The 72,089-nt window shown below is 38.2% G+C and overlaps 4 protein-coding genes and 2 long non-coding RNA genes across 11 annotated transcripts; all 6 read right to left on the minus strand.

Annotated features, from left to right (window-relative positions):
* Positions 1-9,224: 9,224 nt before the first annotated feature.
* Positions 9,225-12,987, minus strand: LOC147490149 (uncharacterized). Of its 2 annotated transcripts, XR_015201386.1 has the most exons (5): positions 11,528-12,987; positions 11,240-11,429; positions 10,374-10,436; positions 10,153-10,226; positions 9,225-9,533 (listed from the first exon to the last, which is right to left on the minus strand). It is a non-coding gene; the product is annotated as an uncharacterized LOC147490149 (long non-coding RNA). The 2 variants fall into 2 exon arrangements; XR_015201385.1 differs by lacking the exons at positions 10,153-10,226; positions 10,374-10,436.
* Positions 12,988-14,994: 2,007 nt separating this feature from the next.
* On the minus strand, positions 14,995-16,265 carry LOC147490150 (uncharacterized). 2 transcript variants are annotated; one of them, XR_015203193.1, is made up of 2 exons: positions 15,984-16,265; positions 14,995-15,468 (listed from the first exon to the last, which is right to left on the minus strand). It is a non-coding gene; the product is annotated as an uncharacterized LOC147490150 (long non-coding RNA). The 2 variants fall into 2 exon arrangements; XR_015203194.1 differs by having other exon boundaries at positions 14,995-15,479.
* A 1,617-nt stretch (positions 16,266-17,882) lies between these two features.
* LOC147490151 (uncharacterized) lies at positions 17,883-18,731 on the minus strand. Its single transcript, XM_086572847.1, has 2 exons — positions 18,526-18,731; positions 17,883-18,431 (listed from the first exon to the last, which is right to left on the minus strand). The coding sequence occupies exons 1-2, from the start codon at positions 18,702-18,704 to the stop codon at positions 18,059-18,061; spliced, it is 552 nt and encodes a 183-aa protein (XP_086428973.1). The 5' UTR covers positions 18,705-18,731; the 3' UTR covers positions 17,883-18,058.
* A 5,208-nt stretch (positions 18,732-23,939) lies between these two features.
* On the minus strand, positions 23,940-36,476 carry ASG2 (transducin family protein / WD-40 repeat family protein). 4 transcript variants are annotated; one of them, XR_015200732.1, is made up of 20 exons: positions 36,304-36,476; positions 36,136-36,204; positions 35,994-36,071; positions 33,609-33,743; positions 33,402-33,509; positions 33,017-33,145; positions 32,680-32,795; positions 32,446-32,563; positions 31,103-31,208; positions 30,288-30,433; positions 30,010-30,183; positions 29,800-29,910; positions 29,502-29,613; positions 27,948-28,300; positions 27,282-27,372; positions 26,781-26,876; positions 26,610-26,680; positions 26,365-26,533; positions 24,768-24,871; positions 23,940-24,341 (listed from the first exon to the last, which is right to left on the minus strand). XR_015200732.1 is itself a non-coding variant. In XM_086569898.1 (20 exons), exons 1-19 carry the CDS (start codon positions 36,364-36,366, stop codon positions 24,790-24,792), a joined length of 2,286 nt encoding a protein of 761 aa, XP_086426024.1. In that variant the 5' UTR covers positions 36,367-36,475; the 3' UTR covers positions 23,940-24,341; positions 24,768-24,789. The 4 variants fall into 4 exon arrangements, 3 of the variants coding, with proteins under 3 accessions (XP_086426024.1, XP_086426025.1, XP_086426026.1); XM_086569898.1 differs by having other exon boundaries at positions 26,406-26,533; positions 36,304-36,475; XM_086569899.1 differs by having other exon boundaries at positions 26,406-26,533; positions 33,017-33,150; positions 36,304-36,472.
* A 27,658-nt stretch (positions 36,477-64,134) lies between these two features.
* LOC147490153 (uncharacterized) lies at positions 64,135-64,767 on the minus strand. The gene has a single exon (XM_086574818.1). The coding sequence runs from the start codon at positions 64,765-64,767 to the stop codon at positions 64,135-64,137; it is 633 nt and encodes a 210-aa protein (XP_086430944.1).
* A 592-nt stretch (positions 64,768-65,359) lies between these two features.
* On the minus strand, positions 65,360-65,671 carry LOC147490154 (uncharacterized). Its single transcript, XM_086574819.1, has one exon. It carries the CDS (start codon positions 65,669-65,671, stop codon positions 65,360-65,362), a length of 312 nt encoding a protein of 103 aa, XP_086430945.1.
* Positions 65,672-72,089: the final 6,418 nt, after the last annotated feature.

The raw sequence follows: 72,089 nt of genomic DNA on the forward strand, positions 1-72,089 counted from the left end.
TGAGAAAAGAATTCAAAGTGGGTCAAAAAGTTTTGTTGTACAAATCAAGATTACACATTTTTCCAAGAAAATTAAAGACTTCGATGGTCCGGTCCTTTCACGCCTCTGCTTTGTCACCCCTTACGGGGCTATTTCTTTGAAAACGTAAATGATGACAAATAATTTCAAGTAAATGGCCAACGCCTTAAACATTATCATGAGTTAGCTCTCCGGATGTCGAAGAGACTCTTCTCAATGACCCAAATACATAGACTAATAGATTCGATGGTGTACTTCTTTCCATGTGTTTAAACAGAGAAAGTACGCCATTTGGGTAGCCGGGCCCTTTTCTATTTTCTTTTTTTTAAATCCCTAGAGTGTATGGTTGCAAGCGCCGGAACTATAGTCCACAAAAACTCTACTTCAGAACTGAGTATAAATGTCTTCTGATAATCGAGCAAACGTGCCTCCTGGAAAACAATGGGTACCAAAAATTTCAACTCTTTCTTTCTCCTCCCTTTTCTATTCTCTTCCTCGCGAACTCCAACTCATCATTTGGTCCAAATCTCACCCATCTCGAATAGGTAATGGTCGTAGTACTTTTGCTCGAAAGCAACGGGCGAAAAGGATGGGGTGGTGTATGAACTGTCAAACTCCTTTCTGTCCAGGTCTTGATCTTCTATCCGAGATGAGCAGGATAAACTTCGTCGTCGTCCCGTTGTTCCCACAGGTTGGGATTCATCTTGAGAATATGATGTTAAAAGACTCCTATTCGTCTTGAGGATCTGACGTTAAAAGAGTCACATTCGTCTTGAGAATCTGACGTTAAAAGACTCAACATGTATATAATCGTTTTTCCCTTAGCACCAAGCATGGTGCCCAAAGAAAGTCGTGATATGCAACATCGGACATTTCCTAGTTCGTGCGGGCAATGGATTCCACCAGGCCAACCCCAATCGGTTTTCTATGTGATCAGATCAAGGGGCGGTTTGAGGCTATACCATATGTACTAAGGGTAATATTATTACTAGACCATTGCACATTGGTCAGGAATGGTACCGTCCTGAACCCTAGGCCCCTATAACATAAAGGTTAAGCCACAGTCTGGCAGGATTAGGTTCGCCCCAGAGCCGACATGAAAGTTGCCTGAGTTAAGCTGTTGTGATGTGTTGTTTTATTTGGATTTCCGGTGTTGTTGCCACGATCCTTTCGTCTTGTACCAATCCTTCCTCCAACACCATCTCCTCCACCAATCCCCACCACGCTATGGCAGCACGAAGGAGAATCACAGTTGAGAGAAATTTCGAAAACCTCTACAATTCCGGGATGTTTCACCCATTTTTCGATGAGGAAATAGCTAGTAGATAGTGGGAATATCTACTGCATCAATTCCAGCTCGAGATTCAAGATTTAGTGTTGAAATTTTACAACAATGGAGGTTTCCGGGGTGATAAATTTTGGATTATGGCGGATGGGTTGGAACGTGAACTCACGCTAGAGTTAATATCGAATACAGCACAGATTCCGATAAACTCTGATAGTCCGACCCTGTTATTGTCAGAGTATCCGACTACGAGGGATTTGATGTTTGACACGCTTCTCGAGGGAGAGTACAATAATGGCTCGAACTGCGTGTACCAGCACTCGCTCAGATGAAACCAACTAGCCGTCACTCAATGGCTGGCTTGCAACGTCATTGGCACTTCAAAGACGTCTGACGTGAACATGACATTCTTGCACCTGCTGTGGATCCTCCAGGAGAAGAAGCACACTTTCTGTATGGCCCATTTTACGGGCCATATTCTTACTTAATTAACGCCAAACGAGTCAGCTCCTCTTGTCAGACTTGTTACTCGGCTTTATGCTTAATTTAGGGTTCCAGTCCGCTACTCCTTTCATTCCAACAAGGTCTTTCGAGAATTTCGGAATTTTCAAGACTTGTGTTCTGGACCACTGGGACCCAGTAGCTAGAGATGACATTGAGCATGATAACGTACCTCCTCCTCCCCCTTCACCACCCGACTATTTTAATGAGGCTACCATGCACCGAATCAACACTCCCATGGAAGCCTTGAGACACATGAACACTAGTATGCACAGGATGTTTCTTCGTCAGGAAGAGATGATTACTTCCCAAAATGACTTCCAACAAGAAATGCGCAATCGCCAAGGCCGTTTCCAGAGAATGATGTTGGCAAATCAGCTTCAATTCCAAGATCAACTGCTACAGTCTATAGGCCACATTCCAGACCAGTCAGCTCAGCCAGAAGTTCGTCGTGGCCAACGACGTAGAAACCCTGGTTCATCTTCTGCTAACCCGGAGGATTCCCAGTAGCTGTTTATTTCCCTTATGCATTGCATTTTTAGTTTTCTTGTGATAAAAATATTATATATCGGTTGATTTCTCATAATTTTGTATCTCCAGACAGTTTGAATGAGAAATTATTTAAGTTATGCAATTATTGTAATTCCTACTATATTAGTTGTCCCTTGATGCATTGGGCCTACTCTCAAAGCCCAACGGTCAGAACCAAACGGACTGATTCCAACGGTCAGATGCCCAACGGTCAGAAATCAAGTTATAAATACAACTCTCCTTTTCCACTTTCACTCATTCCCTTCTCTCCCTCTTCACAAATTCTTTTTCACAAATTCTCAATTTCTTGAACATAATGAATCAAATAGAGCGATGGGAAAAGGAGCAACGCGAATGGGCTATCACAGTATTCGTGATAACAGTGTTTATCATTATTCTCCTGTCACTCATGCATAACATGATCCAGAACATCTAGATCTATATAACCATCTCTTTTTCTGATTTTCATTTTGTATATTAGTATGGTGTGTTAAATAATTCTCACACATTTGTACGGGTTACGTATTAAATGGAGAAGTTCTGTATTAAATATTTGTGTATATTAGTTGTATTTTCCTCTCTAAAAAAAATAAATAATAAAATAAATAATAAAAATAATAAAAAATAATAATAAGTAAATAAATAAACAAACCATAACAAAGAAAGACCATCTAAAACTCACCAAAATAATTAATTGATACATATGGTGTTCAGAGAAGATCGCGCACGCTACAAGGTACGCATAACACTTGTCACACATGCAGCCCGATTATTCTATCCATATTCTATTACTAAGTTATGATCATCATTTCTGAAATTACGTGTAAGTCTAACTACCCTGTGAAACTTTCCTCCGTATTTTCTAACATTGAACCATCTCATTAATTGTATTTGGATATCTGACATGAAAAGACTTACTGTGGATCCCCTATGATGCTGTTCATAATCACATGGGTCATTAACTACACTTGGACTCCAGATTGGTACAAACTCATAGATTGGCTATAAATCTCTTCTTTTTCAGCCATTCTTATTCAAACAATTTTCCCTATCCTTCCCTCAGTAATACTACCAATGGATCAACCACGAAAAATAACGGCAGAGAAAGACTACCTGAAAACTTTCAAAGATGTCCGGTTTTCTCCTTATTTTGATACCGAAATCATACGTCGCGGATGGACGCCTCTTCTATATCATTCAGCAGCTGGTTATTCCCGAGAATTGGTTTTGATGTTCTACCAATTTAGCGGATCTAAAAATGGAAAATTCTACTTCAATGCCTATGGACAACGTTCGGAATTGACTAAGGAAATGATCTCTGACATACTTCAAATCCCAGTGAATACCCAGGGGTCCCTTTTTCAAGAGTCATCATTTGATTCCGCCAAAACTTTACTACGAGCTACCGTATCTCATGATGAAGTCGGAAATACACATCACATTGTTCTTCAACGCTCTTTGAAACAGAATCAACGTGTTGTGCTCCATGGTTGGGACACAATGTGATAGGTACATCACACCAATCAGAAGTCACAAAGCCTCAACTTCACCTACTTTGGATTTTGCAGACTCAAAGAGATGACTTTTGTCTAATCCAACACCTTTGGAACGTAATCACCAAGAAAACAAGAAGGTCAGCACCCCTACCCACTTTAGTAACGCAGATTATGATGCGTTGGGATTATCCAGTAATTTCCCCAAAGACACCCCTTCAAAGAGCACAAATAAAAGTACTCCAAATAGATTACTCCGTTGGGTTTTGGACTCCTGATACTCTGATAGAGGAACGTAATCGACCCAAGCTCAAATTGACCATTTATTTGATGAAAATGCCATCTTTGAACATTATTAATCCCATGGAAGGCATTAAACTTCTTCATCGGGGTTTGAGGGAACTACACGCCGTCGAAATATCATCATCACAACTCTTCGTGATTTCCAAGATCGTCAAACAAACGCATGATGTTGAACAGGAGGAGATCTTGGAAAATCATTCTCAGTCCTTGCAAAATCACACTCTCCTAATGGAAAATCAAACTGTACTCTCTGCCAGCCAAGGGGACATTCAGATGCAACTCGACCAACAAATGGAAGAACTAAACAGTCTGGTGCACGATATGCGTCTCCAAGATCAACATAACAATCCATAATTTTCTAATATTACTAAGTCAATAAATAAATACTCGTATATGTTATTACATTTTTCGTTGTATTATGAATTTTGTCTTACTTTTGTGTCTTCTTTTGTATGCAATGCTTAATAGGATTGTCATCATTTGCGGTGTGACTAATATAATTTAACATGTGCTTACAGGAGGGTTTATTCTCTTACATACTCATTTATCCATCCAGTTTGCCTTTGTCGTTACCTATTTCTTTACTTCATCCACTATGGCATCTTCATCAAACATGTTACCTCCCAAACTCATTCCTGAGCAATCCTTTCAGTCTATGATGGATTCCAATACCTATGGCCATCTCTTCCGTGACTACATTACAAACATCGGATGGTCTTCCCTAATTCTTCAACCTGACCAAACTTATTCTCCGAGTTTGGCTGCATACTTTTATGCTAATATGGAAGACACACCAGCTTTCAACCATGCGCATGGTTTCTACTTAGACGGGTTCACAATCTAAGTTGGTGACACACCTCATATCTTTTATGAACAACAACTTGCACTAACTTTGGATCTTCCATATCACGATCCTGTTGCATCATGGCATTACATCTATCATAATTCTTACCGTGCCTTTCAGTGGCAAGCGTTTCGTGAAACTTACGGTGATGGTCTTGAGATTAAACGAGAAGGAAATGGCCATATGGCATGGCGTGGCGCCACCATTCCTTGGCGAAAGCATGACCATGAACATGGGGATCGATGTTATTTGTACTCCCTGAACATTATGGGAGATTGGCATTTTTCTACGCCAATGAGGGCTGCTTTTATGCTTGTATTCGTGCCCTAGCTCAAGGTCATACATTATTTAACATCATAGGTTGTGTTATCTCCAACCTAAAACAAGCTCGCACTTTTCAGGATTAGTATATACTCTTACTGGTCACCGCTTGCCGAATCATGAAGACACATTTTCCACAGTTTGCAGCTACTTTTCATGACTGGGTCAAGGTAGATTCTATGTGCCCACCAAACAGAATCTTTCGTTCATTGAGGTTTAGGCAATGGAAGCGTCCCGCTCGGTACCTGAGGCATGTTCGTTGTTACCCGAAGGATGAAAATATGAAGACACATTTGAGGAAAGCTGGAAACGAAGAATGGGCAGAAATTTGGCAGACTATTATCTTTTGACGCGATGCTAAGGAAATGCATTTCCTTCAAGAGGACGCCAGAACTTCACATCCTGCTGGATGGTAAACTTGAGTTTGCCATTGTACATATATCTAGCTAAACCTTATGTTTGGTGTGCTATTGTTTTTCATGTTTAGGATGCTATTGTTTTTTATTTAGGTGTGCTATGTTTAGTGTGCTATTGAATATTTTCTTGTTCTTTCAATAATAATATATTATGTTCTCCAACCTTTACGTTCCGAGAATCTAGCCCTAATTTTGCTCAATTTGTTCTCGTACTTTCTCTTTTAATTATTGATACTTCGAGGACTAAGCATCATTCTCATTGGGGGTGCTTTAACCCCGTGAGCAAATATTAGGCAAATTGTAACCTCAGTATATAGTTTTTATTTCATGTTAATAATTGTACTTAGTGACAAAGTCTTGTTTCCTTTTCAATGATGAAAATTGTCTAGAAATCTCACATTAGTATCCTAATTAGGATTTATTTTTAAGAAACTTAAGATAATATGTATGCAATAGTTTATACATCTTTTCATGAACATTCATGTATCGAGTATCATTGATTGTACATAGCGGAACTTTCGAACCAACGGTTAGTTACTTAAACTATAAATCCCCGTGAGAATCTAACCAAAAACCTTGACATGAGTGATTTGTGTGTGATGACACGAGGGAGTAGTTTTCCGATTAGGAAAATCACGCATCTACTTACTTGATCACCACCCGAACCCTAGGCGAGAATTTAGGCCATCTTTGGATCGACATAGCTAAAAATTCTTACTTGTTACAAATTTTACCGCTAGTCACTCCACTGAACCTTTCATCAAACCTTTCACTTTCACCAAAAAAATTCCTTACCCATCTATTAAACCAAATAAAAGAATCTACCTAAGTGATGAGTATGAGAAATAGGATGAAATGTGGAAAGAATAAAGAGAAAGACTTGTCCCAAATAAAAGTCAGTTACTTGCTTTAGGAAAGAAAAATAGAGTCATGTTCTTAAGCCAGTTTAAAAAAAAAAAAAAACCATTAGAGGCTTAAGAACAAGGTTGGAAAACTCAGTTAGAAGAAGGAAAGAAAACAAGGATTTCTCTAGTGTAAATATATGAAGACCCTATTCTCTCATACTCGTAAATTTTGATTATCCATTTCCATTTTCTTGTACACTATCACCTAAGCCCCACAATACCTAATAAAGACCTCTAGCTCAATTAGGAGTAGGGTGGTATGATAATAAGTAGTAGACGTGATTGATCGACATCGGCTCCTCTGAGTGTCATTGAGATGTGAGGAAACGTGTGCCCACTGCACACTGGAGTTAACAAAACTTGAGTGGAAAATTTTTGAGTGAAATTGTGTTTCGACACATACATGTGAGAACCCATTCAGGTACACTCTCCAAAGGATTCAGAAACAACCCTGCTAGTACATTTCAATGAAAAGTTCACTGCATGCATAATCATATGTAGATGTTTTAATTATTGAATACATATTAACTTGAGTTTCAAAGAAATCAATCCTCGTTCCCTGCTAAGGAGATGTATGGATATCTGAGATTAATTTAGGAAACGAAGTTTACATCATCGAAGTCGTTGTAGTATAAATGAAGTTTGTGAGTATCTTCTCTGAAAAACTCTCACAAGGCTATAACTCGTCCACTAGGGAATTCCTAGTGGTTTAAGGCCTTGTTGCATATGGTCAATACAATCGCACTCTGCGAAACGATAATTAGTTAGGACTACACATTTTTGGCCACTTATCTGTTTTAATGTCTCTTCTTTGCTTGAGGACAAGCAAAGTGCTGTTTGGGGGTTGTGTGATAAGCACCCAAAAGTGTATTATGAAACCCTGTTGAGACATATAAATTTGGTTAACTATGTGTTTAATAATCATGAAATAAATATGTTTTCATACTTTTGCAGGTATTCGCAGTAGACATGGAAATATGGTTTAAACCCGCGATAAAGCACAAGGAACGACATATATATGAAATCTTCCAAATCCGCACAGAAGCATCAAACTTCCGAAGCTCCTACCTCTTTAACCAGGACTCCGAATGCGACAAGTGAGCTGCTCAGACAATCAGGGCGATGAACTCTATGCATAGGCGGGAAGTTGTAAAATTGCCCAAAGACCGGACCGCCACTGGACTGCACTATACAGGCCCGGAAGATTGGATGAGTTATCAATCATGGAGCATGTCAAGACAAAAATAACAAATTATTGGTGCAAAGTTGACACCTTACATGTAATTAATTAGATTAGGTGTTAATAGTGAAAAAAATGCAAGGTGTCACTTTGTTTTAATGTGGTGGATAAAAATGAAGTAAATGTAGTTTGATGTTTCACATGGGAGGAAATGAGATGTCTCTCAAATGGAGAAGAAAACAAAACAAAGGGGGGGACACTCCATTTACTCCCTTGACTTCTTTTCCTTACCTTGTATTCTTTTAGTTCCTTAGCCATTTTTTAGTTTTAGTTTTTAGTAAGAAAGCTTGTAATAGTTTTAATGGAGGAAAACTTTGGTTTTCTTCTAGAGAATAAATAAAAAGCAAGTGAGTTTAGTTAGTTTTTCTTCTTCCTCTTCCTCTCTCTCTTTTGTTCTTCAAGTTTGTAATCCTTTATTCCAAGGATCATGAGCTAACTTCCCTTTTGGGGAGTTAATCCAACTCATGTGAGAGAAAATAAGTGTTGTTGGCTTGGTAGGTTGTTAGGAAGAACAACTAGCACTACATCCTATCCCAAAATGATAGTTGGTGTAGTGTCTAGTTAGGAATCAAGTAATGAGCTTAGAGATAAGTCATCACTTGATTCCAATTGCTAACATGTATGAGTTTAGAAATGAGCCATACATATTAGGGATCAAGTTTTTTTCCATTAGGGATTGTCTATGAGTCTAGGAAGAATCAAATGAACCTTTTCAAATCAACAACTAAGTGTTATTTTCACATGAGGAGGATTAGCTCTCCACCTTTTCTTTGTTAAATTGTATTTTGTCTTAGTTTCATATTTCGAATCTTAATGTTTTTCTTTAATGTTTAGGAAATAAACCTAGTATTAATATAAACTTACTCACTAGTTCCCTAAGAGTAGCAACTAAGTTGTAGTTGTCCTAACCTTTAGGTTGGTTCGATCCTTACTTCCACTTTACGATACGAAAATCGTGAGTAAGGAACTTTGAGTTCGCTTTTGCATCAAATTAGAGAATCAAATCTCTAAAGACATAGAAAAAGCCAATATCAATTATTTTGAGATATAAATGTATGACACCTAAATAAATTACGTAATGAAAATCCTGGAACCTAGCTACCACAACTCATGTGATTGGCCCATATGAAGGGCGTATGTGATATGATTGGCCCTTCTGGCATTTCAGTGAATATGAATGGCCCTTCTGGCGTAGCCGAATAGTCGTCATTTTGGCATCACAAAATTTATTTTAGAAAAAAAAAAAAGTTGTTATACATTCAGGTGACCTGAATGTATAGCAACCAATTATTATTATTATTATTATTCAAGATACAACTAGCCCTAGCCACCACCGGTTACTATATAAACTAGCCAAGATACAACTCTTTTAAAAAACAATCTATTCCATAAAATACACAATCACACCATCAATCCCATTCAAGAATAAAACATTCATTCCATCACTCAAAATTATCAAGTCACTTGTAAACACCCTACTTCAATTTTCTAAGCGAAAAGTACAATACAAATCACATGTAAACACCAAGTACTTCAATTTTCCAAGCAAAAAAGTACATTACATTATGTTTACAACTAGCTAGAAAGAAAGTCTTCTTATTAGAAAGTGATCAAATGGCAATATCGACCACCTCCATCCTTCAAGGTCGGCAACAAACAAATGCCACAAGTATTACCTGTTTCATTTAACAAAAGAGTTTAGATAGACTTCTACCTTAAAATGTAACGAGAGATATATACAACAATATTTCAAACATACACTCAATATGATAATTAAGTAAAAAGAATAACTACTTCTACACTTTTGACCAGGAAATTCACAACTTTATGATATGTTACGTGGACACGCCATATTTATAAGAATAATCCGTGTTTATCGATCCACGTATCCGTGTTAGACACATGTTGTATGCGTTATACCTCAATTTTTGATATTTTGCCACGTTGGATACAGACATGTGGATCCACGTCAATGTAACTTAGCTTTTATGTTCAGTATGTATCTTGTGCATATCCAACCCTAGCTAGACTCTCGAAACCAACAAAGGTGCACCAACGATAAGCCAAAGAACAAGCACAGACAAGACCAAGCCTTCGAAAAATCAATTTCTTTGGTTTCGGTTATAACTAGGTGGATTTTATATTAAAAAAGTTACAGGTAAACGTGTAAAGCTGAAACAGTTGGGAGGGAACTAGTTCATTTCTTACGAGAAGCACAAATACACAAAGGACTCGAATATATTTGTCTGACGAATTTGATTATATACACAGCAGGGTACATATCACATGACTGACCTTGAGAACTTCAGGCAAAAGAAGCGGACATTCTTTCAGACACTTTTCAAGAAGAAATCATGGCATCGGATAACCTACCACAAAAAATATCATTACCAAATGACAGACATTGGTTTGGAACAACAAGTATACAATCCTAAGCTATTAGCTGACACAAGTTTTGCAAGGTAACGAAGAAAAGGGGGGGTTATGACCGGCACTTGATAGGAACAAAATCAAACCTCATCTATGCTCTTTGCAATTTGTAGTTTACAATGCATCACATGCTAATTCGGTTCAAGAACCTGAAAACAAGAGAAAGTTAAAGTAAATGCGCAAAAACATTGAAAACTCACTTTGATCCCCCAATTTTTCTATATAAAAACAGACACTTGTTTCAGGACCAAAGCCATGAAGTATGGTTTCACCATAATAGCAAAAAAAAAAACAGCGGATAAAAACCAATCGTCATCGCTTGAGAATCCATGATTAAAACCTCACACCAAAGGCAATAACAAATCAGCAAGAAATGAGAATATTGCAGCAATATCATTCAACTTAACACCGAAATAATAAGCCTACAAAGTTGGAATTTCTCAATTTGATAATACGATAGAGATTTTAGCAATATTGTAGTTAGCCATAAATTCCAATCCTTCAAACCAGTATTTCAATAGTCCCAAATCTGCAACTACCAACATGAACTTCGCCTTAACTAGAACCCATTGATAAGGAAGCAAACATATTACGTTAGGTAGATAGGATGAACAGAAAATCATGCATTATACTTATTCGACTTAAAGCAATAATACAATGGTTCCCAGTCCCAAAACAACAATAAAGAACCGGGGCCTCCATATTTACAACCAAAAAAACTTAAAAAAGAGATACCAAAAAATTTCTAGCAACATTTTGTTGAACAAACTTCTATTAAGAAACTCTATTAACAAAAGAGTGGGCTTCACAAACGTTATTAACAAACTTGCTGCCAAAGTATATTGGCTTAGCCAGACTAATGGTAACTGGTAAGTAATATACTAGTCGCTACAGTAGCAGAAACAAACAAAAAAAAAACGAAGAAGAAAGCACCTAGAATTAAGAAGCAAACCTAATGTCAGTGAAGGGACCAACGTCAAGTCCTTGTTCTTTCTTTCTCAATTGGAGCGACGTGACAAATTCAGAGTCTAGATCATACTAGAATTCCCTCGCCGAGCCTCAAGAGAGTTAGGCAATACTAAGCTCCCCTGGGCACGAGTAAAAATGGGTAAGCTAGAGCCCAGGTGTAGTTTGACTGCATACTGTTGAAATAACATTATTTCAGAATTTAACAAGTTTCAGGCGGTTTACCCTTAAAGTGCTTTTCTTAATTCATATTTTGTAGTAAATAAAAAATTACCTCAATAAGTACATGTGCTTCAGACGGAGTTTTTGATATGGAAAGCACTGCCTTCTGAGTGTCTTGGAGTGCTGCAATGATAGTGAAAGAGGAAGCTCAAAATGCGAGTAGAGAATAATTAAAATGCTACATCCAAAGGACATCTCACAGTTCCAAAGGGGTTAGTTACTCAGAGTTAGAAAGAAGTAAGAATAGATATAGAACTGAAATAAGAAATAGTACGAGGCTACACATCATCGCATCTAGGGTTGTGTATCTAAATTAAGTGTGCAAGAATAAAACTGTTAATTACATAACTACTGTACAAAGGCCCAAAACCTCTTCCAGAATCTTCACTTGTTTAAGAATCAATAAACAACCTAGGGGAGGCCACACACAACATAATAAATGGATTCAATCATGTAATTAAAACCTAACTACAGGCACTACAATCCGACAACGACAAAAAATGGTGTTCATGTACATAAGACATGACATGATAAACACCATTAACTACATTGTCAAGCATAACAATACTTACAGCTAAATGCCGAGACAAATGAAAATAAAAAGGAATGACTAGGCCCTCCGCCAAATTTAAAGAGATTCCAAAGGCTAATGATACCTGCCAGTGCAAAATCTACGACAACATTCTTTAGTTCTTCATCCACAGCTTAATGCCTATTTAGCTTTTTGGTGGAAGATATTTTAAGAGACACGGCAAGTTTCCTATTTTCAATGTCCAAATGCCCCTCACGTAGAATTATAATATAATATTCTAGATTAACTATTATTTTGACTACATCGTCGTAAAATATCATATAACTACATACTGTGGGCAAATTTAAAATAAAAAACACATCATATAAAATTATCAATAAAGTATCATCTTCATAAATGATTGTAATTAGCAAACCACAACAATAAAGTTCTTAAGGAAGAAAAATCATGTTTTTATGAGAGACAAACCTGGTTACTTCACAGTAAAATCGACCGAAAAAGATTGTGCTTTTGTCACAAAAATAAAGAAAAATAGTTTATTATTAGTACAAAAATCTCAGCGGGAAAATAGTTTAATTAACCTTCGCAAATGGCTGTAATTAAGTATATATATGACAGTAGTAAAGATCACCTTTTCTGTTAAAATTCAACAAAAGCATAAGTGTAATGTGTGAACAGGTTATCATGACAACAAAATACCCCATGCAATTGCAAATAACAAGGTCTAAATTAAAACAGTACTTAAACAAACAATGCAATAAAAATTTGAAATAGTAATAAAGCTCATAGAGTCCTCTCAAACTATAGGACCATATAAATAGGAAAGAAACACCTGATTTCAAATAGAATTTTCTTCCCACGATAGATAGACCACTGTGAATTAGAAACCGAAATCTCCTTGCATTCCCTTTCTCCTCATTTCAAGTTCCAACAGAAGTGCATTTGTTCTACCTCATTACACTCCAGCAAAAGGCAGAATTCTGCCATATAAGATACATTATGTAAATAATATATTTACTTGAATTTTCAAGACTTGGGCATTGAATTTTCAAGACTTGGGAATTTTCAAGATTTAGGCTTTAGTCCTACTTTTTATGGGGTATTTAGGCTTTAGTCCTAAAATTATCGATTATTAGGTTTTAGTCCTACTTCCATCTTTGATTTTCTTAAATAACCAAAATACCCTTAGAGCATGTTTATCACGTGACTTGAAATTGCATAAAAGTAGGACCAAAACCTAATTTACCCAATTACAGGAGGGGTAAATCCTAAAAATGAGATTTGACTACGCAACACAATGTTGCGTTCATTGAGTCCTTTGAATTGGAGTGCTACATTCATAGGATTGAAATCTGTTCTGTCTTGGGAGACAATTGTTCATCAACCTTGAGCACCGAGAGGGAGCAAATCTTTTACCTATAAAGAAAACTCCCCAAGCAACAGTGTTATTTCCATCAACCGGATTTTTGCTTTCCAATTTTGCCCTCACTCATAATTTCTATTTAGAATGCTATCATCTGATTTTTATTTGTAATTTATTATATTTGATAAGGTTAAATGTGTAAATATAATATTCAACTCTCTAACTAGCTTGGTCAACAATTGCGGCTGGGCTGAAATTTGATGGGCTTTTTACTACTGGGCTTCGGTTGCAATTTGGTTGCGCTTAATTTGAGGAGGTTTCGGTTGCAATTTTTTTAAAATCAATCTTGCTACCTGGATTGGGCTTTTGTTCGGCTTGCTTTCCTGGCTTGGTTAATTGGACAACTCTCAATTTCACGCTCTTTTAAAATTCAAAAATTATTTTTTTTTTTTTTTTTATCCCGACAAATTTAACACATTTAGTTTAAATTAGTGGGTTAGTAGGACATCTTTACATCTAGAGCAACGCAAATCGGGTTGGGAATTAAAAAATTTATGATCAATTCAAATTTGAATTTTGGAATCGGGGTTTTTTTATTAACCCAATTGATTTTGGTTTCGATAGGTAGTATAAAATAAGTGCAAAAAAAACAGGCGCATCGGTTGCAATTTGGTTAGGCTTATTTTGATTAGGATTCAGTTGCAATTTTTTTTAAATCAACATTGCCACATGGACTGGGCTTTTGGTGGGCTTGCTTTTATGGTTTGGTTCATTGGACAGTTCTCAATTTCACGCTCATAGAGCGTGCCCAAAATGCTAGTTTGTCTTAATAAGGGCATAGTGATTATCACTAGGATCGAATTTAATCATTAGTAAATTAAGTTAGTTTGTTAAACTAAAGGTTTGTTCATGACATATTTGTTGTATCAATTTGATTTTCTTGTTTACTTAACAATAAATATTATTTTATAATAAGTTTCCTACATAAATTACATCTGCCATTCAATCATTAATAGTTTTCATTTTGATGAATTAGGTGAGATAATGAGGGAAAATTCTTCTCACTCCCCCCCCCCCTTTTCGTTTAGATTACGAGTGCGTGAGAGAAGATGAGTGGGCAAAAATTTCAATTTTTTTTTTTTTTTTGTTTAACCCTATTGGAGCACTAGTTTAATACAATAATGTCCATTTAGTTTTAATCATAAACATTTTTAAAGTGGGGCTATACTTGTAAAACCAACTTTGTGTAGTAGATTCTGGGCTCACTAAAACCATTTATGGGCTTGGGCTTTTATGAGCTGGAAGGTCTCTCTGTCTATGTGGCACTCTCTTTAGAGAAGAACCTCAATTCGAGCGGTAAATTCTTCACTATATATTTGTATTAAATACGCGACTCGTCAATATTTGTATTTTTATTTTTATTTTTATCCTATGAATGTAGCACTCCAATTCAAAGGACTCAATGAACACAATATTGTGTTGCGTAGTCGAATCTCATTTTTAGGATTTACCCCTCCTGTAATTGGGTAAATTAGGTTTTGGTCAAACTTTTATGCAATTTCAAGTCACGTGATAAACATTCTCTGAGGGTATTTTGGTCATTTAAGAAAATTGAAGATGGAAGTAAGACTAAAACCTAATAATTGATAATTTTAGGACTAAAGCCTAAATACCCCATAAAAAGTAGGACTAAAGCCTAAATAACCCGTTTAATTTCAGCATTCTTGTTTCTAATTGGCGAGAAACAAATGGAAGCTTGTTAGAAGCCGCATCATGCTCTTCTTCACCTTTAATTCCTGCTTGAATGCGAAACCCTGAGAATCCACCATAAGCAAATCCAATTCCAGATATCAATGACTGCTTAACTGATTGCATTTTATTCGAATTGGTGATTGACAGGTCTGTCCAAGCATGAAATTGAGGTGAGTTACTGGACTGATGGGGTCCTCTCTATTAAAAACAGATTTTGGCCGAGTACTGGTTGTGATGGCTGTTGTGAATTGAAGATAACAATACCACTACCACCACCTCCTCCACTGCCTACATCTGTACCAGCACTCCAAGCAACCATTCTTTGAAAATAACAATAGAGTTGAACCTAGCAAAAAACTAACAGTAGAGTTGATGAAACAAGATATCCCTATTTATAATTGGAATGATCTTAACGCAAACAAGGATGTGCTAATTCAGTGCAACACCAAACAAAGAGGGACTAAATTAAATAAGTATGAAGGCAAGCTTCGTGTACTGGACTTTCTTAACCGAAAAAGGGGCAACCAATTTCAAACTTAAAAGCCTGCAAAATCCACTAGCCACTTAAAAAGAACAAAAATGAAATCTTTGAACTTTATTTGAAGTGCCTCACATTTAATTTAATGACTTCTCACTGATTTCATCTATCTTCCAGAAAAAGGAAAATTGATTTCATGCACTCTTCCTAAGACGAGACTCAGGGTGTGCTAGAATATCAATTTGGACAATTCAAATTTGATGTAAACATCAATTAAGTTAACCAAATGAAACACCCCATCTGTAATTCCTTTTATACCATTCAAAACTTGGTAAAAGTGATGACTTTAAAAAATAAAATGAAAAGGGCGAGAAAGATTTAACCTTTGAAGTATAAAAGATCTTCGACTTTGCAGATACCAATCAATGAAACAATAAAACTCTATCGAACAATATCAGCCCAAACTTTGAAAATTCAAAAAAGTAATTGGCGCACTTCAATTGATTTTAGAGTTTTGTCATCCTTCTTTTATAGGATTTTTGTATTTTTCTGGAGGTAGACACGATTTGGTCGTGGGAAATTGAGAGGAAGATGAGATAGTTCGGGGGAGAGATGGGAATTAATTTGAGAGAAGTGTTCGAGTTGTTATTTATACTAGAGAAAACACGGTCCCTTCGGTCGTAATTTTTGTATTCTTAGAAATCTTTACGCCTATTTGCCGTCACTTTATTTAGTATAATTCCTCAAAATTTAATTGATACAATTATCTAATAATTCCTGACGACTTTAGCAATTTAGTGACGCCAATATGCTGTCACTAATTAGAAAAGCCCAATGTCACAAAAATGTTGTTATGGTGTAGTGAACTTTACATGTTAGTAGGACCCTGAAGTTTGTCGCCCATAGTTTAGCTTTTAGAGGTAGACAATTCCCTCCCTACTCTTGTTTATTTCAGCATAGTCATTAGTTGAGTTGTCATCGAATATGTAATCTTGTACTCCTAGGGAGTTTACCCCCTTTTGCTCACCAGAAAAAAATGTCACAGTATTATCAACCAAGATTAGGACGTTAGGACTTAGGAGACAACTTATCTATCACTCACAAAATTTGGGATACAAAAATAACGTCTTTCATGGAGTCATATGGGCACTTCATAACAATAATTCAAACACTATCAAGGGGTACGTACGTGTTGCTCATTTTTCTCGTAATTGAATTAGTGGACCCGAACATACGTTTTATTTCATCAAAAAGACACATTCACACATGTATTTATACTTATAATATGGTTAAGACTTGAGAGTAGCAGCCAAGTACGCATGCTAAACAAAAATCAATTTGACCGGCAACAGGAAGTCCACTTAAAACAATAATCTACAAATCTCCCCCACTCTAAGGTTCGAAATAAATTTCAACAATATGAGACAAAGCTAAACGACTTATTAGAAGTTCACACCATATACATTCTGCATTCTCATGACATTTCAATTAACAACAAAAAAAACACTAACGGTTAAGAACACATTTTAATCAAACATTGGACCTAATTAAATAATACAAACTGCCACTATCAAACTCATTATCAAATGACATTTTTCCTGTATGGAAGAGTCATAAAAACTATATAGGATACCTTTTTTTTTATCTTATTTAAATTAACTTTTCTGTTCATTAATCTAAGATTTTCATTTTATGCTTATCTTTACAATTCAGACCCCGTCATGGTTTAAATTGATTTCCTAATAAAACCGTCAATTCGATTCAACATAGTTAATAATAATAAAAACACGTATGGCCGGATTCTCAAGAAAACCTAAAGTTCATTTGAAGCATTTGATTATAAGTTTGAATGGTTTTATTATTTTCCATTGAAAAGTAAAAAATGGTTACATATTTCAATTTATTTATTCCTAAGAGGTTAGGTGACACTTACCAGGAAGTTCTTAATTAAACGAAAATATGTTAGAAAACTAATAGAGATGTTATAAGCAACTTATTAATTTAAAGCATCGGCTGGTACCACAGGGGGCTAAATGAGTGCAGTTCTGTGGAAATACCACCTTTCGAACCTCAGCTCCAAGGTGTGAATGATCCAGCCTCTGAATTATTGTTTGCTTCTATTAGCATTCATCTGTAATGGCGTTCAGGTTAAGCGGATCAAGCCTAATGTGCAACTGATGGGTCATATTAATTTTAAGAAAAGCATTTATACAAGTGTTGATAGAATGATGGACGACTTGACTTGGCCACAGACACCAAAAGTGCAATAAACGGCCAAAGACTAAATTTGTATAGCCATCTCCAGCTACTCTTTCATATATAGTTTCAAAATGAATGGAGAATAACTATTCCCAATTAGCATTCGTCTGTAATGACGTTCAAGACAAGTAATATATTTAACTACCTTTATTAATTTACAATTGACAACTATGTTTACGTGACATATGATACATCACCCTCAAACATCCTCTAAGAGCTTGTACTTTCTAACTTTACCTGGAAACACTTGTTTCTTAATAATTTTGTTCTTGATCTCTGAAATGTTGATCTTTGAAGTCTCCAATGCTTTATCAGCTAATCTTGGTTTCTTACTTGGATAGTTGTTTTTCAGCTCAGACTTGCTTCTTTGAACCTTCGGACCAACATAGACATTACCTTCAGTACTGCTACTATTCTTCAAACCAACTTTACGATCATTTGTTTTGTTAGATGAAGAGGAAGAAGAAATAGAGGAACTACGAGTACCATCGGAATTCTCTCTTTGTTTCCTCAAACACCAGTTGCAAACCTGGTCATAAGATTCAGTTTTCGGATAAATGCTACTGCAATATCTGCATAAGATAGAAAACAAGCTAAGATTAAAGAAAATCCATGCTATATGTAATGAATACATACATTCATTTTTATGTTTGGTATTTTGATTACCTGTGCTGGGATCTCAAAAGGCAAACTCTGCATTGAAACAGCTGCTCAAGTAGACCATAGTCACCACACATGCAACACTCAACTTTGGGTGATGTTGATGCCTCCACCACAGCTCCTTTGCTTGCCATTTCCTTCATATATGAGAGAGAGAGAGAGAGGTAAGCAATCCAGTTCAACATATAAGAGAGAGAAATAAAGAGATAGGAATAATCCATCCCATCTTATAAATATTACTAAATATATATAGATATTTTATACAATCCAATCTAATAAATTTATCATAAATTATTGAGATATTGTTTTTTATTAAGTTAAATACCATGGGGACCAAAGGAAAACAAAACATGACTTTTTTTTTTTTTTTTTTTAGAGGGGGGCAGACCCACACTGGTTACGACCCTAGCCTAAGGATGTCCAAACAGGTACCCGATCTGGTCCGAATATGGCTTTTCAGGTTTTGAACAGGTATCGGGTGACCCAAATCCAAACCGGTTCTCAGCGGGTAGGGTTAAGAGTTAGGTATTTTGTTGAGAAGTGTGACCAAACTCTATTCTAACCCTATATTTTGGGTTCGGGTTTCTAATAGGATAAAATCCGGTATAAATGAAGAAAGAGGACAATATATAAGAAACTACCTCATTGAAATATATATCTACATTTTACTCATTCTTCAGCAATATATCCACCAATTATTCAAATAAACTAAAACTTCTAATGAACTTAGAAGTAATTATCACATATACTCGGACATAATTCTTTCACATGCTTTAAAAATAAATAGACCTCAGAAGAAACTATAGACATATGAACACACATTAATTAGATCACGTGCAATTGCCAAAAAAATTGGAAGTCCCGACATAAGTCTTTCTATAATCCAATACATTAAATAACTCATTACTGTAAACATGAATGAAGATCATAATCCAAACATTTCTCTAACTCATTCTTTTCTATGGGATTAGTAGTGGGCAATTGAAACTAAATTTGGGGTTCAGTTTTAGTCCGGGTTTGGTTTTGGGCTATTTAGCTCTTTTAACTGGTTTTGGGCTAAATTATTAGGTCAGACTCGGGTCAATCTGGGTTAGAGAGTGTGACCAAACCCTACCCTATGTATTTCGGTATAGATTCGGGTTCGGGTTTTGTCAGGTTCGGGCAAAGTTTGATGCGGGTTTTTGTTTGGGTTTCGGGCAAGATGGACATCCCTACCCTAACTCGAAGGCTCATCAACCCTAAAGGGACACTTGCCTGAAGGTGGAGGTGGAGGTGACTGGGTCCATTCAAAATGGCATCGACAATGTAAGCCTTTAGAGGGAACCTAGCCCAAAAGTGATATGCCATTTTGAATAGACCCAACTGCCTCCACCTTGTCCATGAAGACTTGTTTTCGCTCATTGGTCTACCGACCTATCACAGCAACACCTCTCTCACTAGCCCGAAGGCTAGGGGTGTCTCTTTTTGCCGAATTTCCGATTTTTCCGAAATCCGACCCGAAATTGGTCTGGCTCTAGGTGTAGTTTTCATGGGCCGATTTTCCGATTTTTCGATTTCCGAAAATTCCGAAAAAAAATTTGATCGGATTTGGATATAATTCTAAAATCCGATCCGATCCGAAATTTACGATATTATTGCCAATTTATTCCGAAAATATATACTTCTCTCACTATCCACTTGATTAGATCTCGACCGTTCATTCATTTTCTAGTTTTTTACTTCCAAAAACAAAACAAAAACATAACCTAGCCGCTACTTCTCCACTTGAATTTGACAACTCTACTGTCATTACACCGTCTGCCATAACAACAATGATATGAAAAAAAATGTCATTGAGTCATACAATGACTTCCAGACCAATCCAAAAGCCAAATTCCAATAAATAGAATATTATGTAAAGCTACTTAGAGTCCAAGACCATAATCCATTATTTATGATCCATTATTTATGCAGACACTTCACGCTTCAATTTCCACACACGAAAAAAGATGGAAACATTACAAATACCCATACCTCAACAGAATGCAATGCTTTCTATTGGTGGCTGCAGGTTCTTTTTCTCGTTTTTTCTTGGATCACTTGTTTGAATGAAAATGAGTTTTCTCAGTAAACAAGTGTGTATTGTTGTTGGTGCATTGGTGTTGTGGACATGGTTTTCTCTCCCTACAATGAACATTGACGTATGATATTCCAAAAATAATTGAAAGTAAAGAGATCTTTGAAAATTTACCAAGTATTCCGAAATTTCCGAAAGTTTCGAAATTGGAAATATATTTTGAATCCGAAAAAAAATTGGATCGGATTTGGCTAACATATTAGATTCCGAAAAAAATTTGGAAAAATTCCAAAGGAGGTTAATCCGATCCGATCCGATCCGAAGTCACCCCTACCGAAGGCTCACCTGCCCCAAAGACGATCACATACACAAGAAATAAATCCTAACCAATACTTGGTGGGATTCGAACCCAAGCCTGACGGGCTAAAACCCGAATTCTGACAAGTTTGGATTGTAATAAATTTTCAATGGGTTGGGCTTGGGTTGGAAATTAAAAGCCCGACTTCAATTTGGGTTGGGATGTCAAAAAACCTGAGGAATCCGGTCCGATTATAAGGATGAACAAATCTTTTTTCGATAGGTTAGAACACAACAAGATTTAATTATTCTTTATCTTTTTTATCTATTGCCTTGTTGAATAAGAAGTAACAAATTATTTGTTTGCTCAGAGTAAATTAATGAATTAAAAGAAAATGTTTTAATCAATTTTTGTCAAAAAAAAAATGCCCGAAAAGCCAAGCAACCTGATCCAATCCGAATAGGGCTGGGGTTGAATCGTTGAATTGTTAAAGTGATTGAAAGATGAGTTGGGTTCGAGCTAGACCTAAATAGTCAACCCGACCCAACCTGCCCGAGTTGCACTCTACCCATGAAAAGAGGGGTACACAACCAATTTACCTACCGTGTAATCCCAGTTTGAGTTGTCCTCACATCCATCTCCGTTGTACACCAAAAGCGTCCAATGATAGGTCATACTGCCGTATTGGACACAACATGGACTTCAGTCTTGATTTTAGGAAAGGAAGACCATCGTACCAAAGGATCACTTAGCCAAGTCCACCTCGCAATTTTATTAACTTTTAAAGATCTTTGTGGCAATGCAGTTAACATAAACACTTAAGCCTTCTTCTCGCAAGGTTAAAATTTTCTAGAAGACCCGATTTGTAACAGCGGAAGCTTTTGTGTGCAACAAAGTTACCTATACCCGTTTCTGCCTAGTGTATCAATGTTCTTGAAATGTTGCACTCATTTTGCTGCCCACTGGATTCAACTGAAGTATGATGCGCTCAATGTGGGATTCATACACCGAAACTAGCCTTTCGGAGTCTTTCCGTACATTAAGTTTGTCCGATCTATATCTATATCTTAATATTAAAGCTCCCGCAAGGGATATTTTTCGAGCTCTATTAAAATTCCACGTCATCTCCTATTAAAACGAGAATTTCTCTCCTATTTGAAAAATGGGAATTTCTCGTCTATTATAACGAGAATTCTTCCGTATTAAAACAAATTCTAACACTTTTAATTAAAGCGGGGAATCCTTCTCCTATTAAAATGAGAATTCCTCCCTATTGAAAATTAAAGCGAAAATCTAAATACGTATCTAATTAAAACGGGAATCATTCTCCTATTAAAACATAATCTCTCCCCCAATTGAAAAAACAGGTTTTAAAACTTAATTTAAAACAATTTGTTATAAAATTAAAAATAGTTAGCGACTAAAACGGTAGTCCCAATTTTTTTAAAAAAATATAAATGTTTTCAAAAGATTCCACAAGGGGTATTTTTCGAGCTCTATTAAAATTCCACGTCATCTCCTATTAAAACGATAATTTCTCTCCTATTTGAAAAACGATAATCTTTTTTTATAACGGGAATTATTCTCCTATTATAACGAGAATTCCTTTTCTATTAAACAAATTCTAGCACTTCTAATTAAATCGGGAATCATTCTCCTATTAAAATGGGAATTCCTCCACCATTGAAAAGGGAAAATCTAGCATATCTAATTAAAATGTGAATTATTTTTTTATTAAAACAAAGATCTCTCTCCCAATTGAAAAAACGGTTTTTTAAAACTTAATTAAAACAATTTGTTGGAAAATTAAAACGGGTTAGCGACTAAAACCGAAGTCCCAATTTTCTAAAAAAAATCTAAATATTTTCAAAAGAGACAGTGCGTATGCACGGACATACAAGCTAGTCTTAATATTAAAGCTCCCACAAGGAGTATTTTTCGAGCTTTATTAAAATTCCAAATCATTAACTTAATAGTTAACTTAAAACGGGAAACTCTTTTTCTTTTAGAATACAACTTTAAACGGGAATCTCTTTTCCTTTTAAAACCAAAACTCAAATAATAACATAAAAACTCTTTATTTCCAAATTAAAATGGTATCCCTCCCCCAATTAAAAAACACGGATTTTTAAAACATAATTAAAACAATTTGTTAAGAAATTAAAACGGGATTTTAAGACTTCGTTAAAACAATTTATTAGGAAATTAAAATAGATTAGCGACGAAAACAGAAATCACAATTTGTTATGATTGTTGAGCAAATTTTAAAAAGAGCCGGTGCGTATGCACGGGTCTACTTTCTAGTATGATGTAATCCATTTGGGAGAAAACAAAAAAAAACCATTTAAACATATTTTTCCTATTTTTTGTTAAGGAGTGCAAAGTAAAGACATGATCTCATGTTGTTTGGTAAGACGCGCGGTGGTGAAGTAAAACAAGGTTAATCCAGTTACCTAGCTTGTTCATCAGGTATAATATAGCTGGAAAAAACAAGTGTTGTATATGAGTTTGCAACTTTCAGTTTCTAATCTCTAACCTACTACCGCCGTACTAGCGTACTGCACCTCTTTAGCAATTTCTCTGTAGCTAACTAATTTCTTACGTCTTTGTAACTAACTACCTACCAAATTGGATATTTCTCCTCCGAGGTCATCTTAATTCTATAATGTCTCATAACCACCAAAATTTGCTTCTAAAAATTCAGGTTGAAGTATAGTGCCAGATTAAGATGATCTTAGAGGAGAAAAATAAAATGCTGAAAGGAAGTTGTCTAACTTTAAACTATAAAGTGCGGATATCAATAGAACTCTAGACAGTTTACCGATAGTTTTATTCAGACTACAGTTCAGTTTCAGAAGTTAAATTGACTGTGACCAAACAGCTCCGAGATGAAGTTGTGTTATAGATATTTTCATCTTCAAAGTCACGATATTAGATTTAGATTCGTGTATAAAATTGATGAACCAAACAACCCCATCAAAAGCAGAGAAGCAGCAGCAAGCCAAGAAGAGTTTTACAGGATGTTAAGTAAGCTCAAAGTCACATAAACAATTAAACACGCATTACTAATATAAATCCCTACTTGTAGTTTTCGATTTTTATTTCTCCAACTTTTTTACAGATGAAAAATCCACAACACAACTTTACAACATCTTGGTAATAGTCAATGACGACGCCAAGAACTTCTTCTCATCTTGAATCAAATGTCAGCAAGCTTAAACACTCGGACAGAGTAGAATATTACAGCATCATGTACAAATTTTTACAAGACTCTTCATTCCAGCACCTTGATAAGAACAGTCAACAAGAAACTATTGGTGACAGGTTTCTCTTCTACTTCCCTAACGGTGGTCATGTGCGGTGCGCCTCAAATGACCAAAACCGTTCACCTTGAAATTCTGTTTTTCTCTTTAATACTTCAACGTAGCATGACCACCCATTACATTCTTGAAATTAGCGAAAATAGACCTGTTCAGGTGGAACAGATCAGAAAATTAATGACCTAAACTAGACCTAATCAACGACCTAAACCAATTAGGTAACAGGTACAGTATTAATGTAATTGAAAGTGTAAGAAAATCCTCTTGATAATGATTAAGAGTTGGATAAACTGTAACAGTTGATTAAATGAGACTCCTACGTCCTATCTGAGAGAGGGATTGAAAAAAAAAAACACAGTGACAAACTCAAGTTACAGAAACCAGTACAATTCCTCATAGGGGATTCTAAGCAGACATATCGGTGGGAAAGAAAATAAAACCAGGCCTTAAAACTTCAAAAAACCTAATACAGATTGAACGCTTAAGAAACATAAATGAGAAGTCAAGTGCCCCATAAGGTCATTGTACACCGATAAATCAAAATCTGTTCTGGACTTATGAATACTCAGGTTACCTTTTTTTATCTGCAAAATAAATTAGCTCTGAGCACACTCAAAAGGATGCAGCGTCCCTTCTGCAAAGTCGTGCATCCGAAACCGCTCAAGAAGCGCCAGTGGTCTGTAGATAAGAGTAAACAAAATCTGGTCAAAATACTACACGAAATATGATTTATGTGGAGAAACAAGTATAACCAAGTGCTTTCAACAACATTAAGCTCTGAAATCTTCTCACAAGGTAAACATGAAAATCATCTCCTAAAGGATAACCAAGGACTTTCAACAATATTTATCACGGTTCACTTCAACAAGTGCACTTAACACCCTCACTAGCAGGTGTAGAACATGTTCTACTCAACACTAACAGCCCTTTACCTCTCTTTTCTCGATCAGTAAATAGACCAGCTATCATTACCGAAGACCATACAGTGTGATGTGAAGTCCATCCCCTCTATTTCTTATCATATCAAAGTATCGAATTTAAAAACAAATTCACAGAATCGAATAGTGAAGAGCTGTCCTAAGAATCCATTTGATATGTTTGCCTTTTTGGGGGGATTCCTCATCTGTATAGCGAAAGTTATTCCCATATAAATGCAAAGTCATTTAGAAAAATGTTTGCAATTAGTTTGTTTTTTATCTTTTCTCCTAGCAGATTGATGGCTCATGCAAGGGATGAGCGAAACATCTACTCGTTTATTTAGATAAGGATTGTACTCACAAACACATTGCAAATTGAGAACTAAAGTCTATTGTTTTAAGGTTTCATGTTCAATTCCTATCATTTTAGAGAATCAAATTAGTCTGAGATAATTTATCACTGTTAGTGATTTTGTTGAGTGTTTATCCTCCTTTTTTCCTTCCGCAAAGAGATTTACATCAAACCCTGATTTGTACATTATTTGGTTCTGGGCAAATTTAAGGTAGATGTAGTAAAGTCACACAAATGTGACAGCCAACCCTAAATAACAAAGCCCTACAAAGAAAGGGTGTTCTACAAAAAAAACCTCAATATAAAGTTTCCTTTTGGGTCTATAAAACTATAAGGCAAATTCTGTATGAAACTATAAAAGATACATTATTAAAAGAATATATTTTTTCTATATACTCAAGAAACCATCGACATGGAATGAGAAACAATTTCAAGGAGTGCTAATCTACAAATCACTTTATGTTAAAACGTAGAAACACTGAAGACCATTATGGGATGTTGTACCTACATCAATCAAGGCTTATTCCAACATAAAAATATTTGACACCAAAAACGATGCAAATGTAATTCAAAGCTTTTCAGTTTTCACAAACTGATTTCTCTGGATAAATAACTAAATAAATAATAAGTAAAACTGTTGTTCTTGGCACTGAATATACATGCGTAGAAAAATCCAAATGTCTAAACAAACAGTTACAAAGGACTCAAAATATGTCCTGAAAATGTTGATTTTCGAAATTATTATTTTATCAGATTGTCGAAGCCCAGCTACTGAACATATCCAATGCTGTGAGAAAAACCTATATCAGTACTAAAATCTGGCTAAAAAGATTTAATGTGTAGATTGTTATTATCTTCACTATTTGTAAAAAATAAAACTAACCATGAATGTTGCAACTTACACATTACCAACTCTAGATCTAGCAACAACTTGAAATCTTACAGGATAACTTCTCGGTTGCGGCATAGCTCATTTTGATTTCTCTCCATAACACTCAACACATCCCCCGTTTCGGGTCCTGCTGCTCCCCCGGCTACAATGGATGGGGTTTGACCCGATGCTGTCCATAACTAAAACCGTATACTTTCAGAAACTAAAATTCTTACTCGACCACTGTCTCTACTGTATCCAAGTAATTATACATACCTTGATCGTGTTGTCTAACCCACTAGTTGCAACGGTGCAATCAAATGGATGAGACTGTACACAGTTCACAACTAAGAGACGGAGTAAAAACAAAAAACATCAAAATCTCAGTAAAGTAAAAAGAAAAAGGGTACTTCTGACTCCACTAGTATTGATATACAAACATGTTACCTGCTGCATCCCCGGCAAGCATTTTAATCAGTCTCCCAGTTCTTTTTTCCCAGATAAACCATCTCCCATCATCACTTCCACTGGCGACATAATCACCTTAAAAAGCACCAGAATGATGTGACTGTCACTAATGAAGTAGTAAGCAAGGAACATGATTATATCAAGTGCAGGAAAGAAGCCAAAATGAAAGTTCGCACAGTTCTCATGCAAATGTAATTATGATATTCCTCATGCAAATGTATTAATGATATTTCACATGGTCCCAACTTGAATTCTACCATTATGCACTTCACCCCAAAATTGTCTTTTGATATGTATAATCATCATATTGTATGTTCTATTCACAAATGGAAATGCTTCTATAAATGAAGATCTTGTTAAACAAACAAAAAAATTCCACTCGGGGATGGATCAAAAGAGCAATACTTGATAAATCAAGGAAAATCATTACACATGAAGTATGTTATGTTTAACAGCAGTAAGTCGGACTAGTCGACAAACCTCTCTGACCAAGAAAACTGGCTTGCTTTATGTCAGTTCCTACGTTGCAATGCCCAATGTACCTTTGCTTCATATCAATCACGGATTCTGGCTGCAGTATGAGGCATTAAGAAAAATCAATAGTACTAACGGCAGTAAGTAAAATTAAAAAAAGGATTAAACACCAAAAGAAAAAAAAAAACGAGTAAACACTAATCACAGATGATGAAATGCATACAGAAAAGTGCATACTTATACAACACCCTATTACGATACAAAACAAGAGTATGTTAGGCCAAGATAACTGTGAAAGACATTCAATAGTAGAGTTCATAATTTCAAAAATTCACACCAAGAAAGCATCTCATAAACTCATGAAACTACATAGTAATAGGACTCACATCATTTGTTGCATTCTTACATAAAATTTGATCAATTTTCTCAGGTAACATAACAAAATGCATTGTGGGTGTCATTTCTTATGTAATGCATGTGATCTAAGCCTGATAGATTTTGTTTTTTATATCAGAGCTAACGATGATTGGTCCTATCTATACTCGAAACAGACCAACTAAAACTGCCAAAAAGATCATTAACTGACAGCTATCTCCAATTACTAAGAAAGGAACTATCAGAAGAAACAGACAATTTATATTCTTTTGGTAATCAACAATTTATATTCAATACCTGATATGTTGTATTATCATATTTAGATGATGATGATGGATATCCACTCGAACCATTTCCTGAACCATTTTCTCTTCCCAAGTCACCTCTTCGATGAAACCTTAAATTTAAATTCCCACGGAGAATGCTGGATTCAATATCATGCCCTTCATCGCCTGATATTGATGTTTCAAAATCCAATTCCATTTCTTCTTCATAGTCAGAATCTTCTCTTTCAGACCGTGGACCATCCTGTGATGCATCACTGTTTGCCTCGGACCGGTACAATATATCAGTTAGTGACTGTACTCTTCCTGGTCGAGCTCCCAATTTAGATGCTCCATCATTTTCTTTGTTACTTTTTTCAGCCTCAGCTACCAAAAAAAATAAAAATAAAAAGTGAAATTAAATAAATGTAAATTCAGAGACATCTACAGTAGGTACTGAGTTGAAAAGCCATCAAAAGCTGAACGTATTATTCTAATCAACTCTTATCAGTTATCAGGGTAGAAGCATTTGTAGCTCTCCACCTATGCAGCACGGACACTCCTCTAGGGGAAACGTATCCATGTCGGACACGTATCGGACACCGACACTCCCTGACATGCCTCCAACACGTATCCAATACTCGATTTGGAGTGTCGGATTTATTAATTAATTTTTAGAATTTCCAACACTCTGTGGACACGTTGGGGACACACGGGGGACACGTCTACATTTTTTTATTATTTTTTAAAAAGTGATTAAAATAATTAAAAGAAGACACGACTTGTTAGGGGTTTTATTTCACTCTTGAAATAAGAAAAATGAGGCACAATGCACGACTGCACTTGATGATTTCCAAGTCCTTTTTATATATATTTGTTACAAATCTTCTGTAATTGTTATTTCTTTCGTTGGCATTAGCTTGCATTATTGGACATGTATGTTGTTGTTGTTTGATCTTTCAGAGTTGGACACGTTCAAAACTAGTGTTCATATTTTGATTAAAATTTGGTGGAGAAAGTTAAATTTTTTGAATTTATTCATATATATATATAACGTGTCCAAGACGTATCCGTGTCCTACTTTTTTGAATTACGCCGTGTCTATGTGTCCGTGTCGTGTCGTGTCCGTGCTTCATAGCTCTCCACTTTCAAAATTTACAACATTTATAAACCAGTCATGTTTTTAAGCTCTGAATAAATTGGAATTTCCTTATCACACTTACGTAGATATGAATACCATGTATAGGAAAGACAAACACTGCTATTCGATGCCTAGAGAGTATGTGGCATGGCACACGTATTAAGCAGGCCAACTGTGCCAAAGGTGCAAAACATGTATAAAAGGTAGGCAAGTAGGTCTTAAATTTTGTCCGCTTAATTGAACATAGAAGTGAGGTGTCACAGACTGGAAAAGTACTTGTAAATGAAGAGGTGTCACAGATTGTAAAATGTACTTGCAAATGAAGGTATGTTGAAGTGCCTGGCCTAATAATGGTGAAAATCAAATTCCTCTACAAACAGAAATCATATAAACATAATAATAGTGTGCAACAATAATAATTAATTTTCAAACAACGCTTCTGGATACCTGAGGCAAGATGTCCTTTTATGCTTTCTACTCTCTCTGCTGCCTCATAGTCATAAGGAGCAAGACATTGTGCCGCAAGAGCATAATCTAAAGCTTCTTTGTGTTTCCCCAACTACAAAACAGAAATTGGTAATATAAGAGATAGGGAGAGAGATATTAAAAAAACAGAGATCAGGATGGAATATAACTGTTGAATATAATAAAATACAGACGGATAGCCTTGCTAACATACCAAACCGAAAATGACAGGAGAAAACTGAACAATATATAGGAGCTTGTTTGTGAACACTACATTTACCTGCAAAAGAGCTTCAGACATGTGGTAGTGCCCAAAAAATGACGGAGTATTGATGCTTTGAGCCTTGTTGCAATCCCTTATCGCCATATGTACATCATTTTTCCACTTCCTCTGGAGAATGGAAACAAGTGATTTTGGTTTTTAATCTAAGGTACGGAATCTTATACTGACAAAACGTAAAATATGTTAACTAGTAAGCTTTCAATGAACCTTGAGAAGCAAAGCTGCGCGAGTACACAAACATTCATGTCTCATCTCAGGCCCTATTTCACATTCATTTCCCTCCAGTACTTCATTACACGCTTCAATTCCATATAGATAATGGGTTCCCCCCTCCTTTAAGGAGTTCTCAGCTACTTGAACCAACTCCTTGTACTTCTTGAGCTGTAACAGTTTAAAGATTTACGACAACTCGTAAATGGGTAGGGAATAGATATTGAAGTGGGCCAATAGACGATGTATTAGTAAAACTAGCCATAAAAAAGCACCTTGGAGGGGACATTGTTTTGTCTGGAAATACCATTTCGGAACAACCGTGGTTTTGATGCTTGTAGCTCTTCCCCACTGAAAACAGGACCCAGATTTATTTGCCTTGAAACATCTTCTGCACTGTACTTTGTAGCATTATTACCACCTGCAAATTAGGAATCCAAAAGAAACATAAGGATAAAGTGAATAAAAAACAGAATCATTTGGATTCTGCAGAATTGTTCACCAGTTTCGAAGTATAGCACCAATTTAAAAAATATAAGTGTCCTCTCCAAAATATGGAACTCCAAAATGTAAATTTCATAGCATATACTTTTCCACACGAAACTAGTTATTCGTTCTCTATTACAAACAGACTTGAGCAATCTTCTCTTCAATCAAATTCGGTCTCCACTTCAAAAATTCAAGTTCCAATTCTAATTAACAATACCAAATTCCGTTTTTTGATTGATCAAGAATTCCTCAACCTGTTACAGCTTACAAGTGATATTTGATATGAGGTGATTTATGCGCTAATGAAAGATATGTTGAGATATATAGTATCTGCGCTTTAATGTGAGTGCAGGTGATCATAAGAGCTATATGGAGCCAACCGCAGCTTTACCAGCGTGAACATGACACATAAGCCACCTTGATCACAGTACTTAAAGACTCGGTGAAACTTGAAAGTAAATCCTAATGGCAAGATGCACAAAATGAAAATATAAATTGCCATGGGAAAACACCATCTTAATAATTAATACTAAATTCGTGTAAATAAGCGGTCTGTAGACGGACAATTTATTTTAAAGGTGCAAAAGGGTTTCAAAAGTACCAAGATTTACATCCATTAGGTAAACATGTTCTCCCGTATAGCTAAGTAAAACCTCCTCTCCATTTGGACTAAAAGTAACATGAGTCAGATGCAAACTCGACCTTACCTGAAAAGGAAAAAATCAATTACTGATTTCTATACATCATGCATTGTAAAAGAGATAGTGATACTCATTTAAGCATAAAATGGGATCCATATACCAGCAACAGTTGGTCTCTCTTTTCCCTGAGATCAGTAAATCATAAACATATAAGTTTATCTTGCAAGTTCAACTTGGAGAACAGTAGTGGCAGAGGTTCTACAGTAACTATCATGTATTGAACTTTGCGAAATGCTTCAGAGTTATTAAATTACAGGTTACACAACTATATTGGTTTAGAGTCCATGTACAGGATGGTGACCAGTGTTTTAAGCAATGGATGGAAGGGCAGAAGCACACATTGCTGCGAGCATCGCTCAAATTTGCTAATCTCAACTGCTATTTAGTGATATTAGTTTAGAGCATCCCCATGTAGCTTCTCAATTGGAGCTTTCCCATTCACTTTCCACCCCAAGGTTGTAACATGCATCTCCTTTCTTTTCTAACCCAAGAAAAACCAGCTCTTAACAAAAAAGAAATTAGAGATAAACTCTCTCTCTCTCTCTCTCTCTCTCTCTCTTTTTAAAAAATTATGATCAGGGCAAAACAGTCACAACTCACAAATTTATGAAACCAAAGATTATAACCTAAACACCATTATTATTGCTTTAACAATGAAGAAACTCATTAAAACTAAAGAGCTTTGTACTATGAAATATATTTATAGATAGGTTGCTAACTTACATTGAAACAGATACGTGTGTCCGTATCCGACACGGATACAGAAATACAATAATTGACGTATATCACATACAATATGTGCCCGACACGGACACGTGGATATGTATCCGACAAATTTTTTTAAAAAATACCCAGTGTCCATGTATCATAGATAGGTTGCCTTTCTAATCAAGAAACCTTAACTTGAAACTGACCTAAACCTTTGAAACCTCCTAAACAGGAAAGAATGTAACACAGACACAACTTGGGCCTATAACACCTTTTTCGGGAAGATATGTATATATATATACACTAGATTCTACCACTGAAAATAACATAGTATCAACTGAAAATACTAAATAGGATAATGAGATTTGTCTTGAAATATCTTCGAAAGAGGGCAAACTAATCGTGCAAAGAGCAGGAAATTAATATACTAGATACATTCAGATCTAAAAGAAGTTAATCACTCTAAACCCCTGCGGCTTAACTGAAAAGTGAAAAAAGATGTTGCAATTCAAAATTTTCAAAGGTAATAGCTTACACGATCAGAAAGATGCATTGGACAGAAATAATTAACACAAGGTGGTGGCTTTGTCTTCTTCTGACAAGAACTCATTGGAGGAAGCATCCTTCTATCATATAGACGCGCAAAAGCATCACTGCGACAATTTTTCCCAAAGGAACATACATTATGGTAATTAGTTACACAAGCAATGGAACAAGATTTCCAGCTCCGTGTCTACATCAGAAAAAAGCATAGAAATAAAGAAATTACCTTCCACCAACAAGGAGGAGATGAGGCCGAGTTATACTGATGTCACATGATTTTAGTAAAAGGCACTGTTTAGGAGGATCAGCTAGTGACTTTTTTGCTCCAGATCGCAAATCAAGCTGCCACAACAAACTAAATATAAAGAACTAAACAATGTAAGACCACAAACTGATATTCAACTCATACTATCTTCAAAGTTTGCTATTCTTTTCCTCAAGTCTGTCAACAGAGTTACAGTCTTTGAAATTTGTTACAAGTTAGTTAATAAAAAAAAAAGCTGAAGAAATAATTAATTGATATTTGTTCCAGAATGTGGCCAAAAATAGAAGTCAATACTTACTAAGACATTGCGGCACTCTTGGTTAGAAGATCCAGCTGGAGGACACGAAGCACCCTCTCGGAAGTCGTGCTGCCTTAGAGTTCCATCTTCACTTGCACTCCATACTACATTTGGGTTTCCAACTTCCACCTGCACTATGAGAAGAACATGAACGAGGTAGACAGACGCATAAATATGAGAAACAATATCACGAGACATCTCACACCACAAACAAAAAAACTACAGAAATGTTGCCCATATGTCAGAATGCTAGAACTATTTTAGAAGATAAATAATTGAAATTTCAACCTAAGACGTCCGAACACAGAATCTTTAGATATCATGTTTCTGAATCTCCATTAATAATAAACCGTAGAATATCATGTTTAGTGGCATGAGATCTTACAGCCAACTTTTTTACTCTCCTCGAGTGACATTGAAACACTGCTGATGGTGCGATTACATTTTCTTTAACTCTCCTCCCATTTGCACGGGATAAATTAAACAAGCGGACCTGAAAAAGGAAAAAGATTATCTCGAACAGGACTTCAACTGCATGTAAATTTGCTTCATTTGGGCAAAACAATTATTATTGACCATTAAAATACATTACTTCTGAATCTCCAGCACCAGACACTACAAGCTCATCAGATGTCTCAGGAACAAATTTTGTACAAAATATGTTTGCTGCATGTCCAGTTTCCACACTATGTAAACGTTTTCTGCTCGAATAACTCCAAATGTTAATCTGAAAAAAAAAATACTTTAAATGACACCAAGCCACAAGAAAATTTTCAGAAGCATCTAATTCAATATGAAGACAGACGACACATCCCAATGTGACTACAGATCTACTCCCTCTCAAGAAGAGAGGCAAATTTGTAGGCAAATGTCTCTCATCATATTAACCATCTGAAAACACTGGACGATAACAAAAAGCTTTACCGACATTCAAAAGTTTATACAGAAGTCAGAGGAATAAAAGCCAGAAGATGCACAGAAAAAAATATTCCTTGAACAGTAATAGATGAAAAAAATGATTACACCCCATTGTACAAATCATGAAGACTCCAATTTGTTTTAAAATATCTTCAATATGAAGAACAATGGGTATTTGTAAAAATGTTTTTCGATACCATTGAAAATGTTTTTCGATACCGTTGAAAATGTGTGTTTGTGAAAGTGTTGAGATTTTATGGAAATAGAAGTTTTCCTCCAAGTAGAAATTGTTAGTATGGTTATTTGTATTTGCATTGTTTTTTTTTTTTTTTGGTAAGGGTCAGGGTGTTCTCCCCTACTAGTTCACTATAGTAATTTGTTTTCGATGGATTTAGATGGGTTCAAGCAATGTCCCTTTTAAATTGGAACCTTTTGAAGTAGCTAAAGAAGTTGAAGCCGAACGGAACTTAGAACAAGAGGGTTACTTTATTGAGTTATTAAACGAAATTGTGATTACGCCCGGCGTTAAAAGGGTTAATGGCAAGTTCAAGAAAAATAAATGGCTCGACTTGAGAAAGAAATATTATCTGAGATTTGGACTCAAACATTTATCAAAAGCTTACAAGAACAAGCACCAAAACATGAAAGAAAAGCTTTGTGAATTCAAGGCGCTTGTTGAAAAGACTATTGGGACAGGATTTAATCAAGTATTGGGTACTTTCACTGCGAGTGATTTATGGTGGGATGATTATATAAAGGTGATAAACAGTTATCATTTATTAGTATTCTTTTCCTTTTAACTATGCTGTTTGAAACCATGTTAATTATTTTATTACAAAAAACCGACTCACAAAAAGGCCACGCATTTAAAGAGTTTGAGAATTCGAGGTTGCCCAAAATACAAAGACTTACAAATAATTTTTGGAGACACAATAGTGACTGGATCTAACAAAGCTTCGGTGACCCATAACTTCAACTTAACAGATGAAGAGAATGGTGAGAAAGAAGCAACTACTGAATCACCTATGCTTTCTCAAGTTCAAATTTCAGAGGGTGGCAATAATCGTGAAAATAATGACCATGACACTCAAAGCACTCAAAGCAAAAGTCAAAGCCATTCTCGCAAGCAAAAAAGAAGTGATCCTAAAAGACCTGAGCTTAGTGAAGCTGTCAAGATGCTAGTTGAAGCATCCCAAGCTAGAGTCGAAAAGAGGGAAAAAATTTAGTATAACAGAGTGTGTTGACATCATTGAGGCAATGAGTATCGAAATTGGAAGGAAGATTTATGTTAAAAGTATATCCCTATTTCAGGACAAAGAATGGAGAGAAGCGTTTATGCACACGTCAGATGCGCATAGAAGAGATGTGTTGTTAAATATTGAGGAAGGAGATTTATAGACGATTTAGAAGTGTTACTGAAAGAAGCTGAGGCCCTCTTCTTTGTTGTTGCAGTATTTTGGAAAAATGTTTTAGGTTAACTATTTGAAATAGAGTAAGGTTGACCCAAACATTGTTGAGTCAGTCAGTAGTTAACAGAATTTTATATGATATCCCTTGAACACAATTGTGTATGTGATTCAAATTTAGTTTTTATGTGGTGACCTACTAGCAACTTGGAATGTTTTGGTTAATTTGGTGTTTTGAGATGTTAAATATCTATGAGTAAATGTTGTAATGTGAATTTCCAATGTTATTTGCTTATGGAGTTGATTGTTTTCACGAGTATATAAGAACCTAGAATGTTAGTGGCTTGTAGTGTCCTGTTAGCATCTTAGCATGAGGAACAGGGCAGAGAATGTCCTATATGTTTCTTCTGTTCTGTCAGTTTTCTGCATATATGCTTGTTCTGACTGCAATGTTAAAGTTGTAAATCTTAATTGTTGTTATGCCGACCAACTCTAGAGTTGAAAAATAGACAAAAGACAGTAGAGTGCTCAGAATTAAAAAGCACAAGTGTTCTCTCTTTCTAGACTTTTGTATATGTTTTATATTAGTGATACATGAAATATTACTAAAATGCTGAATCTAAATTTAAAAAAATAAATATATATTGTTGTACCAGTGTATCATCTGATGCAGATATCAAGAGAGAGCCTTTTGAGTTCCAAGCTAAAGTATTGACACACCCTTGATGGCCCTGTTCAACAAGTAAAATTCAACAACATTGAAGAACGGTTATTACTAATAATAAATTCCCAAACCTCCAATTCTTTTTCCAGGGATAGTCTTTGTATTAACGAAGAGTGCATTTGCAACCTGCGACTAATATCCTAAATACACACGAAAGAATAAAAACTGTTATCAGTCACTGACTCACGACGACTGTAAAATAATTCAATTCAATGTTGACAACATAAATCAAACTTTACATAGCGAGGAGTAATGTTTCTGTGATCAACCCACTCTGTATTATTTCCATCACGATAATTCATTTCACCAGAGTTATATCAAATTCAACAATTTTTATTTTGTTTTATTATTTTATTATTTTATTTTAAGTCGGTTTGATTGAATGACTGTTTTTTTCTTTTCTCGAATGAGCTCTCTTTATGCGGGACACGTCACATGTCTCGTGTTTTCTGGGCGTGGACTCAAGTAACGGCTGGGCCTGGTGCAAATTTAGCCCAAACACATAAATTGACCAATAATTTCGGTTTTAGGCATGGTGGGCTCACATCAGCATCTATTACTAATAATTTTGCTACAAGGACATTTTTCGGGCTGATATCAGCAAGTTATTTTTTATTAATATCAATTATGATCTTTTTCTCCATCTAGCAAAAAAAACTCAAACTAGAAACTTGTAAAATACTTTTGAGATTTAATTGTTTTCATCATTGAGCTAGTTGATTTGTCTGTTGTGAACTTGTGATTAATGATTTAAGATATGAGAAAATATTTATCTTCTTCTCCATCTAGCAAAAAAAACAAACTCCAACTAGAAACTTATAATTTTTTTTTAGATCTAGTTGTTTCATCTTTGAGTTAGTTAATTTGTGTGTTGTGATTATTGATTTAAGTTATAAGAAAACATCTTATTCTCTAATTACAAACACTCTTCTCATTTTTCAATTCTAGATTATTGATAATTGAAAAATAATTAAGTCGATTTCGGCGCCGGTTCGACAAACAATTGAACAACAATTGAATTTCTTTATCAAATCTTCGAATATTGTGTTAATCCATTGTGTGATTTATCTCGATTTCAATATTGTTATCGTCGATGATATTTTTAAGTTTGGAGTAGTAGTCTGATACACATGCAAATACTACTATACATCTGTACAACACACATACACACATCATTATGCATGTGTACAACATACATGCAAATAACACTATGCATGTATATATTAACATGCACATACCATTATGCATGTGTATAACACATATGCAAACACTATATATATGTATACATGTGCATAACAAACATGCAAACACTACTATGCATGTGTATATTGATAAGAGTCCAAAACTGTAGTTTTAACCCCTTAATAATACTACTTTTAGACCAATTATGCGAGTAATAAATAAGAGTTAATGCTAATTACGTGTTTTTATGTATTTCAGGCATGAAACTCAATTATGTACAGAAATGTGCCACTTTGGCGATATAAAGGAGCAAAGGGTTGGTTGCTAAGAAGTTCTGTGATAAAGGCCAAGATGAAGCCCGGTCAAAAGCTGAAAAGTCAACACGGGCGTAATGCGGTCTACAGACAAGTCAGAAACTTCAAAACCATATCTTTGGACTCAAGCCTCGGATTTGGGCCTACCTTACGTCAAAACGACCGGCTCGGAAAGAGCTTTTTAATGGTTTAAGCCTTGACCCAATCAGAGGAGTAGAAGTAGACAAAAATTCTGCTTAAGTTAAAGCCAGCTGAAACGGGCTCTGTAGACTGAAGAAAGTGAGCTTTGGGCTCGATTTTCTGGCCCAAAACATGGCCCCTCAGCCCATGCACGAAATTGTGGATCTGGTCTCCTGCTTTACATAAAACAAGACTTAGCTCTTAAGAAAAAATAGTTAGATAGCTTAGAATAGAAAGTAGCCATTAAAATAGCTTGTAGATCTAATTTTTGGAATTTCAATTAGTTAATTAATTAGTTTCATACATTGTTTTAGATTAGTTATTGGAATGATTGTTTTTCATTGATTAGATAAATAAAATAGTAGTTATTGATTATTTCGATTTTGTCATTTAAATTTGTAGATCTAATTTCAATTCTTGTTGTTATTCAATTCTTAGTTATTAATTAGATTTGAAGTATTGTTAGTTAAAATTAGTAAAGTTCAAATCTTTATATTATGTCTAGTTTTAATTCAATGGGAAATGATAGTTTAATGAATCAAGGCTAAACCTCCATTTGAGGGGTTTGATGAAGCCTTGATGAAAACTTGATTGTGTAGTATAGAATCGTTGTAAGAATCTATTCCACTCTAGAAGGTCGTTGATTCGCCATGAGAATGGGTGGACAACCTCACATGCTAGTTATGAATTGGTAGAAATGTCATGTATAATTAGGGATTAGAACGACCAATTCTTACCATAAGAATGTAAGAATTGGTTTACAACAAATCTATGCTAGTTTATTAAGTTGGATTCAAAGTGGAATCAAATTCCCCTAATCCTTTATCTAGATTCAACTCTTAGCATTTTGTCATTTTATTATTCGTATCGTGTTATTTGAATTCACATCATAGTATAAATTCCACCATTACTCTCATTAGACTTTGGATAGACTCGTCAATTGTAGAAAACTTGAATGCTAAAGGACTAGGAGTGGAACGAATCTTCTATTCCAACTCTGCGTCAATAGATTCGAGAGTAGAAAACAAATATCTTTGATAAATCTAGTAACAGAATAGTTTATGGTTTTACTTGTGTTTATAGTTTCATCGCTTTATTTGTGAGTAAGATTATTCTTTTTATAGTTATCAAATGGCGCCGCTGCCGGGGTACTCTTTAGTATTGTTTTCTTTAGAATTAATAGTTTTTCAAAGTCCCATAACCCACCCACTCTTGTTTGATTCTCACTGTGGTTGTCCATTTCAGCACTGAAATTTTCCTTGGAAAATTACTTTCGAGCGACTGCTACGGCAAAGCCAAATTGAGCGCTCGCCTCCACACGCTTTGAATTCCACTTTTTGCACGAGCGACTTGCCCTACCAAGGCTAACTTGGAGCGACTCAAGCCCACCACACTGAACTCCAAATTGACTTGAGCGACTGCACCCGGCTAGGTCTATTCTGCGACCATCTATAATCTGAAACCGCTTTCGATTTCCACAGGTTTGATTCAAACTTCCATTTCTTCAAGATTTTCAGTGTTCTAACTTGTTATATACACTGAGCACGCATAAACAAGACGTTATTCATAAGCGAAGCAAGGAGGCTTTCAGGTACTCTTTTCTTCAACACCTCGTATATTTTGTTAGAGGTTTATACTAGCATATCAGGATTGTTTGGAGTGTTGTTGTGTTTCATTAAAATTGGTCTTAGCCTTGCATGAGATTAAGGTCAGGCCGAAGAAAACCACCTAACGTAATTAACCGACAACGGCAACAAACACCTCTAGCTAGCATACAACACACCACACTTGAAGTAATGGCTGAAGAAAGAGAGTCTCCTTTCTCGAACTTTTACAAAGCCTTGAACGATAACCCTAAATCTTGCATCGTTCTATCAGACCCAGTGGGGGATTTCCAAATTCCCCCAAATATATTTAATTTGTTACCCGTTTTTCATGGGTTACCTTATCAGCACATACGTAGGATTGACCAAGTCCTTACTACATTCCACCATCCTATGATTGGTGCTGAACAAATTAAACTAAGAGTATTTCCCTTCACTTTAGCCGATAAGGCGGCATCTTGGTTAACTGCCCAAGCGCCAAATTCTGTGGACTCGTGGGCTAAACTTGTTCAACTATTCATGGAACATTTTTACCCACCACTGAAGACAGATGAAATGTTTTCCAAGATTCATTTCTTTCGACAGAATCCTCATGAATCATTTTCAGAGACTTGGAATCATTTCACCGATCTACTTATAGAGTGTCCACATCATAACCTCGCAAAAGACACGTTAGTTCGTGCCTTTTTCAAGGGACTCCTACACCACCATAGAGAAGTCCTTGACATAATGAATGGGGGTAGTTTCTTAAGTAAAAGAGCCTCAGAGGCTTATAAATTTTTAGAAGATCAGACTAAGCGTAATAATAACTGAGGGGGATAGTGACGATATCTCCCGCAATGCTAGTTTTTCTATAACAATAAAGGCCGCCGGTATGTTTGAGATGAAACCCAATCCGGAACTTAAAAATTTAATCAAATCTCTAACTAAAAAGGTAGAGGCTATTTTTGTTCAACAAACGCCTATCCCCGACATGAATGTCAATTCCAATCTATGTAATTTCTGTTTGAGTCCAGAGCATCCCGACTCCTATTGTCCTTTTCGCTATAAGCAAATAAATGATCCGCAACAAAATAATGTTTGCTCGATTAATAGTTTTCCTATTCCTAACGCCCCTTGGAGACAACATCCCAACTTCAATTGGAAAAATAATCAACAAGTAACACCTCCAGAGTTTAATAATCAAAATGTTAGGCAAGCAAACAATTATAACCAAGCTCCACCACGACAAGGACAAGGTCAGGGTAATTATAATAATTATAACAACCAAGCGCAACCACGACAAGGTCAAGCACAAGGTCAGGGTCATTATAATAATTATAACAATAATAATTATAATACTAATAGAGGTATCATTCCGGTAAATAATAACTATCAAAATCCACCCATTAATAATCAACGTGACATAGTTCATATCACACAACCTAAAGCTAACACTCTTCCACAACCGAATCGTTTCGATACCTTTATGCAATCTCAATAACAAATTTTACAAGCCATCCAACTTTCCTTACAGCAGCTAGCTCAAGAGAAAGTACAACCCAAAGGTGTGTTTTCAGTACAAGCGATACCTAATCCGAAAAACACCAAACACAGCCTTTGAGGTAAATGGTAATACTAGTACGGAAAATGAAAACTTAGGTGAGCTAAATGTCATCTCCACTCTCCGTTCTGGGAGAGTGGTTGATAACAAAGTAACTATGCCTATAGTTACCCCACCAGTTGTCCCTACACCGCAGATTGTACTAGATACCATAATTAAACTGAAGAGCCTACCCCTATAGAGGTACCAGTTAAACCACAACCTAAGAAACAAAAAGCCAAAGTTAAACATCCTGTTGATCATTATGCTAAATATAGAGAGAAACCACCGTTTCTCCAGAGATTAGCAATGTTAACTAAGAATACGAATTTCGATGAGATTAGGGAAGTTTTCAAAAATCTAACGATAAACCTTCCTTTTCTTGAATCGATAAAAAAATTACCTCACCATGCTAAGTTTCTTAAAGAATTGTGCACTACTAGGCGTAAGACAAATATTCCTAAAGACGCCTTTTTAACTGAACAATTTCCAATTTTAATGGAACACAATGGAATCGTTAAGTACAAGGACCCCCGGTCGCCCCATCGCATAATGCACCTTAGGAGATTCCCACACGACGACGCTTTTACTAGACACGGGCGAGTGTTAACTTACTCCCATATTATCTATACAAAAAAATAGGTCTACAAGAGAAACAACCTACTAAAATGACATTGCAATTAGCGGATCGATCAATTAAGTACCCTAAGGGTGTGGTTGAAAATGTGCTTGTTAAGGTCCGGATTTTCTACTATCCTGGCGATTTTGTTATCCTCGATCTGAGAAATCGCTAACGACTCTGTTCCGATCATTTTAGGGCATCCCTTCTTGGCGACTGCCAACGCGCTTATAAACTGCCGCGATAAGTCGATGTCCTTGTCTTTTGGCCATCTTTCGGTTGAGGTAAATGTTTTTAAACTAATGAAACAGTTACTAGATTTCGTCTATAGATAGAGAGGTTAGCATGATCGAGAGCTTAGCTCAAGATTACTTTAATAACACGTTTCCAGAAAACCATATGTATAAATTCCTTTCTTTTGGAAGTTCAGATTTTGTTGATGACTCCTACATAGAGGAAGTCAACACCATCTTCGAGTCTACACAAATCGTAGACCCTTCGGTTGCTCCATATACAGAGTTTGAATACCTGCTGCCTAAGCAAGTATTCATTACTCAAGATAAGGAGCCTCCAAAAGTATTTATCGATATTCCTCTCACCCCGGTGCTTAAACCTCTTCCTCCTGAGTTAAAGTATATTCAACTTGATCCGGATGGTAGTCATCCGGTAATTATATCTTCTCTGTTATCTAAGGAGGAAGAGACACGGTTGATCAGGATGATTAGGTAACATCGTTCTGCGATTGGTTGGTCCCTAGCCGATATTAAGGGAATTGACCCTAATGTGTGCACTCATCGTATCCATTTAGAGGATAACGCAAAGACTTCCCGCGAACCTCAGCGTCGTTTAAACCCTACCATGAAAGAAGTGGTCAGGGAAGAAGTCTTACGGTTACTTGATGCGGGTATCATATACCCAATCTCTGATAGCGAATGGGTTATTCACATTCATGTAGTTCCAAAGAAATCAGGGATTACCATAGTACGTAATGCCAAGGGTGAATATATTGCCACACATGACCCTATGAAATGGAGGATCTATATTGATTACAGACATTTAAATGCCATGACACGAAAGGATCATTTTCCTTTACCTTTTATAGATCAGATGCTTGAACGTTTAGCTGGTCATGCTTTTTATTGTTTTTTGGATGGCTACTCTGGCTATTTTCAAATTATTATTGATATTGATGACCAAGAAAAAACTACCTTCACATGTCCTTTTGGAACATACGCCTATAAACGAATGCCTTTTGACCTTTGTAATGCTCCTGGTACCTTCCAGCGGTGTATGCTTCATATTTTTAGTGACTTGGTAGAGCGTTTCATGGAAGTGTTCATGGATGATTTTTCCATCTATGGAGACTCTTTCAATAAATGTCTGTCTAAAGTTTTAACGCGATGTGAAGAGAAGAGTCTCATTTTAAATTGGGAAAAATGTCACTTCATGGTGAAAAAATACATAGTACTAGGTCACATCGTATCTAGTGATGGCATCGAAATAGATAAGGCCAAACTAGATAAGATAGCAACTTTACCTATACCACGGACTGTCCGTGATATTAGAGCCTTTCTAGGCTATGTAGGTTTTTATAGGCGTTTTATCAAAGATTTTTCAAAAATAGCTAGACCCTTAATTAATCTACTTTTAAAGGAGACCATCTTTGATTTTAATTTTAACTGTAAATAGGCTTTTGAAACTTTGAAAGCCGCCTTAACTTCCGCACCCATTATACAGCCTCCCGATTGGTCTAAACCTTTCGAACTCATGTGTGATGCTAGTGATTATGCAGTTGGTGCTGTCTTGGGACAGAAGCTAGATAATAAATCTACTGTTATTTATTATGCTAGTAAAACTCTAAATGATACTCAAAGGAATTATACAACTACTGAAAAAGAATTCTTAGCTGTCGTTTATGCTTTAGATAAGTTTCGTCCTTATTTGGTTGGTTATAAGACTCTAATTTACATGGACCATGTAGCCCTTAGGTACCTTCTCGCTAAAAAGGATGCTAAGCAGAGATTGATCCGATGGATTCTTCTCCTACAAGAATTCACATTAGAAATAAAAGACAAACGAGGCGTCGAAAACATAGTTGTTGACCACTTATCTAGACTAACAAATGATGATGATAGTGATTCTGACTCCATACCAGACTCTTTTCCGGATGAGCATCTGTATGCTATATTTTCTACACCATGGTATGCTGACATCGTGAACTATTTAGCGTCTGATGTTATTCCTTATGACCGGGTCAAGAAATGAACGTAAGAAGTTTTTGGCGAGTTAAGATATATTCTTATCGGATAAGCCCTACCTTTTTTAAGTATTGTGCGGATCGATTATTCGTCGTTGTATTCCCCAGTGGGAATATAATGAGGTACTCTCGATCTTCGCCATGAAAAAGAGTGTGGTGGCCATTTCATTGGTATGAAAATAGGCTGCTAAAATATTACAATGTGGGTTTTATTGGCCTACTCTCTTTAAAGATGCCCAAGTGCATTGCAAGCAGGCGTTGCATTCACCAACAACTTGGGCGAATCACGAAGCATAATATGATGCCATTGAATCCAATCATAGTGGTAGAAATTTTTTACGTATGGGGCATTGATTTCATGGGTCCCTTTCTAGTTTCCCACGGTCTCATTTATATTCTAGTTGTCGTGGACTACGTGTCTAAATGGATAGAGGTCATGGCTTGTCATAGCAATGACCATAAGACAGTTGTGTTTTTCGTAAAAAAGTATATTTTTTGTCGATTTGGCATTCCCAAGGCCATCATTAGTGATGGCGGAACACATTTTTGCAACAGAGTTGTTGCATCACTAGTAAAGAAGTATGGAGTTACACATAAGGTAGCAACTCCGTATCATCCACAAACTAGCGGACAAGTGGAAGTTTCTAATAGGGAAATCAAAAAGATCTTAGAAACAACTGTAAATCATGATAGGAAAGACTGGTCAAAACGTCTATCTGATGCCTTATAGGTGTATAAGACTGCTTTCAAAACTCCTATAGGTATGTCTCCTTTTAGACTTGTATTTGGGAAACCTTGTCATTTGCCCGTTGAATTGGAGCACCGTGCTATGTGGGCTATAAAAAGCCTTAACTTCAATTTTGATGAGGCGGGTGTCAAGCGCAAGTTGCAATTGAATGAGCTTGAAGAAATCCGTAGCAACTCCTATGATCTCGCAAAGGATTATAAAGCTAACATGAAACGTGTTCATGATAAGCAAATCTTGCGCAAAGAGTTTGTGGTAGGTCAAAAGGTCTTATTGTACAATTCCCGTCTACATATTTTTCTAGGGAAATTAAAAACCCGTTGGTCTGGTCCTTTTCTGGTTACTAAAGTCACCCCTTACGGGGATATCACCTTGGTAAATCCCAAGGAAAACAGTACCTTTCAAGTTAATGGCTAACGGTTAAAATATTTCCACGAGCTATTGTCCCCTGATGTAAAGGAAGTCCTTTTATAGGACCCTGTCCACGAGGACTGACCTTTTTCATTGGTGTGTTTCATTTCATTTCCATATATTGGTAAGTGCACCACTAAGATAATCGGGCCCTCCCTATGGAGTGTGTGGCTGTAAGTACCGGATCCTAAGTCCACGGTTAACATAATTCACCTTTTCCACTCTTGTATGTTTTCTCGATTTTTGAGTCATGTCCCTCTCTGGTGTGAATTATGCTTTTATTGCCTTCTTATTTTTTTTACATTAAATTTTATTCATAAAAAATAAAAAATTGTTAAAATCACAAACATAGTAAGTTAAGAAGTCTCGGAAATCTGACTTTAAAAGACCCATTTAAAAAAAAAATAATAATAATAATAATAATATATATATATATATATATATATATATATATATATATATATATTCTAAACTCTGTTGTCAAAAATTTGTTTGGGGGTGGGGTGTCCGGTTTTCGTCCTGGATTGTTCAACTGTCCATTTGTGTTGTTTAGGCCATTTAATCGTATTCTAATCCGGGTTGATATTATCTATGAAATTAGATTTAATTCGTTCGCATAACTTACGTTATGCACGCACTTTGAGGCATTTTCCATCTTCTTACATGTCACCAACGGTCGGACTAGAGCGTTTTATGGATCATTGGATTGTAAATTCTCTCCTGATCATTTTTCATACCTCATTCGCAAAAATCGGCCCGGTAACGAAGCGGCAATTTAAGTTTGAAGTTGCGCGAAATATCGAAACGCACTTGCACGCATGTGCATCTCCTTCTTCCACCAACAGTCGTGTTCCATTCTCCAAACCGCCATTACCAAACAACAAAGCTTCAAAAACCTAACCTAAATAAAAAAAAAAAAAAAAAACTAAATACACCCACGCCCAAAGTTAAAACTCACCCCAAATCTCCTCCTAACTATAACCACCACCACCTCCACCAACTTAAACAACAAAAAACCACTGAAAATTCAAAAAAAATCGACTGCCACCACCACCACCGCGCCTCCTGCCATTATTTTTAGTTAGGGTGTTTCAAAACAAGTCCCCCTAACTTATTCAAACCCACACATCTTATAAAAACTCCAATGGCTCAAAGACGTCGGATATTGCCGGAGCACGCTTTTACTGCCGACCACTTTTGCCATTTTACTGTGACAAGATGGTTAGGAGAGACTGGAGTGGTTTGTGGTACTCGACAGACAATTTTTACTATGAAGATTTGGTCCGAGAGTTTTATAGGACGAGGGAGTTGAATGGGAATCGAATTTTTGTTAAGGTGGCTGGGAAGAGGAGAGAGGTTACTACTGGGTTGTTGGTTGAGATTTTAGGCATTCCACCTAGACACCATCTCGATGCCACATTACAGATTCCCGGTTCTTCTTTGTAGAACCTTTGATGAACGCGATCGTTGGGAAGGGAACTACAATCGCGAGCTCGCATTGTGTTCGCCGATCGTCTCTCCAACCAACCAAATTGGTTGTAGCTCGATGGATTGGTAGGAATGTCATAGGGAAGGAGAAAGTCAGCGATATCGGTCCGAATCGCCTTCACGTTCTATGGATACTCCAAGAGCGTAGTATGAGTTCTCATTTTGGAGTTTTTGCATGAACATGATTATGGGAGTTGGAAAGAGTATTGCACCTCTCCCTGTTTTGATAACGAAGATCATGATAACCTTGAGAGTGACTCCGAGGTCTAATAGGATTTGCCTGAAGGAGCACCAAAATCATCATATTTATACGGAGTGCATCCAGAGAGTTTGGAGGTTGCCTGAAGAGAGGGTAGTCGAGGAGATTGACTCGGAGGATGAGGATGACACGGCATGTTTTGATGCCGATGCCTTGGAGAGGTGTAGGTCGGATGCAGAATGCATGGCTGTGATTCACCGTGGCATGCGTTCTCTCAATACTATTTGTGAAGACCTCCGAACTCGGCAGGCTACCATGCATCATAACTTCGAGACTCGTGCCCGGCGCGAGGATGAGCAGTGGGAACAGACGAGGGCTGAGATGGAAGCTCAACACCAGTTTCGAGACGACATGCTTGCACGCTTCCCACCTAGGGGGGTTCTTTTTCGGAGGAGCAGTCTGTGAGGCACGAGCGACGTCGCCGCAAGACGGATGGCTCTGGCCCATCGGAAGCCCAAGAGCCATCTGCTTCTCGAGCGCATTCCACTACTAGCAGCGAGTGGTTTAGGGATCTAATGAGTTGATTTGTTTTATTGTATTTGTTTTTATTTAGTACGGATGTAAAAAGATTAGTTCATTAATTAAATTTGAATTTGGTTGTCGTATGTTATTTGAATTCAATTTTAATATAAGTTGGTTAATTTCGAATTATGCGTTGTTTTTATCATTAATCCCACCTTCCCGAATTGTTTGGGGGTGATATTATTTAGCCTAGCATAATTCGTTATATGATCATCTATTTTAAGAAGTTGTTTTGGAGTTAGGGTTGAGAATATTGTCGATATGGGCATCGCTATAAATAGATATTATGTTAGGATGAAATCTCGATAAATTAGGCAGTATCTAACCTAAATTCAACCTAAAAGATATTAGGTTTGTTTTGGAATAGGGAATATGGGTTGTTTCCGTTTTGGTTTGGAAATTTTATTATTTCCGGCAATTGCCTTAAAACTTTTTGATAACTTCCCGATTCGTTTTAGCAACTTAAATCCTATAAAAACTGCATTCAATCTACACTCACAACCCCAACTACATCTCACATTCATCTCTCACGTTTCATTCCTACTTTACCTTATTTTTTCCTTCGCACTTCGGCTTAACAACTCTCCGAGTGCACCTACGCCCTCAAAGACCTTGCCGAGAAATTCTACCACTCGAGCGACTGCGCCCTCTCCATGAAACCCAAACCTGCACACTGCTTCAAAAAACACCTGGAATTCCATTTTTCATCATGAGCGCACCACACTCCCATCCCAGGCTAAAAGTGAGTGCACCCTATGCCCAAGTACCTGGAATTCGAAATTCAACAGAGCGCACCCGCGCCAATCCCAGGCATACCTTGAGCGCACCTGCTGCCTTGACTCCTGTTGGCACAAAAAATTTCCAGTTTTTCAAGGGTTGTTCCAGGATAGTTGCAGCTGTTCTAGAGAGTAGTTTTGTGATGACTTCTCCTATAGTAATACCGGAGCAATCTTTCGAACACTTATTGGGGAGCGAGTCTTATGGATATTGGTTCTGCGAGAGGATCATGCAGTTCGGATGGAGGCATCTTCTGGTAAGTGAAGACGACTCGTATTCACCTAAGCTTACTGAATTTTTCTATAATAATGTTAAGTTCTATTGTAACCAGGATGGAGAACAAGAATTCTCCGTCACGGTTGATGACACACCCCTAGAATTCAATAAGTATGTGGTAGCATTAGTTTCGAGAATACTAATACCTAATCCTATTCACACGTGGGGATATATGATCGATAATTCATATCTCTATGACTATACATATTTCCATGAGTATTATGAGGGAGGGGTATTTCGTATAATGGACCAAGGGCGTTACAACATAGCCCTTGGTAGCATGTCCCTAAATATAGGCACCACCATGTTATTTATCCTCATGAATATTCTAGGGGAGTGGCAATTTACTTCTGCAAATAGTATCGCTGGTGACGTTTTCCTTGCTTTAGCTGAGGGACGTCACCGATTTGACATTCCCCGAGTATTAGTGGCTAGTCTTAAGAGAGCCCAAAGCATGCGCCATAAGTATCTCCTTATGTCTATTTTGGTTTGCCGCATCCTGCTCAGTTGTCTACCATAATTATGTACCCAGTTCGCAGATTGGAAAAGGGTTGAAGTCATGAGACCCACCAATTAGGTGGTTCGCTCATTTCGAGTAATGACTTGGCCAGGATGGCAGGTGCAACCTCATTTGGTTGCTCCTTACACCCCATCAGACATAGTAACACTAAACAGGTTAGCACAAGTTGACGACACACGGTGGCAGGCTTGGCAAGTTATCATGGCATGGCAGGATGGGAAAGAACCTCATCTCTTTGAAAAGGAAAATGAGGAGGAAAATGTTTAAACTGGAGTGCAGGTAAGTGTTAGTTTCAGTTATGGGTGGAACTCTTATAAAGTTGCGCCAGTTTTCTTTCCTATATTAGTATGTTATAACCTTGTTTTGCAGATATTCCAAAATTTCACGCGTTTCAATGGTATTTTTCTACCCTCTTTATTTAAAATACTTTGAGGACAAAACATGCTTCTTGTTTGGGGCGGGGGGGGAATAGAAACACATGTAATTAAGACATCTGTTGGGATATAGATATGTATAATATGCACTTGTTGTCTATTTAAAATTTCAAAAATTTCAAAAAAAATAAATAAATAAAAAGTATGTTATACACTTAGGAATATTAGTATTGTTTTCTTTCTCTATGATCTCAATAATCTAAAAGTCTCACGTAGCTTTTGCATTAGAATAGTTTTTAGAAACTTAGGCTAATATGTAGGTAATAATTATTGCATCTATCTATAAATATGTTACATGAGTATCTATGATTGTTGGCAGTAAGTTTCTGAAATTTAGGCTAGAGTACTTATTCTACAAATCTTGTGAGAATATAACCTAAAGCCTTATATGAGTGAACATTTGAGAAATGACACAAGAGATAAGTAAAATCCGGATAGAGAAATCACACGACCACTTGCTTGATTACTATACCATATCCTAAGCGAGAATTTAGGCCCTCTTTAGATCGATATAGCCAGAAATTCAAACCTATGAATTATTTTCCGCTAGTCGCCCCTCTGAGCCTTTCTTTAGCCTTTCATAAACCACAAATCCTTTACCTGTTGGAAAACAAAACAAAATAAAAAAATCAACCTACCCAATTCTTTGAATAACTCTGAGAATAGAGATGAAGAATAAAAAAGAGAAGAACCTTTGAAATCAAGAATTCGTTAGTCACTTCAGAAGAGAAAAGTAAGTTTCCATCCAAATAAAAAATAAAATAAAAGGAAATAAAGATTTAGAACTCCAAAAATAAATCAAGGAGTCAAAATCCAAAGAAAAATAAAAATAAAAATATGGCTAAGGATGGAAACAAAGTGTAGAAGCAAAAGTAAAGAATAAGGTTTTCTCTAGTTACATAATATGAATACTCTATTATCTCAGACTTGTTCTTTTTGAATATCTATTTCCTTCCTTCTTAAACCATCTCCTAATCCCCGCAACACCTAATAAAGACCTCTAGCTCAATTAGGAATAGGTTAGTGTGATAGTAAGTGGCAGATGTGTTTGATCGACTCTGGCTTCCTTGTGTGTCATTGAGTTTGTAAGGTAAAGTGTGCCCACTACACACTGGAGTAGCGAAACTTGAGCGTAAAAATCAGAGTGGTTTTTGTCTTGACATTTATGTGAGAACTTACTTAAGGGCGCTATTCCGAGTTTTCATAAATTGACCTGCTAGTTCATCTCATAGTATTACTCATTGTAAATATGTTTATTCGTAAATGATAGATTATTATGTATATATTAGCTTAGGTTTCGACTTGATTATTCTGTATTCATTTGCTAAGTGAGATGTATAGATAATTGAGACATAGATAATGAAACAATAGTTTTATTTCTGAGTCATTATAGTATAGATGAAGTTTGTGAGTACCTTCACTGGGAAACTCTCACGAGGCTATAACTCGTCCACTAGGAAATTCCTAGTGGTTTAAGGCCTTGTTGCATATGGTCAATGCAATCGCACTCAGCGAAAAAAGATTAGTTAGAACTCCATTTTTGGTCATTTATGTTAATTTCTCATATTTGCTTGAGGACAAGCAAAATGCTGTTTGGGGGTGGTTTGATAAGAGCCTAAAACTGTAGTTTTAACCCCTTAATAATACTACTTTTAGACCAATTATGCTAGTAATAAATAAGAGTTAATGCTAATTAAGTGTTTTTATGTATTTTAGGCATGAAACTCAATTATGTGTAGAAATGTGCCACTTTGGCGATATAAAGGAACAAAGGGTTGGTTGCTAAGAAATTCTGTGATAAAGGCCAAGATGAAACCCGGTCAAAAGTTGAAAAGTCAACACGGGCAGAAACAGTGCACAAGTCAGCAGAACTTTCGAAGACCATATCTTTGGACTCAGGCCTCGGATTTGGGCCTACCTTACATCAAAACGACCGGATCGGAAAGAGATTTCCAATGGTCCAAGCCTTTACCCAATTAGAGGAGTAGAAGTGGACGAAAAGTCTGCTAAAGTCAAAGCCAGCTGAAACGAGCTCTGTGAACTGAAGAAAGTAGGCTTTGTGCTCGATTTTTCGGCCCAAAACATGGCCCCTCAGCCCATGCACGAAATTGTGGATCTGGTCTCCTGCTTTATATAAAACAAGACTTAGCTCTTAAGAAAAGATAGTTAGATAGCTTAGAATAGAAAGTAGCCATTAAAATAGCTTGTAGATCTAGTTTTTGGAATTTCAATTAGTTAATTAATTAGTTTCATACATTGTTTTAGATTAGTTATTGGAATGATTGTTCTTCATTGATTAGATAAATAAAATAGTAGTTCTTGATTATTTCGATTTTGTCATTTAAATTTGTAGATCTAATTTCAATTCTTGTTGTTATTCAATTCTTAGTTATTAATTAGATTTGAAGTATTGTTAGTTAAAATTAGTAAAGTTCAAATCTTTATATTATATCTAGTTTTAATTCAATGGGAAATGATAGTTTGATGAATCAAGGCTAAACCTCCATTTGAGGGGTTTGATGAAAACTTGATTGTGTAGTATAGAATCGTTGTAAGAATCTATTCCACTCTAGAAGGTCGTTGATTCGCCATGAGAATGGGTGGACAACCTCACATGCTAGTTATGAATTGGTAGAAATGTCATGTATAATTAGGGATTAGAACGACCAATTCTTACCGTAAAGAATTGGTTTACAACAAATCTATGCTAGTTTATTAAGTTGGATTCAAAGTGGAATCAAATTCCCTTAATTCTTTATCTAGATTCAACTCTTAGCATTTTGTCATTTCGTTATTCGTATCGTGTTATTTGAATTCACATCGTAGTATAAATTCCACCATTACTCTCATTAAACTTTGGATAGACTCGTCAATTGTAGAAAACTTGAATGTTAAAGGACTAGGAGTGGAACGAATCTTCTATTCCAACTCTACGTCAATAGATTCGAGAGTAGAAAACAAATATCTTTGATAAATCTAGTAACAGAATAGTTTATAGTTTTACTTGTGTTTAGAGTTTTATCGCTTTATTTGTGAGTAAGATTATTCTTTTTATGGTTATAATATACCACACATGCACACACTATTATGCATGTGTGTAACAAACATATAAACATTACTACCACACATGCACATACCAATATGCATGTGTTCAACAAACATACAAACACCACTATGCATGTGTACAACGTGAAATAAATTAAAAATTTCATGTTAATTCTAACATAAAATGTGAGTGTGCTTGAAAAGTCACGTGGGAGTTTTCCCCAATAGCCACAATATTTTGATTTTGATTTAACTGATAAAAACTTAAATAAGGGTAATATCGTCTTTCAACAGTAGTAAACCTAGTTTGTACTGGAGCTTTAATTATTTGCAGAACCAAACTAGAAGCGAAATTAAAACGCAATTTTGTCCTACGGACCCGTTTTCTGAAGATATATTTACTTGTGAGCAGGGGCCTCAACCATACTGTTGTAACAACCAAGAACCATTTAATTTCTGTTTCTAGTTCTTCACTATTTATACACATTTTTTATTAGTCTTATTAAAAAATGTGTACCAAAGACACAAAAATACCGCACGAACGAGTCAGTTTTTAAATATTTATATAACTAATTATGTCATTTAATAATAAAATCAAGTACAATCATATATTTAAGGTTGTAAGCTATATTTTTAAAACATTCAATACCATTAAAACTGCATATTTCACTTATAAATATGATTTAGTATTATATAAATGAACGTTTTGAGTTTTTATATAGTTTATTTAGATATTTTTTATATTAAAAATATGATAATATTCGGTTTCGGTTATGGTCTGGTTCTTTTGTTTAAATAACCATTTGGTTCCGGTTCTATATGGTTCGGTTTTGTTTAGTATCCATGCCATTTTTAAATGGTTCCTAAATAAAATTAGGAATCATAACCATGATTTTTTCTGCGATTCCGGTTAAACGGGTACCTATTGACACCCTTACTTGCGAGGATATGAAGCACGACTTCCGAGAAAGTAAAAATGAAGTCGTTGGAAAGCTTTGGTTGTCCAACATCAAGTCCAATGGAGAGCTGCTATAATGGATTGCAATAGTACCACCACATAGGGTTTTTAGCTGCCCAACTAAATTTGAGAGGTAAAAAACTTAAAATTAGTTCCAATGGAGGCATTGAAGATGGAGGTGCTAAAGGGATACAGACGACACAGTTATGTCGTCTGTCCATTAGTTGCAAACTTAAGTTGAAATTTTTTTAGACAGACAACACAATTTCTATTGTCCGTCGAAATTTAACACATTGATGATAGAAATTGTGTCGTCCATCTCTCGAAACTTATTATGGCAACTACTAGACAAGGCCACAAATTTAACTCGGTTTATCACACCAGCCAAATTTAGGAGCCTTCTAGCAGCCCCATTGAAATGACATTTTGGTTTTTGCGGGTGCTATATGGCTTTTAGCAGTGCGCCCATATAGCACCCCATTGGACTTGCTCTTATGACAACTGCTAGACAAGGCCACAAATTAGTTGGGTTTATCATACCAGCCAAATTTAATTATGAGCCTTCTAGCAGCCCCATTAAAATTAGAATGACATTTTGGTTTTTGGAGTGCTATATATAGCCTTTAGCAGCCCATATAATACCCCATTAGACTTGCCCAGCTCTAATATGTCTTGGACTCTTGGTATACGATTTCCCAATGTTCTAAAAGACGCTAGGCGGTAGTCGGGCGGGAGCACCTAGTGCGTAGGCCTTCTAGACGGCGCCTAAAAGGCCGGGCTAGGCGCTAGGCGGTTATATATATAATAGTGTAAATGTGTATGTATATATGAAAAAGGAAGAAATGAAACTTTATAAACTTCTTATGATTTTGTGAATTTTTTACCCATGTATATAATTTATAATTTTGCAAAAGAATCGTTTGAAGAGGACTTGAACTTGGATTCCTTGCAAAGACAAAGTTCGGTCTGCACTAGTCGAACCTAGAACCCACTTAGGCCGCTACCCACTCCCCTAAAAAAACACAAAAAAATACCATGCACTCCATCACGTGACCTGCCTTAAGCTATGTTTGATAGCCCTATTTGGCATGCCAAATCGTGGCGAATGCAAAAAAAAAAACAATTTGCCAATGTTTGATACGTTTTCCACCTGGTGGCAAATTTTCTTATGATTTGCCACATTAACCAAAATCTTGGCAAATTTTATATTGGGGGGAGCTAAGAAAATTTTGTCACACAAAATAACAAAGGAATTTGCCACAAAAGAAAAAGAGATTTGCCACCAACAAAAAGAAAAAACCCGATACCAGCTCCCTTCTCCCATCCCTATCTTCGTCATAAACCAATGTTCATCGAGAAATGAATGTGATTGGAGCTTTTAAAAACCAAGTTTGCTGGCTCTCGTCTCAAATCCACCATCTCTCCTTCAATTCTTTCATGCTCTTAGGGTTAAGGTTTGGGAATCTGTTGTAGTTTTGAATCCTCAATTAAACAACAACTATCTAGAACCTGGTTCAAGAAAGCTAGAAACACAAATGCTGTTGTATTGTGGAATCCCCAAGTTGAGAGGAATTGTTAGAGGTATAATTTGAATGGCTTATTTGTTTAATTGGCCATATTGAATTTCGATAGTCTCAAAATTGACAAAATGCAACTGTTAATTTTGCGTTGTTTCATTGAAATTAATATTTTCACTGTGCTTTTATGCCATCTCTTTAATTGATTTGGAACAGGGGAGTTTCTGAAAGGAGAAATAACTATATATTCATTTGCAATTCATTGCAATAATTGTTGAGTTTTGAAATTAGTTGTACAGTATCATTATTAAAGTTCAATGATCGTAAGAGTACCAACTAAAATTCAAGTTTATGGATCCTAGCTGTGCTAATGGTCAGTATTGACTCCTTAATGGAGTAATCAAAGTATAACGAGTGTTCAGTCTCTTGTAATTATTGTTTTATGTATTATAATTACCTTTCTAATTAAGTGTTTTTGCATATATCAATAGATTTAGTTTGATCTTAAATACTAATTTTGTTGTCAATAGCGTCGTCGTCGGTAATTTCATTTCATATTATTAGTGGAACCTGATTATGAAAGATGTGCCATTACCATGGTTTAGTATGTTTTCGTTATTCATTGTACTGTAATCAATAGATTGTTAAATAACTTAATTAGAATAAATGTTTTAAGCGCATTTCTTTTCGTTCAAATGCTTATTACTTACGCCGGTTGATGTTGAAAGTAATGTATTGTGGATTTTTAACTCAAAAAGGTAAAACACTTGGGAGAAGAAATGAAAGTCTAATATCCCAAGAAAATTAAAATTTGGTGGCTTCAGGAACATGTTTGATTTGAGCCTATTTTTAGGGCTTTTATCCCTGAAGGTACATCATACATGTGCTACGTATAAGAGGGAAGTTATTCTCCTTTAGTACATAGAGGCCCAAGTGCCCAACACATTCTGTTAATCCTCAAATCAACGTCAGATGGGCCAAGATCTCATACGTCACCACTTCGCTGAGGATGAAAATTTTATTAGGCTAGCTTGACGTTGTTGTTGACAATATTGTAGGAGATGTTTTGTATGTTTTTGTTTGTTTATCGAGTCCTGTGTTGTCTAGAATTACAACCTCTAAACTCGTATCTCTCTTTTCTTTTCTCCCCCCTCCTCTCCTCTCTTTCCTCTTCTTTATATACCTCATAACTGCCTCTACTTCTCTAACCGCTCCTATCTCTTATAACCGCTCTCCTATCACCATGATCTCCTTTCGTGTCCCACGTTCACAAATCATCCACCTGTCTCCCAAGTCATCATGTCTTGACTATGGTGCTCCAACTCTTTCTTTCCCTATCCAAAGAGCTCTCTTTAGTGCTTAAACCTTCCGGCAATACCCTCATGCCTTTTAGGATTCCGCGATCGTTATATGTTTCGCGGATTATCTCCTGTGCTTGTTCTTCTTCTATTATGTTGCCTCGGTCCATAACACCTGCCGCCTTAGTAGTCATAAATTAGGCTGATACAAATGCCCCCTCTCGATCCGCGGACCCTTAGTCCGTGGTCCGAGATACCCTCTGCCAATTGAAGCCACCGTGCCTGGGTATTACGTCTTAGCACCCATCAAAATCTGAAAGCCATGTTAGCCAGCGTTGGGCCCATTACTTATGGTCATGTGTCCTTCTGGCTCAGTTTTCATGTTCCACACTCCTCGCATGTCTTGCACGCTTCCAACGACAATGATGGCCTGCCGCACCTAATGCCTCATTTCCTGCCCCTCCACGTGTTAATCATCAGCTGGTCCCTCCCTCATATTCTTCAGTTTTCAAACTCTGGGAATTACTTTGCTACCCTTGGCGCTTGGAAACCCATACAAACCCTTCCCTTTCTCTCCCTCTCCATTTTATTTCCTCATTCACAGAGACATCCTTTCAACTCCTTTCTTCCCTTGTTCTTCTTTGCGCAACCGTTAAGTTTCCTCACTTCTCTCCTCCCTCACGGTGATTCTCCACTGCATTTGCACCAGGCTCGACTCTTGCTACTTCATTCGCCTGTTGCTGCCTCGTAAATAAGGTTTGTTTCCTCTTCCTTGGCTTTTTCGAATCTTTGTTATACACTGTAGCTCGGTTATTCACTGGTGACTTGTGGGTTCCCCAACCTGTGCATTTTAGATCTTTCATCTTTTAACCTTTGTGATTAGTATTGTTTGTACCATGTCGGCTTCTAAGTCGGCAAGTTCGTCCGCCGCCAGATCCCCTAGATCTAGGTCTCCCTCCTCTAAGTCCAGCAACCCCCTTCCTGAGGGATCTGAGTCTGCGGCCACTGAGTCGGATAGTCATATCACTGTTCCCTCCACCTCTGGCATGGCAGACCGTTCAAACTCCCTCTGCCCCCTTCTCATTACCACCGACCTAACCTTGCCGCGGTTAAGGCGGCTTACAATATCCCTGATGATGTGGTTTTAGAGCACGTGTCCGGGGTTACTCACTTCCCTCACTTGGTCAAACCCTGACCGGGAACTCTTGTAGCCACGGTAGGCCAGATAGTGGCCGGTCTGCATTTTCCTTTGTCCTTATTAGATGTAGAAGTTTGCAACCATTTCAACATTCCGCCATGTCAGGGTATTGGCAATTTCTGGCGTGTTATGTATGCCGCTAACTTCTATAACAAAACCAACTCCCCCAAAATCCAACTCCGCGACATGATTGCCCACTACTACATAAAAAAGAGTACTAAATTCGGGAGTATAGGCTACCAATCATTCTGTAGCCGTCCGCGAAAGAAGATCTTTGTTCTCAACATCACTTCTTCTGACAAACTATGGCACCACTATCCATTGTATGTGTCTGGGAGCTTCCTGTCTGCTGACATACCTACCGAAGTTTCTCTGAGGCATTTACATTTTCTCTCGAATGGTAAGTGTAGTCAGACCGCATATGTTTCTTCTACACATTTTCATCGCTAACCCCATGTTACTTTTCTTGGGCACAGGTTGGAGACCAGACTTGCACTCTCAGCTATACTCCGGTGTCACCTCTGCCATCTTCCACCAACTCCGCGACCTTGGGAGTGATCAGTGCGATGTTTTAGGCATCGACCCGGAGAAAGGCACCCCTCTCCCTCTGGATCCGTCTCTCAATGATTTTGGCAAGTACCAAGGCCCCTTCTACCGTCTGCCTCTTCCGAAGGAAAGGTTGCCCAAAGCTTCCCCAAACCCAAGAGGAGGGGTTATACCAAGAAAATTTATCACTCCCAAGCTGCTGCTAAAAGGGCTGCGGCCGCTAAACCACCTCCCACCACCCCTGAGATTTCTCCAAGCACCACCCCCAGTGCCCCTGCCCCTTACCCTTCCCTCGCCAATTGGGAGGACGATTTTGAAGTTGCAGGTTCTCCTTCACACCCCCCAGATATGGATGCCACCAATAGTTGAAACTTTGGGACAGCGATGAGGAAGAGGGAAACACTGATGCTGCGGCAAAGAGCCCTCCCGCTAAGAGGTGCAAAACAATGGGAACTTCCGCAGCCCCTTCAGCCCAAGCCCCAATATTACCGCGACCCGTGTCATCTACACGTCGCCCAGGCAAGGAACCCGTCCCCGTTGAACCTAAAGTCTGGTGTCCTAACTTTCGGGCTAGGGATCATGTGGTCACCACTCGAGACTCTGCTCTGGACAACGCTGCGGTAGCTGCCACCCTATTCTTCAGTCCCCATCTTCCCCGCGACTAAGCCTACGACAATTCTGGGACATTTGCTGCCCACCACGCTGCCATCTACACCGGCTGGGAGAAGGTATGCCTCTATCCCTTTTTCACTTGGTGTTTTATGTAGATAACCTTCTAAACAGCTCATTTGTGTTCAGCTAAGCTTAGATGTAGGCTACGTCATTCGCGGTCTGACCAACACCCTGGACACCCTAGAGGTGGTAAAGCAAGAGATTAATGGACCTGAAGGCTGGAAAGCACGATACGCGTGTCTCGAGAAAGACCGTGATGATGCACGTCTTGTGGCTCTCAAATCCCATAAACTGCACCAGGCCGCAGAAGAAACTTTCCACCGACAAATGTTTGAGCTACGGGCCAAGATGGAGGGCGAGAGAGTAGCCCACGAGGGAGAGTAGCCCACGAGGGAGCCCAAGCCCAGCTTGAACAATCGCTGAAGGTTGCATCTGACCATTTCCGCGTACTGGCTGAAAAGAAGATAGACAGAGAATTACAACGTCAGCTTGAAGATATCTTGCCACCGCTGGGAGACTTCTTCCATTGCCCTCCTCAGCCACCATTCCCGTTGTTGGTCCTTCAGCTGTCTCATCGCCGCCAACTGAAGATGATCCCCATGTCGTCTCAGAGGCCGAAGATGCGGTAGTGGTTATATCTGAGGGCTCTCCTCAAAAGGAAGTAGCTGAAGATCCTAGCTCACAGGATGCGGCTGATGAGCAATAAATTGCAGGATGCTTTCTGTGTATTTTGTTGGGCCATAGGTTGCTCTTAAATACTTTGTTTGTATACTATATGTCCCGTATTTCTGGGTGTTCCCAGAGGGCTATCACTTGTGCTTTTAAATTTTAATCCACCGGTTCGCGGTAGTTTATTTTATATTGCATAACCATTTTCACCCTTCCACTGCAATTGCCCCATCTTAACCTCTTGATCAAGAGGATGCTTGTGGGTCACTCAGTTTGCCCCTCTTTGGTTTCTACTTGGGCCGCTCAGTTTGGCCCCAAGTTGGATTCGGACCTCTTTGTCCGCGAAGGGCTCACCCCCTTCTCTATCTTTGATGTGCTCTCAATTGAGGGCAACTCAGTTTGCCCCCAAGTTAGATTTGGACCTCGTTGTCCGCGAAGGGCTCACCGCTATCTCTGATGTGCTCTCGATTGAGGGCAACTCAGTTTGCCCCCAAGTTAGCTTTGGACCTCATTGTCCGCAAAGGGCTCTCACCCCCTGCTAGGCTGTCCATCCTTGGAGTTATCTGGGGGCATCTCATTTTGCCCCCAAGTTTGATTTGGATTTCTTGTGCCTTGGTCAATTTCCCTGCACACTTGCAATTAACAAAGCCATTCATGGTGGACAAAGTAGTACTCTATTCATTGATAAATTACATAACACAAACGTCATTATAAACTGTCACTACATCACAAGAAGCCGCAGCTTCTATCATTGATTCTAACATTGTATATATTATCACTCATAGAAGCTTTTCAACATTCTGACGTTCCAAGGCCTCGCGATGTTTTCTCCCAGTGGTGTCTGCAACCGATAAGTTCCTGTACTCCCTTTTTCTACCACGGTATAGGGCCCCTCCCAGTTAGGCCCTAACTTTCCATCTACCTCCTTTCTAGTTGCCGGTGTCTCTTGCCTCAGAATGCGATCCCCCACCTGAAACTGTCTCAGCTTCACCCTCCTCGTCAGATGCGTCTTTATGTAATCTCCTATGATATTCCTCCATTAATCATTATCGGGTCGTGGTCTCTCCTCTCCTCCATGAGATTCAAATCCGCGGCCAATATAATCTCATTGACCACCGCTCTGGTTCGGGTTGTGGCCGCCACCATCTCTAATGAAATCACCACCTCTACCCCATATGTCATGGCAAACGGTGACTCATGAGTGGAGGTTCGTGGCGTGGTTCGATATGCCCATAACACATGATTTAACTCGTCCGCCCATGCCCCCTTTTTACCCTCCAGTTTCTTCTTCAGATTATCCATAATTGTCTTGTTAGAGGATTCTGCCTGCCCATTCCCTTCTGGGTTATAAGGAGCCACAAATCCCTATTTTACTTTGAAAGCTTGGAGGAAATCTCGCACCTTCCCACCTGTAAACTGAGTCCCATTATCGGCAATTATGGTGTGTGGCAACCCGAACCAACATATGATATTTTTCCACAGGAACTTCTTCACTTGTTCCTCCTTGATCTGTTGGAGCGCCATGCCTTCTACCCACTTGGTAAAATAATCAGTCACTGCTAGCATATACCTTCGTTTGCTACTGGTCATTGGTAGCGGTCCTACAATATCCAGTGTCCACATTGCGAACGGCCAAGGACTACACACCTAATGCAGGGGATCAACTGGGGCATGTATCAGTGGCGCAAATCTTTGGCATTTTTTGTATCTCTTGGCATACTCGGTTGCCTCTCTTTTCATGTGTGGCCAGAAGTACCCCTACGACAACACCCGATACGCAGTCATTCTTGCTGCTAAATGGCTCCCACAGTCCCCCTCATGAACCTCTCCCAAGATCTCTTGCACCTGCCGCGACCCTAAACATCTCAACAGAGGTCCGCTGACGTTCCGTCTGTACAAGTCTCCATCCATTAAAATATATCTTTGGGATACCTGTTCCATTCTCCTTCTTTCTCGTTTATCCTCGATCTCTATCCCCAACAAGAAATTTCTTATGGGCTCTATCCATCCTGGCTCTTCCTCCGCGGTCACCCTCACCTCTGCATTCTCAGAAGTACTTGGCTTGTTCAACACCCTGACCTCGATTGATCTGCCCTTGGACCCCGAAAGTACCGCAACCACATACGCCAATGCATCCGCATGTCTGTTTTCGCCGCGTCCTAGATGAGCGAATCGGATGTTACCAAACTTACTGGCTTTTCTTTGTAATACCTCCAGGTACTTCGCCATCCTGAGGCATCGACCAGTGAATTCTCCATTCATCTGACAAATCACCAAGTTGGAATCGAAATATACTGTCAGCTCTCTCACCCCAAGGTCCGCGGCTAATTCTAGCCCCGTTATCACCGGTTCATACTCTGACTCATTGTTAGAAGCCACAAAACCCAACTTCATCGACAATTCAAGGCGATTATTCTCTGGGGTAACTAACACCACTCCAATTCCGTTCCCTGTGTCAGTCGCGGACCCATCTGCGAATACCTCCATCCATTCTTCATGTCCTAAGGGTCAAACAAATCCCGGCTGACTTCCCCCTCCCATTCCATGATCATCTCTTCCCCCCAAGTTGGGTCTTCGGTGGGGAACTCAGCCAAAAACTCTACCATAGCTTGTGCTTTTTCCGCTGTCCGGATTTGATACTCAATGTCATACGCGCTCAACACCACAACCCATTTCAGCATTCTTCCTGATTTGTCCGCCTTCAATGCTTGTTTGAGAGGCAAGTTGGTGACCACGACCACAGAGTGAGCCTCGAAGTAAGGCTTCAATTTCAATGCTGAAAACACCAATGCCAACACAAACTTCTCGATCTTGCTGTATTTGGTTTCTGCATCTAACATTGTTTTACTTTGGAAGTACACTGGCCTCTCTACCTTGTCCACCACCCTTATCAACACAAAACTAATTGTATATTCAGACACCCCCAAATATAAATACAACTTTTCCCCTTGCCCTGGTCGCAACAGAATTGGAGTCTTTCCTAAATACACCTTCAACTCTTGGAAAGCTAGTTCGCACGCATCGGTCTACTGAAAGTCCGTTGTTTTCCTCAAAAGTAGGTACAACGATCTACACTTGTCCGATGACTTGGAAATAAACCGGTGGAGTGCGAGATTCTTCCCGCTAACCGATGAACCTCCTTCACGTTTTGTGGTGAATGCATTTCTACCAACGCCCTAATCTGGTCCGGATTAGTTTCGATGTAGCGGTACGTGACGATATATCCCAAAAACTTTCCAGATGTCACCCCAAACGTGCACTTCTTAGGGTTCAATCTCAGCTTGTACTTCTGCAAAATCGTGAAGGTCTCCCTCAATCCCTCCAGATGCTCCTCTTCAGTCATGCTCTTCTCTACCATATCATCTATGTATATTTCCATACTCCTCCTAATTTTGATCGGATCGGATTAACCTCCTTTGGAATTTTTCCAAATTTTTTCGAAACCTAATATGCTAGCCAAATCCGATCTAATTTTTTTTCGGATTCAAAATATATTTCCAATTTCAGAACTTTCGAAAATTTCGGAATAACTCGAAAATTTCGGAATACTTGATAAATTTTCAAAGATCTCTTTACTTTCAATTATTTTTGGAATATCATACGCCAATGTTCATTGTAGGGAGAGAAAACCATGTCCACAACACCAATGTACCAACAACAATACGCACTTGTTTACTGAGAAAATCCATTTTCATTCAAACAAGTGATCCAAGAAAAAACGAGAAAAAGAACCTGCAGCCACTAATAGCAACCATTGCATTCTGTTGAGGTCTGGGTATTTATAATGTTTCAATCTTTTTTCGTGTGTGGAAATTGAAGCGTGAAGTGTCTGCATAAATAATGGATTATGGTCTTGGACTCTAAGTAGCTTTACATAATATTCTATCTATTGAATTTGGCTTTTGATTGGTCCGAAGTCATTGTATGACTCAATGACATTTTTTTTCATATCATTGTTGTTATGGCAGACGGTGTAATGACAGTAGAGTGGTCTAATTCAAGTGGGGAAGTAGCGCTAGGTTATGTTTTTGTTTTGTTTTTGGAAGTAAAAACTAGAAAATGAATGAACGGTCGAGATCTAATCAAGTGGATAGTGAGAGAAGATATATATTTTCAGAATAAATTGGCAATAATATCGGAAATTTCGGAATTTTTGGATCGGATCCGATTTTAGAATTATATCCAAATCCGATCCAATTTTTTTTCGGAATTTTCGAAAATCGGAAAATCAGCCCATGAAAACTACACCGAGAGCCAGACTAATTTCGGGTCGGATTTCGGAAAAATCGGAAATTCGGCAAAAAGAGACACCCCTATTCTCCCCTATCCTTTGAAAAGTTGCTCCTGCGTTCTTCAGTCCGAAAGGCATTCGGGTATAACAGTACACTCCTCCCTCTACTATGAACGTGGTCTTCTCCTGATCCGGTCCATACATTACCACCTGATTATACCCCATCTAGGCGTCCATGAAGGAAAAAAAACTTAAACTCGGTCGTTCGATCTACCAGTTCATCTATCCGCAGCATAGGATAACAATTCTTCGGGCACTGCCGATTGACATCGGTGAAATCGACGCACATCCTCACCTTCCTATTTTTCTTGGGTATGGCGACGATGTTTGAAACCCATTCGGTAAATTGACACTCGCGGATTATTCCTGCGGCTTTCAACCTCTGCACCTCCTCTCTTATCCCTTCTGCATACTGCAGTCTTACTCCTCTCATTTTTTGCCTGACAGGTTTGGCCCCTTCTCGCATGTGCAACCTGTGACAAGCAAACTCTGGATCTAGCCCCATCAAATCCTCAATCGACCATGCAAAAACATTGCTGTTCTTTGTTAACAAAGCAACTAACTCCGCCTTCCAACCCTCTGGCAATTCAGCCCCAACAGACACCAGTTTCTCTTCTTCCCCCTCCCCCAGATTCACGGTCTCAGTCTCATCTAGCATCTTTCCCCCCTCCGACCCGTCTTCTTTAGAAGTCGCGGACTATAGTTGCTACGTCGGGGACTTGCCCTCCCCTTGCACTCCCTCTTCTGGTGGGCGGACCAAATCTCTAACCACCACCTGGTGAATGTTTTGGGCGGTGACTTGGTCCCCTCTTATCTCATAGGTTCCGCCATTGGTCGGAAACCAGACCACCTGATAGTATGTGGATGGAACTGCTTTCATTTCGTGGATCCATCTTCTTCCCAAGATCGCATTGTACTGTGAGGCGGCGTCCACTACCATGAAATGAGTGAACACCGCCACCGGTCCTGCAGTTACGGGTAACTGTAACTCCCCAATGGGTTCTGTCATGCTACCATTGAACCCAAACAGATTAGTCTTTGGGGGCTGCATCTGCCTCTGTTCAATGCACATTTCCTCCATCACACCCCTAAACAACAAGTCCACCGAACTCCCGTAGTCTATCAAAACTCTCTTCACCATATAATTACCCACCACTACTGTAATTACCAAAGCATCTTCATGAGGCGCGATTACTGCTTCCATATCCTTCGGGGTGAACTCTATCCTTCCGTCTCCCACGGCAGACCCGGGTACCGATCGCGGAATGCATGAAACCTCATTTATCTGCTGTAAATTGGCAGTCCTTCTTACTTTATCCCAGTGAGCATTCCTTCCCATTGTCTCCCCGCTGAATATGACATTGATTGTACCTAATATCCTGGCCACGGCCGGTGCTCTTTCAACTGGACGCATCTCCTTAATAAACTCCCTTAACAACCATTTCTTTATCATTCTCTCGATCAACCATCGTAACGCGAAACACTCATTGGTAGTGTGATTTCTTATCTAGTGATAAGCGCAGAACGGCTTATCTTCTAATTCCATGGGTATGTTTCACGGACCTTCGTAATACTGCATCCCTTTAATCAGTGGCAGGATTTCATCCAGTGGTTTATTCAGCGGTGTGGATTCTACGTCGCGATATGGTTTTCTTTCGCGGACCTCCCTCTTAACTTGGTCTTTGCCTCTCTCTGATTTGTGTGACTCCTCCCTATAAGATCCCCCCCTCTCTTGTCGCAGCTTTACCTTTGTCTTTCCGATCTTCCTGTTCTACATTCTGTATTAACTTATTTTCCTTCCTCGGCTCCTTGGCATTCCTCTTAAACATATCTTCATAACGGATGTACTTCTCAACCTTCGGATACAACGCGTGCAGAGTGGTGACCTCGATTTTGGATACAGATTCGTGGACTCTAGTTCCCGGCTTCAATCAATGTTGGAAAGCAATGACTGCACTGTGCTCGTCCAGACTTTCCACCTTCAGAGTCTCCTCCTTGAATCTACATAGGAATTCCCTGAGCGTCTCACTGGACTTCTGTTTGACATTAAACAGATCCGCAATATCCACTACCCTCCTTTTCTGGTGAATGAAGTGGTCTACAAATGCCTGCTCCAATTCCTCGAACTTAGTCACACTCCGCGATGCCAACCGATAGTACCAGTCCGATGCTCCACCCTTCAAGCTGGCGAGAAACATCATGCATCGGAATCCATCATATCTGCTATCTTGCCACAGCGGCATCTGCTACCTGAAATGATGCAGGTGGTCCGCCGGATCGCACTTCCCGTCGTACCTCTCGAATCTTGGTTGCGTGAACCTCTTGGGCACCTCGGCGTTCCAGACTGCATCGGCTAATGGATTCTGATTGAGCCCAGCCACCACCTTCTTCACCACCCCTTGACTCTCCCTTTCTGCCACTCGATTCCTTTCTCGGTCTTTTTCAATCATCGCTTGGACCATCTCCAGTGTAATGCCTTCCCATGGATCACCTCTTGGCCGATGACGCGCTTCCTCATGCCTGCCTTCCACTTCACTGTTCTCTGGCTTTCTTATATCTTCCTCTCCCTGTATGGATCCTCTTTCTTTTCTTAGATTGTCATTCTCGTTTCTCAACCTCCCTATCTCCTCCTGCAACAGCCTGGTGGCTTCCCCCGCTACCTCTTGAACTTCCTCTTCCACCTCTTCTGTTTCTTCCATCTCCACGCTCATAGTCTCGTCTCCCACTCCCTCAGTCCTCACTTTTTTGGGTCTCCCTCTTGTTTTCTTCGCTACGATTGCCATCCTATTCCTTTTTCTTAACAATCACTTGAACGTAAACCTTCCTCGTTCATTTTCCCCACAGACGACACCAAATGTGTTGTCTAGAATTACAACCTCTAAACTCGTATCTCTCTTTTCTTTTCTCCCCCCTCCTCTCCTCTCTTTCCTCTTCTTTATATACCTCATAACTGCTTCTACTTCTCTAACTGCTCTCATCTCTTCTAACCGCTCTCCTATCACCATGATCGCCTTTCGTGTCCCACATTCACAAATCATCCACCTGTCTCCCAAGTCATCATGTCTTGACTATGGTGCTCCAACTCTTTCTTTCCCTATCCAGCAGCTCTCTTAGTGCTTAGACCTTCCGCTGACCCTCACGCCTTTTAGGATTCCGCGATCGTTATATGTTTCGCGGATTATCTCCTATGCTTGTTCTTCTTCTATTATGTTGCCTCGGTCCATAACACCTTCTGCCTTAGTAGTCATAAATTAGGCTAATACAAGTCCTGATCTTAAAAGATCGATCTCTTGGCATTCTAGTACACGCTGCCATCTAAATTGTTAGATAGCATGGTGATGTTCACCAACAGCACGTGCTCTTTAAGTTGAAGAAAAATATCATGCCCCTTGCTGTCGTCAAATGGTCCTAGTGATGTTTGACATCAATGATAATTGATAGAGCACACAATCAGAAACATCAAGCTTCGGTTTCGGACCACATTTTGCTGGCCCAAACCGAAACAAATGTTACATAGATATGTAACTTCCACTGTTCTAAAAATCGGCCTAGGCGGTCTTTAGGCGTTGCCCAACCAGTTTGCCTAGACCCAAATCGTTTATAAAATCGGTGGACCGACTAGGCGGGTCTAGACAGACCGATTAGGTGGGCTAGGCGGTCCAATCATTTTTTTTTTGAATGATTAAATGTCGAAAATTAAAGGCCCGTGTGGCTTAAGATTTGAATGAGTTTAAAAGACTAAAGTCTAATGTAAATTATATGTCACTATAATAAAGAATATGTTTTTATATGAAGTCGATATTCTTTAATTATTACGCATTTTTGTAATAAGTATTTTTGTTTGTGTTTATTTTTTGAATTATGGTAAATGATTTTCTTTATTTCTTATAATATAGGTGTGTATTACTATATATATTAAAGAAAAAGACCACCTAGTGCCTAGTCCGTCTAGGCACTGCCTAGAAGGCCTAGGCACTATGCGTTCTCCCACCGCCGGACTACCCCCCTAGTGTTTTAGAACACCGTAACTTCAATGTTTGGAAGTTTTCAATGATCGTGGTCCCTTACTTTATTGTTACAAAGATCGAATGAACTTCAATAAACGGTGTGCTCACGTAAGGCCCACCAAATTTGACTATAAAAGAGGCCCAGTAGGGGTTAGATAGACCCTTACATCTATCGTCCTTTCTTGGACATTTCTTCCTTAACACGTTTTAAGGGTTAGATAAACACTTATCTGCACTAGAATCTAAGGTTGATCTTACGTTCACAATAGGAATAGGAAGTACAAAATACTTACATTCCTGATTCATTCATTACAGGACTTACTAAGTAGTCTGCAACTTAATAGTCTCTTTATATTTGCACAAAATGCAAACAAAAAAACATAGATGACAGACTTGTTTCAGCGAAGTCATGCTGTTTCAACACAATCCATCATGTGCAAGAAAGAACGATAGCAGGGGAGAGAAACCAAATAGTCAATCCTCGAAAAGAATAGAACCCTTTGGGGGTTGACTTTTCCTGCTCCAGCAGTGAACCAGGCATACAGCATGCTGCAAAAAATCTTAACAGATCAATTTGACACAAAGCATAGAAAATTTACAAGTATATTCACTGCAATAAATTAGAGCAACCAGTTCAGGGAGGTGTTTTTGTTGGGGATTATACCAATACCAATCGGTTCCCCCACTACACAGATAACTTGTATGAACACACTTCAACTCCAGATAAATCTCAAATATCACAAACTACCTATACTAACATGCCCAACTCGCTAAACAACTATTAACAACGATAATAATGTAAAGCAAAAAAGCAAAACCACAACACAAAGATTTACCGTGGTTCGCCAATGATGTCTACTTCCACAAGAGCCGCCTAAATAAAGTGGGAAGGAAGATTACAATCTCTCCTTTTCAGTCTCTCACCTTACTAGATCATTCTTATCTCTTTACGTGGTTGTATCTCTCAGAAAGTACTACTCTCTTTGTTTTAGTCCGGATTCCAATCCTTCCGACTTGTTTTGGTTATGTTAGGTTAGGTTTTCCAAAACCTTGATTTTTGGTTTTATCTCCAAAACCAAATTCATGGGTACCGAAGCAAGGCCCACAAAAAATTATGCCTCGAGCGCTGGCGCTGCCTCCTCGAGCGCGAAGTCGCTACTGAAGACTGAAGCCGAGCGCTGGCGCTACTTCTTTGAGCTGGTCGCCTCTATGTTATCGAACTCGAGCGCTGGCGCTTTCTTGATGCGATGCCGAATTCGCTTTCTTTCCGGCTCCAGCCCTCTCCTCATGTGAGGGATAACTCAATAATCTCCCCCCCCAACAAATGAGGGGGATACCTCCATGCAATTGCCAAATCAATCAGAGGAGTGTGTCCGCCATTTCGCAATAGCACAACAAACATCAAACTTACCTTCGTAAGACTTTGGTCATCATATCCGACCCGCTCTTGTCGGTATGGATCTTCTCGATACACAAATGCTTGTCTTCGAAAGTACTTCTCTAATCCAATGATAACGCACGTGTATGTGCTTGATCTAGAATGAAAACTCGATTCTTGCTCAAGTGGATGGCGCCCGACCGTCACATAGAACTACAAACCGCTTTTTTAGCCCTAGTTCGTCAAGAACCTCTTCATCCATAGCAACTCTTTGCAACACTCGGTGGCTGCAATATACTTTCAGCTTCCGTGAGTGGAGAGGCAACACACTTTTGCAACTTAGATTGCCAAGAAACCGCCCCCCGCAAAAGTAACCGATAACCGAGGTGGACTTCATCGAAATCAACATCACCGCCATGTCCGTGATCGTAGCCCTTCAAGTAAGGGCTTACTTCCACCAAAACACAAACACGATTTGAAGTGCCTTTGAGATATCTCAATATCCACTTAACACCTTCCCAATGCTCTTTTTAATTCGATTTGATGAAATCGCTTACCACCCCAACGGGCGAAAAGCAATATCCGTCTAGTACACACCATGGCATACATCAAATCGCCCCATCATGGATGCATAAGGAATCTTTTCCATCCGACTCGCCATGCTCACCCTTAGGACACATCTCTTTGGTCATGCGGAACCGCCACCAAGCGATAACCGATCGGGTTTCGCTTTTGATCCATGTTGAATCTCTTCAACACCTTCAATGTAGCTTTCTTGAGAAAGCCACAACTTTCCACTCTTTTCTGTCACGAAAGTGATCCGCGATCCCAAGTATCTGTTTTGCTTGACCCAAATCCTTCATCTCAAAGGACTTACTCAACTCTTTCTTCAAATTTTGATATCTTGTTGATGTTTGGGCCAACTATCAACATATCATCCACATACAAAGAATAGCACAATGAAATCCCCATCCGAAATCTCCGAACAAACACACAATGATCTAAGCAGACTTCTTGTATCCTTGCTTCGCCATAAAGGAATCAAACTTTATGTACCAATCGCCTCGGTGCTTGTTTCAACCCATACAAGCTCTTTATCACCTTTGCATACTAGGTGCTCCTTTTGCCTTGACCTCAAACCCTCCTCACCGGGTCCATGTAGACATCTTCTTTAAGGTCTCCATGAAGAAAAGCTCGCCTTTAACATCTAGTCAGCTTCAACCTCTAGGTTCATACTTGCGGTCATACCCAATACCACCCTGATAGAAGTCATCTTCACTACAGAGAGAAGATCTCATCAAAGTCAATCCCTTTCCTTTGACCGAATCCCTTCACAACAAGGCGAAGCTTTATGCCTTGGGTGAGGATTGTTCTCCTCATGCTTGACTTTGTATATCCACTTATTCTTGAGAACTTTTCTCCCTGGGTTTTCAACTAACTCATAAGTGTGATTCTTATGCAAAGAATCCATCTCGTCCATGCATGGCCTTCAACCATTTTTCTTTGTCCTGCATTCCTTCAAGTGCCTCTTGATAGTACATAGGTTCTCCACCATCCGATAGTAGCACGCACGCATGTGGTGGATACCGGTTGAAGCTAGTCTCTCTCTGTCGGACCTCCTTGCCCCATCCGGCCGGTGCCTCGTGAGGATACACTTCGCTTTCTCTCGTGGTGGTTCATGCATCTCATCTCGCATCTTCTATACCAATAGGTTCTATCCCATCATGAGCAATAGATTCTCATCATGAGCTTCAAACTCATGGTTCTCGCATTCTCAATGCCTTCGCGACGCTCCACAAAAGAGGGAACTTCGGGTTCAATCAACAAGATCATTGGTGAAAGCCCGTAGCTTCTCACCCTCCTCAAAGTCTGCTATGGTTTGGTCTTCTAAGAACACAACATCTCGACTTCGATTACTTTCTTGTTAATCGGATCATAGAGTTTGTAACCAAACTTTTCATCTCCATAACCCGTAAAAATGCAATCGCTTGGCTTTGTCATCAAGCTTGATCTCTCATCCTTCTAATATGCACAAATGCCCCGCGACCCAAATACCCTCAAGTATCCATAATCAACATCTCTCGCCGACCATACTCTCTCGATAATCACTATTCGTAGGCTTTGTAACAGTTGATCACATGCACGGTCAGATTTATTGCTTCTACCCAAGAGTTTCTAGGTAGCTTAGAGTGAGATAGCATGCATCTCATCCTCTCTACAATGGTACGGTTCATTCTCTCTGCTATTCCATTCTCATCGTGTGTCTTGGGAACGGTCCGCTTCATGACGAATCCCATGACTCGCAATACTCTTCAAATGGCCCAATGTACTCACCCCCATTATCCGAAAGCTTAATACACTTCAACAACTTCCCAGCCTCTTTCCACCATGTCGTGGAATTTCTCAAACACGCCAAGTACTTCATCCTTGGTCTTCGACTATAGGCCCATATCTTTCTTGACGATCATCAATGAATGTCAAGAAGTAATGGCTCCCCCGTGGGACTTCACTCTCATAGGACCACATAAGTCCGTGTGCACTAGTTCAAGGATTGTCCTTTTCGTGAGATCGGAATCTTTGAAAGACACCCTGTGTTGCTTTCCTACCAAACAATGAGTACACGTATTTAAATGTGTACCTTTAATGTCCGGTACGGCCTTTTGCTTAGCAAGAACTTCCATCCCTTTTATGCCCATGTGACACGCCTCTTTGTGCCACGCCGTGAAGCTTTCTTCACACGATTCGCTTTCTTTACACAAACTAGCCCTGTGGTTTTGTAAAGAGAGCAAGTTTTCTTTCCTCCTCGGGGCTACAATGGAACCTCTGCGGGTTCCATACCCCGCTACCAAACGAAGTTTACAAAGCCATCGCCATCTAATTTCCCAAATTTAATTAGGCTTTAGCCGATGTCGTGGACATGTCTTACATCCTTGAGTGTCAAGGTGTAGCCGACATTGGTTTCTACATGAACATCTCCAATGCCTATAATCTTCGAGACACCATCATACCCATCCTCACTTCACCATATTCACCACAAACCGTAGTAGTGAAGAATCCCCTTGGCGGTGACGGATAGGATGCTCCTCAGATCTATCACCCACTCAGATCCCCGACATGAGGTACTAAGACAAAGACACACCACAACCGACATAATTCCCACTAGGTCGCCGACTAGTGCGGTAGTATCTCCCGCCAGTTTCCGCCTCCTCGCACCATGTCTTCATGTACACGCTTATTCTTCTCATCCCTTTCGTTCTCGCGACTCATATCCGGTGG

This window comes from Coptis chinensis, chromosome 7 (assembly GCF_015680905.1).
Source record: "Coptis chinensis isolate HL-2020 chromosome 7, ASM1568090v1, whole genome shotgun sequence".
Taxonomy (NCBI): Eukaryota; Viridiplantae; Streptophyta; class Magnoliopsida; order Ranunculales; family Ranunculaceae; genus Coptis; species Coptis chinensis.

Coding starts and splice junctions, on each gene's coding strand:
- LOC147490151 (XM_086572847.1), bottom strand. CDS start 18,704: ATGTTGAACTGGATTGCTTACCTCTCTCTCTCTCTCTCATATATGAAG. Junction 18,432..18,525: donor CTTTTGAGATCCCAGCACAG/GTAATCAAAATA, acceptor TATCTTATGCAG/ATATTGCAGTAGCATTTATC.
- ASG2 (XM_086569898.1), bottom strand. CDS start 36,366: ATGAATTATCGTGATGGAAATAATACAGAGTGGGTTGATCACAGAAAC. Junction 29,911..30,009: donor GCGCAGCTTTGCTTCTCAAG/GTTCATTGAAAG, acceptor TCCATTCTCCAG/AGGAAGTGGAAAAATGATGT. Junction 27,373..27,947: donor ATGATAATACAACATATCAG/GTATTGAATATA, acceptor CTCATACTGCAG/CCAGAATCCGTGATTGATAT.
- LOC147490153 (XM_086574818.1), bottom strand. CDS start 64,767: ATGGGAAGGAATGCTCACTGGGATAAAGTAAGAAGGACTGCCAATTTA.
- LOC147490154 (XM_086574819.1), bottom strand. CDS start 65,671: ATGCCGCTGTGGCAAGATAGCAGATATGATGGATTCCGATGCATGATG.